We start from the raw sequence: 72,089 nt of genomic DNA on the forward strand, positions 1-72,089 counted from the left end.
TACTACTTTTGTGATAAATTAATATGTTTCCAAAAAAAAGTGGAGGTAAAGATTATATGGCTTTTAAAAGAAAACTTGATCCCTGTATGAGTTATTGCCCCAGGTGAACAACAAGTGCCAGGACTCAAGTGGCCAGGTGTGCTTTTCAGTTGCCACTGCTGACAGACAGGCTTTGAATATAAGGATTGATGTATGCTACTATGCAATTAACTTTTTAGCTTTTAGTAGTTTCTGCTCCTAAGCACTGCAGACAATATAGGTAAGATACAGTTAAGAAAAAGGGAGAAACCCATTTTACACATGGAGAAGACAAAAATGGGATGATAAAAGACTTCTCTAAAATAGCACAGGTGTCTCAGGCAGAAGTAGGGACTGGCCCATTATTTGAACACTCAAGCCCAGCATCTTTTTCCTGCTAACAGCAATGCTGGCTGTGCTAGGCTGGCACATACACAGCTGGAAAAATTAATAATTGTGTTAGAATGATTCTATATAATCAATCAGCTGCAAGTAAGCATCTGGCATAATCATCTTCTTGCTTTCCTTTCCTTCTGCTCCTTTTCTTGTTTCCATAGCTGGTGATTTTTTTCCTTTTGTAGAAAAGCTTCATCACTCTATCTTCAAGGATTAGCTGATACAGAAAACTGTAACAGGAGCTTGTTAGCCCTATGATGGAATATCTTTTTACACAAAAATCTTTTTCATAAGCCAGCTTCTATCCATGTGTTCCTCAGCTGTCACACGTATGCAGCCCTATTATGTTACTGCAACAACTGAACAAATGAGTAAAAGAAAAACACCACTGATGTTTATTCATAGTTTTCATGAAATCTGTTCCAGTAATATTTGCACCTCTTGTTTTTGTGTTACAGAATGAGTTTTGCCAGACATACTGGCATCAGTGACTGGGGGGTGGGAATAAATAAAAGACAGTGACTGGTAGGCAAAAAAAGATTTTTTTCAAAGCAGGACAATTAGATATATCCTACCAGGCAGGAGGGTAGGTAACCTGGAAACAAAAATACCTTGAAACTCAATACCTAGCCTTCTCTCAACAATTGTCTCACTCATCCCTGTGGCAATTTTCCTACCCACATAATTTCCCTTCGGTTTTTTTTCTTTTTTTTTTTTTTTTTTTTTTTTTTTTCTTTTTCTTTTTTTTTGGGGGGGTTGGGGGTTATTGTTATGTTTTATTTATATATATACACAAATATTCAAATTTAGTTTAAAAAGGAAATGGATGAAGGAGGAATTGTGGGGGAGGAGAAATCCCATGATTCTAGACTCACTGACTATCCTCAGCACAGTTAGAATGAGACAATGGAGGCAAAAGGAGTCAGAAAACACAAAAATCTCCTACTTACATGACCAATTATAACACAGTCTTTATTTAAAGCATTTCTGTCAATTATAACCTTGAAAGAAAAAAAAAAAAAATTAAATTCACCCATCAAACTGAAAATGGGCCCATGTAGGAAGCTACGATTTGCTCATGGATATTTCATGATCTAAGAAAGATGCCAAACTCATCAGATAAATTGTTTGCTTTGAATTATTCAGTTGGGTCTAAATTGCTACTCTTTCAGCAAATACAATAGAAACCTGTGACTACTTGTCATCAGATTTGTTCTTCGGGAGCTGCATCACATTCACTCTTCTTAGCAAAAAGGGCTTTGTGTAGCAGTTAGCAATGTAACAGTAGAAAATGATTTTATTTAACCTTTTCCTCCTGTTTTTAAATTTCCTTCCTCCATATTCATATTACAATTTTACCTTTCACCCCCAAACCCCGATTCAGCAGAAAATTTCAACTTCCTTGCCTGCAGTTCAGCAAGGCTGAAGAAAGTTCTTAAAATAACCCAAGGAAGAAGGCACTGTGAAGGACACACTGATTTCCCCTTCTGAACTGGCACTCTGACAGGTTTTCTAGCTGGTCTGAACTTTACATTCCAAAGGCAAATATTTTTGTCAGTTAATCCAAGCACAGCCGATGTCTGACAAAGGCCCCCTTATCGCAGCCCTTTAAGCTGTGGTAACTTGTCAGCCCACTAGAGTGCAGCCCTTTCCCTTTGCATAGAAATATTTGGCATTGCATAAAGACATGGTTGCATAAATGGCCTTCAAAGAAATACTGTAGCCAAGTAGAACAAAATACTGGATTTAAAAAAAAAAACAAACAAAACCAAACTACCTTACTGCTGGAAAGAGAAACTGTTAAAAACAATTATATGAAATGCCTTAATCCATTCACTCAAAAAATTAGGTTCAAAATTTGAACCTTTTTCTCTGCTTGACCATTCCAGAAACAAATGGTTTATTGTTTTCAGTTTAAGAAGTCTGGTTGCTCTCCTGCCTGTTGTATATGAATACACCCACAGAAGCAAGTTTTTTTCACCTCCCAGGTTGCTCCATTATGATGAATAATGAACTTATATTTCACTGCCATATCCTTGCCAATCTCCTTCAGCATTTTGAAAAGGGATTGCTTAAGGTGCAGAGTGTTTAGAATGATACTTACACTTTTATTTTGCCCTGCTTCAGTCCTTTGTCTTGAGATGGATGATTCAGACATAAAGGTGATACCATAAGGCAGTGTACAGCTGATGAACTACAAATCTGCACATCTAACAGTGATTAATAGAGATAGGTATTTTACCCAGTGATTTTACAAGAGCTGGTGGTGAAAAAAGGAGGGGAAAAAAAAGAGATCTGAGACACTATAGTGAAGAATAAATTATGTTGACAAATGTTGCAATCCATATATTATGTGTCAATGATCTGCATAAGATAAATGGTGGGTCAACGAGAGAGAATGCCATTTGCAATAGTGAAAAACAGGACAGTCCTTTCTTAGCAGGTACCAAGAGCACAGTGTTCCGTAGGCTGAAAGTACAGAAAGTTCCTGAAAGCATTGCTCTTTTGGACTGTTTCCCCAGATAAGTATCTTATTTTTCCCAGCCTCCTGTCTCCTGTCAGGGAGAAGGCTGAAAGAATAACATCATTTTAGGGAGCAGGAGTGCTCTTACAAATAAATGGAAAAGTTTAAATCTCTGTGGACACCAAAATGTAACTGGGGTCATATCTTGCATATGGAATCTTTTCAGGACATTTCATCTCAAGTTGCATTAAAGACTACCATTGATATATGTGTCTTCAGTTCTGGTCATCCAGTGTGAGACTGTGGCTGCTGGAGTCAATGGGAAAGTCCTCACTGGGTACAGTGAGGAAGAATGCTTTGGAGGGACTGATGTGGCATGGCCTTCCTCAGTTCAGATCTGGTCCTGCAAGATCTTGTCATCTCTGGTGTGAGCCCTCTGTGGTAGCTGGTTCTCTGACAAACATAAATACAGAGACTGAATCACTCTATAGAGCTTGTTTCAGATGCAACACATTCTGCTGCTAAATTAATGATCGAGTGCAAAGAAACATTTCTTACCTAAGTAAAAAGGATTACTGGTTAGAAAAAAAAATATGAAGTATATCATGTAATAAGCAAATCTGCAAGCATGTAAGTTTCTCTTTTGTTTGAGAAATTCAGCTCAAGATAGAACAAAATGTCATGGATCACTTTAAATTTAAGAAAAAAAGTCCTTAGGGTGGTTTCCCAATGTCTGAAGAAGGGGTTCAAATGAGTGACTTCCACATGATGGCAGAGAGAATCTTGGAATATTTAAATTATTACCTGCACAGAGAAAAATGCAACAGTTCCTGCCTCTAACATGTCTCCTCACATATATCCAGTAAAATATATATAGTAAAAAGAGGAGAGTTATCACTACCCCAGAGCATCAAAGTATTCCTTCAAAAAGTTACCAAATAATATTTCAGCAAAGCACATAATGCTAACTTAGAGAAGCTACCATGAAATTAGATAAACTTTCAAATCCATTTATTAGTTATACTTCTCATTTCAAGGCAAGTAGCAGATAATGAATATAGGTTAAAAGAAGCTGGTTGGTATATAAAATACTGTATCAAATGAAAAATTTATTCACAAAATAGCATTATATATTTTATAGCCTCTTTACAGTTCTTCTTATTTATAAACTGAGCTTTGTTTCCTGCATTGAACTTTAACAGCTATCTTGTCACATAGCTATATCTCTTGGGAAAAAAAATCCCCAGATTTCAGAGATCTGGAGAGACTAGAGATGGTACCCACCACAGTCCAGAAGCAAGATGGTTTATATGTCAAAGACAAACCTTGCAAGGGAGACATAAATGCTTGCTGTGGGAAGAAGGGAAGGACGAGCCCAGTGAATGAAGCTCATGTGGAGAGGGCAAGATCTGACAGATGTGTAGATCATTCCTGCTTCTGGAACAAAATAAACAGTGGTGTCAATGTCCCTCCATTCCCACACTGCATGTCACTCCTTTGTAATCTGCAAGACACAGCACAAGGTGTTATTTTCATCTATCAACATGTTTTAGTGAATTTTGTCCCTTCATCCACAATTATACTTTTATTGAACCTGACAGCAAATAAGTATTTTTATAGAGACAAGAAGACTGGCTTTAAGAAAAATAAATAATAAAAAAAAAAAATCACCCATTATTGCAGCTTTAATAATATACCTTGTGACTGCTGGCCATTTGATCTCTTTCCATGCTCATGGTAAGAACCGGTATGTGGAAATTGTGGAAACTGAAGGATGGATGTTTCATCCCTTAAGAACTTGAGGAAGTTAGACTGTTGAATTCACACACAGCTTACTTGATAATCTAGCAGTATTTTAAAAGATTTTTTTTAAAATGTCAGATGTTGCTTTTTAACTTAATTTTTCAGGACTCCATGGACAGGAGTATACTACAGAGAAAATTTTAAATGTTCTATTGATTCAAAAGTTTATACCTAAAGTTTTGTTAGAGTTTATTTATACTGCGTGGGATCAAATCTTAGCTTTTGATCTGAAAATAACAAATGCTAAAACTGTGTACAAAACACTGTATGAAAATCCTGTAGTTTGCCAGATCTAAAAGGCTTAAAGCAAATGCATCATTTTTACAGATCCTGGCACTGCCTCCTGAATCTGAAATGCTCAGTCAATTCTCAGTCAGGAAAATATGATTTAGACACCATTTATGTAGAAAAATACTAATAAAGTAAAGGCTAACAAGTGGAGAAAATGTACATTTATATGTGAAATAAATGAAAACTTGCTTACTGGAATACCAGGAGAAAAACAGGGATAGAAGTGAGAATCCTTTGGGTTAAGTGCTTGTGCTAGCAAAACTCTGGAAAAAGCTGTTAGTTTGTCTTTGGTCCCTGAAGAGGCATGAAAGTTAGAAAAGGAGATACTGCCATTTGCTGTTTGGTTACTGAGATTCAGACCAGACCCTGCACCTTCCCTCTCTTACCTCACCTCCCTACCCCAGAACAGAACAGCTTCCAGTTCAACTCATTCTAGTAACATATCATTAAAAAAGGTATAAAGTCACTAGGCCACTCTGTAGTGAAATGAGGCAACCAGGTTCCACTAATTGCCAGGGAGTGAGCATGAGCTTGTGTCAAGCCCACCTGTGCCTAATTAGGGTGGGCTTGACACAAGCTCATGTTCACTCCCTGGCAATTAGTGGCACCTGGTTGCCTCATTTCACTACACCACTCCCCAAAAGTATCTCCAAGCATCCCCCCAGCGATGGCTCCTCCAAAATTAACACTCTAACATTGCCTTAAGGATGAAAGCATGAGCTCACCACTGCCTCCAGCCACTCTGACAAGAAGGCAATGCTGACTCTACCTGTTTTAAGATGTCACAGGTGATTTACTAGAAGGACACCAGCACAAACCTGCCATCTGCTTCCCTTTACAGGTGCTGGGCTGACATCTATAAATTAACTCTTTCTGTGTCCTTCAACTGGAATAGCTCCATTACAGACAGCAGTGTAAAACATAGGACTCCCAAATAAAGTGTCTTCTGATTTTTTTAGATATATGGGTAATGGGCAGGAAAAAAAATGTTTTATTTGAACTTCACTAGTAAAATAAGGAATTATTCTGAAACATCAGTGCAGATTAAAGACTCCTGAATCTGCAGTATCATCAAACCCAACTGTTTGGATACCTATCTCTGCTATCAAGGCTAAAGCTGAGTTTAACCTTTTCCTGTCTCTAATTATTTTTCTCAGAGCTGTGAATGGTGATTTTAATTAAGGCTGTCTGCCCATCATTCGGGTTCCTCTAATTTTTGCTAAGTTTTAACCACTGCTTAATAATGGTAAAGTAGACAATAATCCGTCTGGTGCATCTTAATTTAGAAATACTTCTAATTTTAATCTACCTTCATTAATAAGGATAGTGAGCAGGTAAATCCCACCTCCTTTCATGCATGGTCAGAACTCTGCACAGGTGCTGTATGTTTAAATTACATAGTTCTCTGATTCAGAAAATCTTGACAGAATATGTTCAAAATTACTAGCACAAGACTATAAAAGTAGATAATATCAAAACCAGCAGTAGATTTCAGTATTTTTTTGCCTCCAATCTCATTTTTAATCCACTAGTATAGTTTATTAAAGATAGTTTTAGCTCAGATTCTATTCTCTTGATATTCTATAATACTGACTTGTAATACTAGTTGCCACTCTTATTTTTATGTCAGATTATCACAGAGTAAAATTCCCTTAACCACTAGCAAATGGAACAGTTACTCACGGATGGTACTGTGGAATATTACACAGGACTTTCAACTCATCTTCAAAACTGCAGTTTACTGAGTTAATACTTCAAATACCATGGATGGCACATCAGCCACTCAAGGTACAATGATAAAATTGATTTAAATTTTATTCTATTATAGCACGTTTAGGTACAATAGTGACAGGCTCCAGATAAAAATAAAAAGAAATAATAATTTTTAAAAACTTTACTATTACTCAGAGATCTCCACACTTTCTCACTTTCTTCTATTTGCTTTTGCCATCTTTCCCTCTCAGCTGTTCAGACACCAGTGCACTGAGATTTGTCATTAGCCAGTGTGGGTGGGTCTTTTAATTACAGATCCCTTCAAAAATACAGGAAGGCTTCTTCCAATTTTAGTATCTGTTAACAGCAGGCTAAAAAAAAAAATATGTAATGTCAATATTCTGAAGCAGAACTGCTTACATTAAAATCATTACTAAGAGAAACCGGGCTATGCACTGACAGTAAATGTTCTAAAGCAAAATTCATTCTTCTAGGGGAAAAGATATATATATTGTGGATCATTTTTTGAGAAGTGGATGCACATTGAAAAGCAAGGTGGCTTTTCTATTAGCATAACAAATGTAGCCAAAAAGATTCTGGATGGAAAACTGCAGCAGCACCTGGGAATTTGCTGGCACTGATGTGCTGACTCAAGTCAGTGGAAGAACAGTATGAATACATGGCCAATCATTTCTCAGGTAACCACAGGTAATTTCCATGTCTGTTCTGCTGATTATGAATTATTTATGCTTCACCTATTGTTTGTTCTAGCAATTGCTAAGTAAACAGTTATGAAATGTTTGAATGTACGGAATAGGAGCATGACTAATGCTCAAACAAAAAAAACAGGTCTGGGGACAGCAGACTGACTTTGTACCCAATGAAAGACAACTACAGAATACAGAACTCTACATGTAGATTCAGCATGCATAAATATGTACAAGCACATACATAGCTGTGTAATCTGACCCGCATGAATATAGCCAAAATTAATAATGCCTTAAAAAGAGGAATATATATAAATACAATGAAATCTTCATTTGATTTTAAAAGCCATAGAGATAACCTTTGAGCACATAAGCACTGATACGTGATGAATAATGCACTGAGAGTACACAGACCCTTAGAGAGATCCAGAAGATGTCATTGCAGCTTTATAACATCAGGTCAGGATAGAATCTCTTTTGTCCCTTACTTCTTCTACCACAAATCCAACGAAGTTCCTGAAAAACTTACCCACAGATGTCAAAAGACTTTCTAAAAATGGCTAGGGATTATTTTAGCTCACATATGTGTAGAAGATATGCTTAAACTCATGCAATGAGCTTAAAGGATTTTATCACGTGAAAGTAATCATGCCATTCTTCATGCAACATGCAACCAATTTGCACCTGATTCTGAAATCCCATTTTGTTTCTTTTTGTGTTGCACCCTCTTAACCATGAGGTAAATCTGTGCTCACCCCTCTCCTGACTGCCAAGCCTAAAGTGAACGTAGTTATTCTATAGGCAGGAGGAGGCTCAATTCACAAAGGTGGCCACTAGAGGTCAGGCAGGACGCAATTCATGGCAGCAAAGAGTCGGGAGATGATTCTCAAAAGTGGCTTCAGCAAGAGGAACGAGTGACCAGAGTGATGCTTCATAAAGCAGAATTATGTATTCGCTGGTTTTCGTATCAGAAAGAAAAAAAGTGATCTTGAAAATGGATATCTTGATGGCAGACTACATGCACTAATATGAAGGTAATGGTGAGGAAATAGTTCTATTAGACAAAAAACAGGTTTGGGGTTAAATGTAGACATTGCATATAAATAAAGTTGGTTATAATAAGTATCCTACTCATCTCACTCAAGTCTTCAAATCTACCCCAAGTTTACTTGTTGACAGGATTTTCAGCTGCCATTGGAAGCATTTTTTCCAGTTATAAGTTACTGAAATATTCAAAATAGTTCAGTAGCTCCTTTCCAGCCATCCGGTTGTCACTTTTAGTGAGCTCCTCAGTGACATCTATTCCTTCTGTGGGTGCACAAATGATCACTTTTTGTCACAAAGCCAGTAGCATCACTCAGCGATAGAGCCAATTTGCAGCTACCAGTGCCTTGCCTCCCAGACTTTTCCTGTCCACAAACATGCTACTTCTGATCAAAATGTCCCTCCCTTTCAATATGCATTTTCATATTCCCTTGCAGCCTACAGGGCTATGAGTTCAAGGGTTAGTAAGGAGAGTGTGTTTTAGCAAACTTCCTCAACCATTCATATTTCTTTTTCCCATAAACCTCTTCACTACCTTGTGTACTCATCATCCTGCCTGACGTGCACCTGAGTGCATACACATTCCTGACAGAACTTCTACCTTTCTTGGAAAAACATTTTCTTGGAAGCATTTAAAACAATTCCACAAATATTGACATTAAGGTGGGCTCAGTAATAAATAAATAAGTAAATAAATATTTATATTTTAAAATATAGATTTAGTTATATTTATAAATAAATGTAAATAGTGGCTTTGGTTAGTTAACTCACTTGACAATAGCAATGTAACATTTGTTATGTTTCACATCTACCTGTATCTCCTACATCCCTAATTCCATATAGATGGAATATATCTATACTTGAGATACCTGTCTCATAGCTCTGTCAAAAATTATACCTTCACCAAGAACAGAATTTTATTCAGGTTACTCCAAAACCTGTCTAGGTACTTGCCATCTACTGGCCTGTGGGATAGTTAAGTAGATAAGACTTCGGTGATATTAGGCAGAGATATGTACTAAATTTAGATCTACTTACAATAAGATGGGTAATAAAAAAGGGAAGATGTGTAATATGTGTTAATAGTTAAGAAACAATCTGTTACTCTTTTAATACTTGATGATTTTCAAAAAACCTTTCCTTCTACAACAGCCAATGTCATAAGTCCTGTATCTTCTATGCAGCTGCTTCAGTGGCAGAACTGACCTCTCACCTAGTGGGGCATATCAGGAACTGGGAAACCTTCTGTTCTGGATTTGTATGTGAACAGATAAAAATTAAATTCTAATTGCTTTGTGTCATGGTGCAAACTTTTTTCAGCAAACGCAATTCATACTGACTTGCTTACTTATAGTAAGAATGGTTTAGGCTTGATCACAATTAATAGGGGCTATAAAAATAAAATGAAAGGTGGTATAAAAATCTGTTCTGTGTCTTGTGTCCCTTTACATTTTATATATGTAACACTAGTGTTCTATTAAGTCTACATCATATGCATAGACAAATACCCACATATTTTTTAGAAGATCAGTCAGCAGTTTCCATGGAGAGGAACAAAGAAATATAAAAACAGAAAAAAACATGGTTTATCTCTTGATTTTATTAGCATTATCCCTGCAAAGCACTGAATGTCCCATCTCACAGCAGCAAGAAACTGGCAAGTAACACGTGGAGGAGAGAGAAATACATGCCACAGCTCTATGCATAGGACAGCAGAAGCTTTATTATTAGCATATAGACCACATAAGCTGCAATTGTATTTCAAATAGAACTGTGATAAAACACTCCCAGCACTCAATAAGATGCTACTAGTGATTCTGCAAGCTCATAAGGATGACAGCAGAAACAGAGGGTGGATATGGAATGACACACAGTATGTGATCAGTATGTGTTGATTTATCCATATCAGCTGTATTGACACTTTGCTTCTCTCTTCCATCCCCTTTGGCAGAAAGAGCAGATGTATTTTCACAAGAACAGTGACAGAGATCCTGAGCATATTGATTGAATGCTGCAAAGCAGGGATAACAAGTGGCTATGCAAATTCATGGTGGGTGAGCACAATGCTTTATGAATAGCTATAGCTGCAGAAATATTCTGGGCAAAGGATTCTCTCCTTTAAAATCTCCCAAATCTGTAAGAAATTAAACAAAGGTGTCTTCATAGGACAAGGAGTAATGGTTTTAAAGTGGAGGAGGGTAGATTTAGATTAGTCATTATGAAGAAATTCTTCACTCTGAGGGTGATGAGACACTAGAACAGGTTGCCCAGGGAGGTCGTGGATGTCCCATCCCTGGAAGTGTTCAGGGTGAGGTTGGGTGGGGCTTTGTGCAACCTGGTCTAGTGGGAGGTGTCCCTACCCATGGCAGGGGGGTTGGAACTGGATGATCAAGGTCCCTTCCAACCCAAACCATTCTGTGATTCTACAATTAGCACATGCACAGTTAAAAATACAAATAAACCATGATGGAATCAGGAGGGGCTGCAATACACCATCCTTTCCATTACTGAGGGTAATGCAGATACATAGGGTAGGGGGCTACTGGATGGCATAGAGCAGAGGCACCTGAGCTGATCCCACTGCTCCAGAAAAGTATCCCTTAGGATGAAAAAAAGCAATGCAGGTGTTTATGTCTGTAGTGCATATGGGTAATGTAAGAATTATGGTCTATTAACACTAAGGGTGGCTGTATACTTTGTCTCTGTACCCAGTGTTACAAACATCAGCAGTGTTTCTGAAGTGTGACATACACAGAACATCACTAATCTGACAGAATACACCGAGCATCACTTAGCTCCCCTGTTCAGACTATTGTAAAGTTCCTGCAGTATTCCCACACACTATATTGGAATAATGCATATTAAGGGATTGACAGGCCCTTGAATAACTGCACTATTAAGGTGAAATATATAATTTTAAGCTGTTTAAAGTTAAGATGAAATTTATTCCTCCCATCCCCTGGGAAGACCATGAACAATACAGAAAAAAAAAAATACCTTGGGAGGGTGGGAGGGGCTGGCATTGCAACACAACATCGCTCCAGACTGTACTGTACTGGAGTTGCTCACCAAATTGAGAGCAAAATGTTTCATAATCCATACAATCCATGCAACAAAAAGAGATATACACCCACTGATGGGAGCTATCTGCTTTTGCAAAAGAAGGAGAACCTAGCTCAAACTCTTACATAAATAGATTATGGTAAGAGCATTACCACAGTTCTGCCTGTTAATATGAAGAGATAATCTTTGTAGTAAATAGCAAATGGACAAGAGGGAGTAAAAAAAAAAATGTGAAGAAAGAAATAATTCAAGAATGAAAATGACTAAGCTAAAAAAAAAAAAGTTTTTTAAACTAGTAAGAAAGTTGCTGATTAAAACTGAACATCAAATTACATTGGTATCTGTAAAACACTGAAAAGGGATCCCAAGCACAGTGTTTTTAGTTGATATATCATGTCTGTATTCTTACAAAAAACCACACAACTGGAAACATGACTGAAATATAATTTGTATTAAAATACAGATAATTACAGTGAAAGAAGAAAATTTTTATTAATGTAGAAATACAAGCTTTTTCAGTGCAATACCAGGAACAAATATCTGCAGTGAGGCTAAAGCCCTTCTTAAACCCATTTCCAAGCATACTTATTTTATTTATATAAACAGTCTGCAAAAGCAGTATATGTTTCATTTCAGGGACAAAATCTACCTTTAAACAAAGTATCCTAATTTTTTTTTTTTAGGTTTTTTTTTTTCCTTAATTCCACTCCAAGAAGAGTAGTAACAAACATAAATGCTTCCTCACGTTTACCTGCCCTGCATCTTGGCATAGGGTTGTCAGGAACAATCTCATCGACCATATATTCCTACTACTTTTTTCACTGATACAGCATCCTTCATCTGAGACTCTTAATGCTCTTCACATTTACAGATAAGTATGAGATTATGGATGGGAAAATCAAGACATAGCAAACGATGGTTTGGACAACAGTGTCTCCCTGTGGCTCCACAACTGTTATTGTTACTGCTTGCTGTTTGTTAAACATCACAAACCCAAGAAACAAAAGGAAGTTATTGTCCTTGCCCTTTGATTCATAATCAGAGACCCAGTTTATTTAATTATGCATTACAATGCACAAAATATTCATCAAGATATGAGAGTGTTTAAATCAGCACCAGTGTACATAACTGGATGAGTTTTGCTATATTCTACTGTAAGCCTTGGTTTATCTTCTGATGCTCACAGGGCAATTAGTGAACCAGCAAACAATCTGCATAAAGCCAGGACTCTTCTGCTGTGAAATGTTACATCTCAGGGTGAAAGCAAAGGTCCAGATCTTATTATGGTACTAAATGGAACATTAACCTACACGTTTTATCAGTGTTTTCAATTGCTCAATCAATAAATCCTCTGTATATAAACTGTATGATAAAATCTGGGCATTCTGAACTTGAAAACTGTGGGTCTGACTTAAAAAGATTTATTCCATAGTTTGTAATTGCAAGCTGTGTACTTCCTAGAACAATTATAGTTCACATTAAACACACAGAATATATACAATCTAAAATCTGTGTACCATACTCAGGCAGTTACATTTGCTTCTACTGCTCACAGCTAGATCCATAAATACTGTTCCATAAAACAGTCAAAGGCAGAAATACAGCATATTTCACATTTTTTACAGTGTGTTTAAATTTTTTTACAGTGTATTTCATCTGTTTTTATGTGGGTGATATAAATGCTCATGTTTAAGCTTCATTTCGTAACTTGGGATGCTGAATTAAAATTGTTCATTTTATGATTTAGTTTGAAAGTGGAGGGGTTTAGACAGTGCTTAAAGCACTAAAAAAATGATGAGATTGTTCCAAAATGAAGCAGATTTGGAAGCCAGAAGTCAATGCCTCTCCTGGTAGCAGAATCTTGCAACCATGAAAAAAGGGAGTTCCAGGAAATTCTCAGATTAATAAGGGTAAGAAAACCCTAATACATGCTCAAGTGCACAGTCTGTGAGTGGAAAATTGCAGATCTAAGGAGCAAAGGATCCAGAGGCAGCTTCTCTGCTGTGTTGAAACTCAAAGGGTTCAGCAACATCTCCAAAGTTTCTTTTAAAACAGAGGTGTTTCCTCCTAAAAGCAGATTTATAATATTCTGCCAATAAAAAACCACCAAAACCCAAAACAAAACAAAAATCTGAAAGACTGCACACAACTGCCTGCTCTCTCAAGACACTGATCTGGATGGAAATGCAAATGTAAGCAATGGAAGGTTTAAGCATTAAATGCTTTATTCCTGCTTATCTTGAAACTTTTAAAACTTTTTTGTTCTACTTCTGGAATCACCCAACCTCTCCAGTTGCTCGTTCACCCACACCAACTTACACTCACTTTCCAAACTGTAACTTTCACAGAGATGCCTCCTCTGAATTAAGACAAAAAATGCATGAAAAGATGTAATTTTTTTTCCTCAGTGGCTGTGCTTGCTTTAAAAAAGGCAGAATTTTGCTATCTGAAATTCTTCTCAATAAAGCCAAGCAACTTCTGTTTTAACTTAATCTAAAATCCCAGACTTTCACCTATAGTATCAGAATTTAGAATTAACTCCATACAGATGAGCAAGTTTAATCATAATTTATTTTCCCTTAGTTCAATCATAATTTATTTTCATTTAGCTAGAAAAACACATTGGTACTGCTTTTAGTAAGTCAGTTGTTTATTGCTTTAACGAGTACTGTAAAACAATGTTGCTTATGTTTCCCCTTTGTCAATAAATGTGCCTAAGGCACCCAACTCTGATTTGCTTACTAGCAAAGATTTCACCTTTGTCAGCACTGCAAAGCCCATGCTGTTGTGAAAAGGCAAACTGCAACCTATTCAAACTCTTGCACTATCAGCAAAGCTTTGAGCTAAGTTCTCCCAATTGTGATGCTCAGCTATCCTGAACAGTCCCTTGCTTTGGAACAGAGACTGTGTTATCACTCATGCCAGCATGAACTCTCTGGTGTTTCATCTTTGATCAAAACAGTTTGCTTGAAGAGAGCTTCAGCCTTCACATAAATAACCTGTAATATGTGATTGATCTTTTCTAGTCATTACTTGTGAGGCTGCAGATGGAGTACTGCTCCTAGTTGCAGGCTCTCTGCAGTAAAAAAGATACTGCCATACTTGAGTGAGTCCCTCAGAAGATGACCAAGATGATAAGCTGACATAAACACATGACATATGACAAAAAGCTGAGAGAAATTGGTTTGTCTGGCCCTGAGATGACGAGGTTAAAGAGGGGGGACTTGTTCTGCTGTCTTCAACTAACTACAGTCATAGGAGAGAGAAGACAGAACCAAACTCTTCTTAAAGATATAGATATGTGATAAAAAGTAAGAAATACAAAGTTACAACAGATAAATTTTTATTAGATATAATGATTTTTTGTTTGTTCGTTTTGTGAAAGCAGATAGACATTGGAATTTCTTGCCAGGAAAAGTTGTGAGTTTGTCATACTTTGAGATATTCAGAACTCGACTGGGAAAGTCTGTGAGCAACCTCATTGAAGTTAGCCCTGATAAAAATAGGGATTGGGTTAGATGACTGTAGAGGCTCCTTCCAACATAAATTATTTTATGTTTCTTTAATTTTATTATTTTAATTTAGAGAAATAAATGAGATTATAAGGAGACAATGTCTTGAACTTCCATTTCCTATTAATTGCTCCTGAAATGAGAAGTAAGGTTATAAAGGCAAGGTATCTTCTCTTGAGTGAACACACAAAGATTTAAATTAATTTTAGTCATGGACACAGTAATAATGACTTATATTCCTTAAATAAAAGGTACAGTACTTAAATGTGAAATAAATAAAGAAAACTACATAAGCCTACTGACATCTTCAAATTATAATGAAAGACAAAGCCTACGGGCAAAAGGAGATTTGTAGTCTGTATTAATAAATAAGCCCAGGCTGGTTATTTATGCGTCAAGCCTCCAAACCACTATCCACCTTCTGATCTTGCTGGGAGTATCTGTCAACACTGATACACACCTTGCTTCAGTTTTAAAAGCCATTCCCTTGCTCACCAACTGCTAAACTGACTTCTCAATCATGTACACTACAAAGTGTCTTAGGAAAAAGCAGGTCCGTGCCTTTAGAAGATGCACTTACACAGCAGGCTGCCCTTGCTCGCTACTGAAGACTGGCAATCAAGTTACTGTATTACTTTTTAAGGTCCAGCCTAATTAAGATTCATGAAAAAGCCCCCAAAAGTGGAACCATATCTGTTATTTCAAGTACCACAACAAATAAAGTCTGCAGCTGTTGGGTTCCCCTGACTGCAAGCCGGCTTGACCTCAGGATTGAAAAAGTAACTCTTATTTCATTTCCCTTTCCTTCTTCCTTCAGACACTTCGTATCGCAGATGGTCAAACCAAAGCCTGGTTCTATCTATATATAATGGTTTTTCTAATATTTACAGATTTTCTAAAGGTTAGGAAGAAATTCAGTTGCAGTCATCCCAGCAAATACTGATCTCACTAGAGATTCACACTGAAGATTCACTCTAAAGAAAGTACCTAAGAAGAGAGGTGATGCTTATCTTTAATATCCTATATAAGAAGGTTTGAGATGCATGGACCAAAACCAAAACTATTTTGGCTAAGGTTAATTAAAACAGCTGCTGCATTTAAAAAGTGGAAGGCATTAGCATTTCTTCTCTGGTAATCTCTATGGCTGGAAAACTGCAACAAATAGTATAAATATGACCAACTAATAGATGGAAAACAAACTGTCCAATTTTCACCTGCCATTCCAAAATCTCTTGTGTCAATTCCATAACTTTTTCTAGTCTGCTGTCTGTTAATTTTATTATCTCAACAGAATGCATTCTATATGATGATTTGATTTTATTACTGCTTGGTTATTATTGCTGAACTAACATATGTCCTAGAAATGTTTGGGATTACACAAAGGGAATATACTAAACATGAGATCAGACATGAACTTTTAAATAAAAACTGGAGTGTAACAGTATGTACTCAAGCCTCTTTCTTGGGTTTTAGGCTGTTATTTTTATTATAATTTTAATTTGGATAGTTAATTTTATAAGATTGTTTTGTGTCCTAGACTGTATGTATACTGCAATTGTTATTTATACAGGTATATATATTGTATAGTAGTGACATATAAATGAAAAAAAAATTATTTCTTTGTTGAAACAGATAAATGCAAAACAACACATGCAAAAGCATACAGGCAAATATGTGAAGGCATGTGGAAAAAATAGTGGTTTATATTCTGTGAGATTCACTTACAGAACAGGAGACTATAAAATTAAGCAGTGAATAAACAGTATTTATGCAGGTAGTGTAAGCATTTACAAACCAGTGCAAGGACACTTGACAATTTATCTTTCATGGGTTTGTTTTCTTTTTCTTTAATGACATTGGGAAAAGGAACAAGAAAAAAAAATCACGTATTCCAAAATTTCAGTTTATGTGAAATCAGTAATTAACCCAAGTTGGAGGGGTATAGATTTTTGTTTCCTTACAAGTAGCTACATAGGTATTTCAGTTTAATACCATGTAATGCCTGAAACGAAGGTGTGAAGTCTTATATATTTGGCATTTTTGTGCAGAAATAGTAATTAAAAACCCCTGAAACTCAAAAGAATCGTGTTTTATGTCAACTCCCTCAACCCCCCCTTTACAAATCTTTGGTCTTATGATGGAGTGCCCTCTCCTCACTAAAACACTGCTGACCTGGGACAGTATATGTACATTTTCATAGTATTGCCAGACTGGGTGCAGTCACAGCAGAGCAGCTCTAGTTGCAAGGGTGTTCAGGATGATGTTTGGCAGAGGGTGTCAGGAAGAATGGCAGCTTACTAAGAGTCACGACTCACCCAACAGTCTGCATGTTCCATAGGCAAAACATGTGGTTTCAAAAACCAGATGTAACCACCAAGTGCCAACATATTAATTAATTACCATATACACCCTTTTATGTTTCCTCTGATGTTTTGAAAGCATTATGTTAATTATTCACAGCATGTTCACTGCCTCGGGTTTTGTAGAACAGCTATTTACATCCTTAGTTGCTCAGTGGCAAAAGATATTTAAACTCGCAGCTCCCCAGCCTGTGTGGAGGCAGAAGCCAGCGGCCCACAGCCTCTCCGCCCCCCCGTAGAGCAGGACGGAATCCCGCGTCCTCGGTATGCCGCATCATCCTGGGCAGAGACGCAACACCTCTTCCGTAGGGTCCCGGACATAGAGTGAGGTAAACGCAGGGTTGCCCAGCGCCTCAGGAGAGCCACAAGTCTCACCTTCCAGCTCGCAGCAGGGCCAGCGAGACACCCGGCGGTGCCCAGCGAAGGCCTCGTTACTATAGCAACCCTCGGAAGAAGGGGCGGGAAGAGGCCGCGGAAATACTTCGCGCATGCGCCGTGCCGCTCCAATCCCGCACCCCACCCCACCTCGCCGCCCGTGGCATCTCCAGGAAGACGGGGGCGGGTTCAATGGTGGGAGGCGCATGCGCCTCGCACACTTTCTCGGGTGGGAGTGGGAGTGGAGTGAGGGGGGGCCTGGCGGGTGTGCAGCGGAGAGAGGGAGGGAAGAGGGAGGGGAGGTGAATGGCAGCCGGAAGCGGAAGCGCAGCGGCGCAAGTAAACGGCTTTTCCCTTCGGAGCGGCGGCTTGTCCCGTGCTTCCCTCAGCCCGCCTGCCCGCCGAGCCACAGCCCAACCGCCGCCCGCCCCGCCCCGCCCAACCGCCGGCAGCCAGCGGCCGCCAGCCGGGGAGGGGCTCCTGCCTCCGCCCCGCCGCCCTCGCTCCACGGAGGTGCTGCCGGCCCCGTCGCCGCCTCGCCCGCCCGCCCTCTCCCTCCCGCTTTCCCTGCTAGGCGACCGCGATGTCTGACAAGGAGTTCATGTGGGCCCTGAAAAATGGAGATTTGGATGAAGTGAAGGACTATGTGGCCAAGGTAGGAGGCGGCGGCCGGGGCCTGGGGTGGGAGAAGCTGCGCTGTGGGAGAGAGGGATGTGCTCGGAGCCTGGCAGGGCCGTGCGGTCGGGGGTCGGGAGGATGGGGCTGGGGGGTGGTAGGAGCTGCGGGCTGACTGCTTGGGCTTTCCCCGCAGTGCTGAGGGTCCAGGCGGGCGGGCGTGCTCGCCCCCCTCTCCTGGCGGCCCTCTCTGTTCCTGTGCTTCCTTTTCTCACCCGCGCCCTGCTCCCCTCCTCCGGCCCCCGAGAACACCCTCGTGTATGCAGTTGAAGTTTTTCTAGGTCAGTGCGTGAAACTTTCTGGATTGACGACCAATATCCCAGTCCTGCCTCGCTGATCTCCTGTGTGTATGCATATGTGTGGCCTCGGTTTGATTATCCTTCCTTTCTGTGCCTCAGGGCTCATCCTTAATAGGGCAGATGCTAAGCTACCGGGTGTGTTGAGGCTTAATTCATTAACCTTCTGTGAAGGGTTTTGGTATCTAGTTGGGGCGAGTGCTACAGGAAGAGCAGACACCTGTGCAGTGGGTGAAGAATCTTCCTGTATGTTGTAGTATTGGGAGGCTGGATTCTGCCCTCATTTGCCTGTAGCTGTCAGTGACGTTTGTGGGAAAAGTGCATGTACCCAAGGGCAAGATTCTGCTTCAGTGAACCTTACTATTCAGGAATATTGTCTTGAAACACCAGAGCAGTGGTTTACATCTAATTGAGCTATAATTACTTAGATCTCTGAACAAGTTAATGATTGTCTTTGGGAGCTCGACATATGCTGACATATCTTGCTGTGATGACTTAAGTTCTTCCTGTACCAGTTGTCAACTTGGGTTGAGAGTTACACAAACTTGTAGTGCTCTTGGCAAAAAGAAATGTGTGCGAGTACTTCCAGCTGCTTTAGTACAAAGTCCAGCAGCTTAGCTTGAATAGTCTTCTCTGACAGTTTCAGCTAAGCTATTGGACTTTGCATTAATGTGGCTGTGCACTCACATGCTCTGTTCTGTCTGTAAAGTGCTAGAGCTAATGACTGAGAATACTGTCAGTCTTACAGCTCTTACAGGAATTTCATTGATATGTATGTTGAACTCCTGCACATTAGTTATTATCAGATCCTTCTGTATCCATTGCTGAGGCAAAAGCTTGGGTAATAACCATCTTGAGTCATTTTGTATCTACAAGATCACAGCAGAACTAGTTACAAAGTTTTTATGTTTATTTCAACCCTTCCTAAGTGGCATTGTAACTAATGTAGCAATTAGATTTATTTGGTTTCTCTTCATCAGCTTCAGAACTAAGTCAATTACTTCTATCGGCTACTGAAAGAAGTTTGAGCCATCCTGGAAGATGCTATATACTAAAGAGACTGAAGAGCATCATCTAACTGCACTATGGAAGTACACAGTTTTAAAAGGCAGATACTGTCTGTGGTTGGATGACTACAGTGAAAGAAATCTGCAATCCTTGAATAATCTTACATTTTAGAACTGCTTCTGATCAAGAAAGTGAATAAATTAGGTGAACTTATTTGTGACCTAATCTTGCTCATTCTTTTCACCCACTTGCAAATATGCTTTCCATAATCAGCTGTTAGGCATCCTACTGGCCCATTAGACAAGTAGTCTAGTGTTTTCTTTTCAGTCCATTATGTTTGCTTGACAGATTGCAGGCTAATAGACTTTTAGCTTGGTTTCCTGGGGAAACAAAGCTTCTCTGAATAAGTTTTGACTGTCCCTTTTCCTTGTTAATGGTTTCTTGTTTTGGGTTTTGGTTTGGTTTGGTTTTTTTGGCTAATTTTTTGTAAGTTTAACAGGGGTACAGGTAGATACTGTTTTGTGAAACCAAATGTCATAGAGGAAGGTACCTTCAGGAAGAAAAGAGTACAGAAATGAGGTTATGTGTCACTGCACAACAGGAAATGTGCACTGAGGAGGGGCAAGATAGCTATAAATCCCCTGACTGTAGGGGAAGCCTCATTTGGAACTTTACATTCTTGGTTCCTAAATTAATATATGTGAGGGCAAACCATGCTTTGGTAGTTACAGTTCTCAGAAGAGTAAGTTTTCTGTGCTGCATATTCTATTTTGACTATTTTCCTTATCAGTTTTATGGTTTATGCTCCCTACTGCTTTCCTGTTCTAAGTATGATTTAATGTTCAGGAATTTTACTTATATAAACTTTGCAGTAGTAGAAATTTCCTCTCCCTTTAGTGTGGGAGACAGTCATATATGTTACAGACTCTATCTTCATAAAATCCTTTCTTGTCTGTCCTCATGAAACTTTTATTTTCCAACTTCATTTGTTTTATTTCATGTTCTAGTCCTGTTTCCTCATTATCTGATTGGAAACAAACAGCTTTTAATTGTAATCTTGCAGGTTTGCTGCCAGTTAGAAAGTAAAGGTTCTGACCTCTGATTTTGTTTCATATCTGACAGGGCTTTGAAATGCAAGCTAGATGCTAGGAGCATTTTAAACATACAAGTATAAATGGCAGTCATCAGTGAGGCTGAACTCTGATATCATTCATGGTTTTTTTTCACCTGTCTGTAATTAGTTATGGAAGTTCTGTCTGTCGAGTCGTAAGTGTCTCTTTCCTTCATCTCAGCTTTGGTTAGCAGGTACCAAGAAGAAGGTAGGTTAATGGCTCTCAGACTGATTCAAACAGCAGGCAAAACTTAATGTAATGTGAAAACCTTTCTTTTCTCTGACATTGTTTATCCTGTTTAAGAAGAGAAAGTTTCTGCCACTTCAGCAGTTCTCGGACAAAGACCAAAGGATAGAGAGTCAGAGAGAAAAGTCTCTGCTTGCTTTTTATACATTTCTGTGTAAAGGTATTTTGCATTCTCCTAAAGATACTTTCTTCAGAAAGTCTTTCAAACAGTAATTTTGAGGAGTGGCAAAGAAATCGGTGACAAATGATACTGCTGTGTTGCTTAGCAAAAGAGATGTCACTGCTGCCAGTCTGTGCACTTGGAAAACAATGTTGATTTCTACTACTTGATAAAAATAAGATTATTTGTACAGCTTGAATAGTCCTGTAGGACTTATTTCTTTTTTGTAACAAACAGCATACTAGTATCTAAATTCCTCAACTTGTCATCCTGTCGACTTTTTCTCTATGGTAAATAACAATTTTCAGTGAAGTACTATAGTTAGTCTGTTATGCTAGCAGTTAAGTGTTGTGTCATCTCCTTTTATGATGAGGCTAAAAACTAGTTTTAGTATTTTAGTATTTACTTTCTTTGATGTCTTCCTTTTGAATCTAGCCAGCATATGATGGCTTCAGAAATATTTTTGTAGGGATTGAAGGAACTCTGCTGTCTTCCTACATACATCCACTCAAATTTTTAAAATTACACAAGAAAGAAACTTTCATGGGAACAGATGAACCAAATGTGCAGCTAAATGGGTGAGGAAGACCCACGCAGATTAGAGAAATTTGCTTCCCTCAAGGGAGGGAATGGGTGATAAAAAGCACTAGTTAGGAAAAGAGCAGGTTATATTTAGTCTACAGAACTTTTTCATGTGAACACTTTGCTTTTTTGATTTTTTGTTCAGTTCTTTCTTTATCCTCCTTCCCCCGTGGAATGAGAGAAACTGTACAATTTCTTAAAAAGACTTCCTTATCAATATGTACATGTATGCTTCTACTCAGCAGTCTATTTCTCAGGCTAAATATAATTCCTGTTCAGTCACTAGGCACAGAACATTTTACAAGATAAACTAGAATTGAAAAGAAAGACGTTCCAATAAATGTTTGTTCTAGACTAATTTCATCTTCTAAAGTTTAGCTGAGAATTCCTCACTTCATGAGCTATTATCCCTTTCATTGTTGCTTCCTAAACACACCACTGCTTACAGTTATGCTTGGTAAATCAGCTAACCTAACACTATACCAGGTAGCACAGTGAACCAAACTGGAAGCACCAGAATTTTACTGCTGAGAGTTCTGGAAGGTTGAAGTGATGGCAGGCTGTGAAATAAATGTTCTTAGAAAGTATCTGTATGCTAAGTTTGCCTAGTAGGCATTTCTGGTGTGGAGTCTTTTTTTTAAATAACAAAACAGAACAAAATCCCTAGAGGACCTTCAGTAACTCAGCTGGAAAACAGCAACTACCTTCACAAAACTGTTGTACTACAGATAGTAGTGTAGGTCTTTGGGGTACAGTGAAGTTTGAATATATGTCTTGAGAAATGAGGGAAACTTGACTACTGCAAAACTGGAGAGACTAGAACAAACAAACAAACAAAAAAAGAGTAGAAATCCATTTTTGAGAAAGAGGTAGCAGTCAGAGGTATAGCTAAGGCCTAAGTGCTGTGAAAAAAAGACTCAAATATGCCTGCAAAAAGAATAATTACAATGGAGAAATAAATAGCTTTTTTGAGGGGTAATCTCTATTCTTTTGAGTGTCTGTTGAAATTACTTGTGACAAACTAGTAAACAAGCTAAGTGAAAATGAACCCTTAAATGGTCATTATATATGGGTGGATTACTTGTTACAGATTAACCATACCATGAATACATTGAAATTCACCTTGACTCACTACCTTTAGCACTCAAGTGCTACTTCTTTATTATGGCTACTCTGATACCTGGATTTGCTATTGCTTTGGAAACAGTATTCTTGCTTGTAAGTGGGGTTAAAAGCCTGGCTGGGTTACAGTGTAAGTATACTTTAGTAATTTATCCAGGAGCATATCAGGGTTGGGATTGACCTGGGAGCTCCTGGACCAAGTTTTATCTCCTGTGGAGCATTTTGGAAATCTCTGTACTGTAACTCTGCAATGTTCTGCCAAATCTTGCACTACATGTTTTTTTTTCTTTATATGGAGGATTCTATCTAAGTTTTCTGTTATTTTCTTCTTGAGTTGGGTGTGCTGAAGCATGATTGCTAAAGATAAAGATTTGTTTTACTGCTTGGTTCTACTTAACCTTGGTGTTCAATTTATGTTTTATAAATTTGAACATGATGACCTAAAATTTCTTTTATGAAACAAGACAATTGCTTGCTACTGTAGCCTACTGTTGCAGGTTCCATATTCAGGTTAGTTACTCTGAACTAAAATGCTGTGCATTTACTAGAAAAGCTTAAAAGAACTCAGGATGTCAGCTACTTTGTAGTAGTGAGTGCAAGGTTGGTGAAAAGCACCTTTTCAGGATGGCTAATTTCACTAGTGTGATTCAAAAAGAGTCTGAGGATATATAGCAAGAAATTGCTGACAACTATTAGTGCTTTGTTCATTGGTTAAATAGTTTATAGGAACAGCATGGAGTAACAAACTGACCCGAAAATCTGTTGTGCTGTTGTGAAACACAGAACTTGCTGACTTCATGAACATCCCAGAATTCTCAAATCTGTCTTTTTTTGGTGAAGGTAGAGAGATAACTGTGAAACCATTTCCATCTGAGATGTAAATGGAGTTCATGCTAAATCAGATCACAGATCTGGAACTGCTACCTGTAGCAGTACCTTTCTGAGATATTGATGTGAAGCCTATGATTGTTTTGTTCATCCAGTTGGCTTGCATGCTCTGAAACTCTGGGTCACTTTAAGAGATTGCCTGAGTATGTGACTCATGTTTGAATTTTCTGTGCTTAACAAAAAAAATTAAGTACTTCTTGATTAGTTTCTCTTTAGGCTCTTCTTATTGTGCTGACTTGTCCTGTGTCTAATTGGTGTTTGCTGCAAAAAAAAAACCAGAGAGAGGGTGATCAAAAAATTCTGTTGCTAAAAGTTTTACTAATGCATTCCGTTCCATAAATTGAAACTGAATTTTATCTCTGCTGTGAATGTGTCCTGTTTTGTCCAAGTTTGTGATCTTTAGCATATGCATTACGAAGTATGACAGTACAAAGTTAGGAATAGGTTATGAATAACAAGCAGAGAATTTGGTGGTGTGAGAAAAATATTTATTTCTGGTGAGGCTCCTTTTCTTCCCACCCTCCCTCATTCTAACCTCAGTTTTCCCTCTTGTAGCAGTTTCATTTTTACTAGGTCCTTGTTTTTCAAACCTAGCTCTTGTCTTCCAATTCAGTTAATGTCTTTCAGTGGAAGAGCATATGGAAGATGAGCTAAGCTTTCTAAATGTCCAAGAGAACATTTCTTCAGTGGTTTGTATCATGTGTCCATTTGGAATTCTACGTGGAGAGTTTTGTTAGATTGAAGATTACACATTGACTGTTGACTTGAGTGCCCTGGAATTGGTGAGTCATGCAGCCCACATAAGTAAACAGGCTGAATTAATAGATCTTGCAGCGGTGTCAAACTTCATAAATAAGGAATCCCCCAGACAGGTCACAACAGAGTGACTGACTTCTGTATGTATATTCTGAAGGAGAATATGCTCAGATGTTAAGTTATGAGGGGCTGATGGTTAAATTTTCTGTCCAAGTTTACACAGAATATAATGGACTCAGAAATGCAGGATTCTCAAGTCCAAAAATTCACAACAATTTTTATGAGATTGAAAGTTGGAGGTATGACATCGAAAGTTAAATTTTAGGAAAGATATAGAAAGCCAGGAGATTTATAAAATCGTACTAAAGTCAAGTGTTAATTTCTTCTGTATGCATCCAAGCAGGTTGTTCTTAGCAGGGTTTTTTATGACTCTTTTATGGTTGTTGAAACTTGTAAATATGCATCCAGACAAAAATGTGAACTTCTTGGTATGTAGTTCACACATTTTTGAAGTGGAAGGTTTTTATTAAGTTATTCATACTTGAATGTCATATTACCAGCCAACACAATTCTTTAGAAGGAGGCATTTGTCTACTTGAACTCCTGTTACTAGGACAAAGGGATTAACTGGAATTAATAAATGACCGGTCTGTTATATAACTTTTTTTTTTTTTTTTTTTTTTCCCTCTTACAAGTTGCAGTTTCAGCATTTTTGAACAATTAGATGGTTTTCTCCTTTAGCTCGTTATAAGGAGGGGTAGGCACAAATTAGTGCAGCTCATATGAAAAAAAAAGTTTGAAATTTGGATAGTCTGGATATGCTGTTGTCTCTTTTTTTCTGCAAGCAGGTTCAAAATCTTATGTTGATTATATGCCACCTATGGCAAGTTCTTCAGTGAGATGCCAAAGATAGGAAAGTAAACAATAGTTTCTTTTAAATGTTTAAGGCACTAGTATCAGTGTTACTTTCTCATGTAGTGAAGATCTGTAGCTCTCCAACTTGGAAAGCAATCAGTATTAATAAGTCCTATTGAACAAGTTACAGTCCATCTTAACTCTGTTTGACTGCAATGTGCCAGTGTGGGTCTTTACTAGTCTTTGTGTGCAGTGTAATTCAGTAGTTCAATATGGATACATAACATACTAAGGGATATTGTGTATCTCCAATGAAATTATTTTTATACCTTTCTTACTGCAACAAGAGTAAGGGTATCATTCAGCTTTTTGTCTTTGCTTATTTACATTGTTTCCTTCCTCACTGGTTACAAACCTAAAGGAAAAGGGTGAAATAATTTTACTTTGCCTTCAGCTACACTTCAAAAATCAAATGTAATAATTGAATGCAGTGGCTATTAGGCTGAGCAGACCAAAACATCATTAGCAAGGTATTCTGGAGATTTGCCTGTCATACTTCCAGCTGAAGGTCAAAGAATTTTCTGAAGTGTAACTAATTAGAGAGTTCGTTTATAAAACAGAAAAGTTTCTTATGAGCTATGATCAAGTCTTGATAATTATTTTTGAATGATTGATACTTTCTTTCCTCAAACTCCAGTAATTTATGAACATGCTTTTCAACACACTTGTTGCCTATAAATTAGTGATTAGCTTCAAGAAGGAAAGATGAGCTAGGAGGCCATTTGAGACAAAAGATAGAGAGCTGTCCATAGAACATTTGCCATCAGCATATCTCTTTTCTAAACAGTTTTGTTTGTGATGCCATGAAGACAAATGCCATAGGCAATAAATGTTTAAAAAGAATTTTAGTTTGTTCAAAAACACTTCCAATATGTAATTCGGGTAATGCAGTTGGGAAGGGGAAGTTACAAGTCATCATATAAAAAAGATGGGTCAGAATAGTTCCTTTGAGATGGGATCTGTATTTCTGTGTATTCTCTGAATTAAAAAATCAAACAAACAAAAAACAAAAACAACAAAACCAAAACAAAACACATTTTGCAGGATCCTTTGTATTCAAGTGAGGCCTTTTCGAGAGTCTTTTATTTCTTGGATTGCTGACTTTTCAGTAACTTCAATAATATTACTAGCTTTTCCTTTGCTAAGGTGATGGATATTTAGCATGGTTTAAAAAACATGACTTTGGCCTGTAATAAAGCAGTACTTATCTGTCACTTTATCTTGGAGATAGTAACTGAACAATAAATATAATTTCAACGTTAGTTCCTTTTAATAGAATATAGCATGAAATGCAGTCGTTAGTTCAGTACTTGTGACAAGTTAGTAGACTGTATTTTACTAAATCCTTTTCAATAGTAATTCCTGGTGAAATATGGAGAAAATACCTTAACTTTTGTAGAGTGAATATTTAAATTATATCAGTACTGGTATGTCCTAATAGAAGTATTACAATGAATCTGAATACTCCAAGTGTATATAATTGGTTTTCATAGTCACTCTGTGGATGTGAATATATATGTTTTTGAAGTATGTACTGCTGGGAAAGCAACAGTTCTTAAGGATTTAAAAGTGTTGTTGTTTTTGAATTATTCCAATTACCAACTGCTTCAATGTGTCAACAAAAATCTGCGTTAAAGCACAAAAATTCTATACTGCTTTTAATATTTCATATATTTTTATGCATTGCTGTATAAATAAAACATAATCTCAGTGTAGATAGGAAAATAATTCCTGTTATCTTATATGAAAAATTATTTAGAAGCTAAGCTTGATTGCTTTGGGTTTGATCTTGCTGCAGACACATTCTTTGTTTAAACTCTAGAGAAGTAAATCATGCTTATGATACTAACCCTCAAATGTAACATTTCAATTCAGTGTTCTTTTAATAACATAGCTGTGCTTTTTGGAAGATACACTCATCTTCCTGTTTATCCTCTCATATCTTTGCAATGGAATGCAGGCTTAATTTTGAGAACTGCTGTTTATTGTTGTGGGCTTTTTTAGATCATGCACAGAAGTCAGTACATTAAGCTATCATCAACTGAAATTGAAACCCAATAGCTGTCACCTCCTGTTCACCTAGAAGTAAAACATTCACTTCCTGTGAGTTCTTTGGACAACATGTACTGAAGATTTTAATACAGATGTTGGTGGTGGAACATGTACAGGAATTGAAAATGTTTTCACTCAGATCTAGCAGCTAAGTGCAGATTGGATGCTAGTGGGTTTTATTATTTCAGCCTGAAGAAGAGGCGGCTCAGGGGAGACCTCATCGCTCTCTTCAACTCCCTGAAAGGAGGGTGTAGCCAGGTGGGGGTTGGTCTCTTTTGCCAGGCAACTTGAACAAGACAAGAGGGCACGGTCTCAAGTTGTGCCAGGGTAAGTTTAGGTTAGATATTAGAAAGAATTTCTTTATGGAGAGGGTCATCAAGCATTGGAATGGGCTGCCCACTGAAGTGGTGGAGTCTCCATCCTTGAAGATATTTAAAAAGAGACTGGATGTGGCACTCAGTGCCATGGTCTAGCAACCGCAATGGTGGTTCAAGAGCTGGACTTGATGATCTCTGAGGTCTCTTCTAACCCAGCCAATTCTATGATTCTATGATTCTATGATTCTATGATTCTATGATTCTATGATTCTATGATTCTATGATTCTATGATTTGTTCTGCTGGTTAACATTTGGAGCAATGATCCAATGATGGAAATGGCCTGAATCCTATTACTAAACCTTTGGATTGCTTTACACTTGAACTTAGTGTTTTACTCTAATACAAACTTAGGGGCACCAAGGAAGTGAGATGTAGTAGTGTATTTTTATCTGTCCAAACTTGCTTTCAGAATTCCATAACTGGTTGAGCTGACATGTTAAGCTTGAGTTTATGAGTAACTACATGAACAGGTGTATTTTAGGAATTTTTTCTGTTTTGGTAGTGTCAACTGTTGTCAGTCTGCTGATGGCATAGTACTGAATTACTGAGACATCACCTGATTTCTGGTTAAAGTATGATTAATGTCTGGTGTTTAGCAATCATCTGGCACCCATGTGGACCAAATACTTTCTGCTTAGTATACTGTAAGAATTTGTATCATCCAAATCAGATCAGTATGCAGCAGTGTTTAAACATGTAGTCTGACCACTCACTTCTGGAAGAAAAAAACTTCTAGGCCAATTCTGTAGTGGCAGTAAAGATGGACAATGTGCTGCATTCAATGAATATAATTCTTAATGCATCTCTTTATATAGACATCATGTTGAGGTATGCAGTCATTAGATCTGTCAAAGTGTCCCTAAAAATTAGTGGTTTAGTGGTTTTATTTTCAGTTGTGCATCCTGTGTCATGTCTGATAGACAAGTCCTGGTGCTGTAACTAAAGAATTTAACTATAATTCCAGATTCCAACAATTCTTCTAAGCAGAGGTAGCTTAGAAAACGTGTCTGATCATCAGCTATTTAAGCTAATGATCTAAACATTTAGCATGCTAACACTGATCAATTAAAATAGTACTCTGGCCACAGAGCCTACAAGTAATAGCTTGGCCTACAACAGATTATTCAGTGAAAATTGGTTGTTGCCATTACTCTGAGCTGTTGCCTAGCTAAGAGTCGAGTGCTTCTGGACAAAACTTTTCAATAGGTCCCTTCATTCCTGTTCCATCACTTGCTAATAAAAATAGTGAGTGGTTTCCACTCTTTGTAATTCAAGTCTTGGTTAGAGTAAGGATTTGGGGGGAGGTGGAAACATCTTTTTTCAGTAGTGCACATATTTGACACATCTCTGAATCTGGGATTGTAGCACAAGTTTCTAGAAGCTGTACCTAGTAAACACTAGCTAGGTTCATTACTGCTATACAGAAAAACCTCATCTATCAGTTTGTTTGTCTCTAAAATGCTGATGCAACTGAAGCACAGACAGCTCAGTAGTTCAGTTTATTTATCAGTTTGTTTCTGGAATCGTATTCTTTTGACTGAGACAAAGGACTTCAGATTAATTTGATTATGGTGGATAAGCTCAATACTTGTTTACCACTAACAAATCTGAAAAAGTATGCTTGGTAAGTACCTTTTGGTTGGCTTAAGCCAAAATAATTGCAGGGGTGCTTATAAGAGCTTTTCAAGGTACTTTAGGTACCATATCAAGATAGGCAAAAAACAGCATTTGGTTCATAATTCTTTTTTCTAACTTCCATAGACCAAGTATTGATGTTATTGTTAGCAGTGAGGTTTTTGTCTAAGTAGAGAATTGTGAAGTAAATACCCTTTTTAAACATACATGCTACCCAAAGGAGCCTTGACAGGATTGAGAGGTGGGCCCATGCCAATCGCTTTGTGTTAACAAGGCTAAGTGCAAGGTACTGCAGCTTTTTGCAACTTTTTAAATGCTGAAGTCCAATGGAGAAAAAACTAGATGTGAATCCAGAATAGCAATAAAAACTTGCTATTGATGTCTGCAGCTTCTTTTGAATAAATTTAACTTCCTGTATTCACAAAGTTCCCTTCTCAACATCTGTTAACCTGATTTTGCTTTTTAATCAGGGTTTCGTGTGAATGTTTTTGCTCTTTCTGTTTGTTTCAATAAGAAGGAAGATGTAGAGACAGCTTGTCACAAATATTCCTCAAAGCATACAGGGTAGAAAGAAGAAGCTGGGAGAAAATTCTTTGTTGCTCTTGGTTATGAAAGCTAGAGAACAGGGAATAAAAAATCTGGCGGTATCAAAAAGGTGTTATTCAGTCTCTCTTACCACAATCTCAAAGATAATCCATAGAAAGGCTTAGCTAATTGCTTTCAACTGTTAAATAAATAAATAAATAAACAAAACACAGAACTTCTAGATCTTCTGAAAAGTGGGAAGTAGCATCCCATACAATAAACTTATTGCTTCTCTTTTGTTGCCTCACAGAACTGTGGTCCAATCAGGCTGTAGCTGGAAAACTACTGGAATGGTCAGAATTTGCTGAACCACTGAATAACAGCAGTGGTAGTTTCTGTGTGGCAGGCTGAATGAGAGAGTTATGTTAATTTTAGTGGACTGAAAGTAAGTAATTTTCGAAAATAGAAAGGATTTAAGTGAAAACTTGGATCCAGCACAAAATTAGTGCATCTACCATGGGAAATCGCCTACTTGCAGTTACAATTGGTTGATTTCTCATCTTTGGCAGGATTTTACTGCTGATTTGTCACTGAAGAAATCTGCTTCAAAATCATAAACAATTCACAAATTACAACACTTTATCTTTTTCCTTCCCTTTCTGCTCTTTGGATTTAAACCAGCCTTTGAGTTATTTGCTAGTTCACTGTGTTCCATTTTTGTTCTTAAGTTAAATATTCTTAGTTTTGCTGTCCCTGAACCATAATATGTCAACGTTTTTCCCTCTTAGAGGAAAAAAATTATACAAAAGTTTAAATAATATGCTGCACTTACTTGTGTTATGAGCTAGTAATTTGAATTGTATCTAAATAATAAAAACAGATGAGAATGTGAAAATGGCATGTTAGTCTAAGTTTATGATGAAATACCCAGAAGCTTGCAAAAATGTTTTCTTTGTGTAAAGTACAAGACTATTGGTTCACTTATCTTCAGGTTTGTATTAAGACAGCTGATGTGTGGCTGTATCTGCTGTAGTGATTTAAAACTTGAGTCAGTTTCAGTAACGAATGCAGGTATTAAGCTCTCTGCTCAATCTAGCAGAAGCTGCTTCAGGCTAGTGCTCTATTTCAGTTACTGTCTGGGGAACTATAGGGCTGTCAGCCTGACCTCAGTGCTGGGGAAGGTGATGGAGCAGATAATCTTGATGCCATTGTGTGGCAAATGCAGGACAACAAGGCAACCAGCTCGGTCAGCATGGATTTATGAAAGGTAGGTCCTGCTTCACTAACCTTATCTCCTTCTATGACAAACAAGGTGACCTGCTTAGTGGATGAGGGAAAGGCTGTGGATATTGTCTACCCAGACTGTAAAGCTTTTGACATGGTTTTCCACAACATTCTCTTGGAGGAACTGGCTGCTCATGGCTTGGACAGGTATGTGCTTTGCTGTGTAAAAAGATGGACTAAATGGCTGAGCCCTGAGAGTTGTGGTTAATGGAATTAAATCCAGTTGCCAGATGAGTAGTGTTGCCTAGGGCTCAGTATTTGGGCCACTTTGTTTCAGTATCTTTCATCAGTGATCTGCACGAGGGGATCATGTGCACCCTCAGTAAATTTGCAGATGGCACCAAGTTAGGAAGTGTTGATCTGTTGAATGGTAGGAAAGTTCTGCAGAGGGATCTGGACAAACTGGCTCAATGAGGAGAAACCAATTATGTGAGAAACAATGAGGCCAAGTGTCAGGTCCTGTAGTTGGGTCACGAGAACCCCATGCAATGCTGCAGGCTTGCAGAAGACTGACTGAACAGCTGTACAGAGGAAAAGGACCTGGGTATGTTGGTCAACAGCCAGCTGAATGTAAGCCAGCAATATGCCCAGGTAGCCAAGATGGCCAACAGCACCCTGCCTTGTATTAGGAATAGTGTGTCCAGCAAGACTAGGGCAGTTATAGGGATTGTATAATAAAAAAAATTATTCACTGAAAGGCTTGTCAGACACTGGATAGGCTTCCTTGAGAAGCAGTAGAGTCACCACTCCTGGAAGTATTTAAAAGACCTGTAGATGTGATGCTTAGGGACAAGGTTTAGTGGTGGACTTGGCAGGGCTAGGGTAATGGTTGCACTCTATGATCTTACAGTTGTTTTCCAGGCAAAATAATTCTGTGATTCTATGACAATTTCTAGAGAAAATTATATAACCAGCTTGGAAGATTAATTTATTGTCCCTGTTACTTGCAGGTGTTTCAGGTAGTGTGTTAATTTTTACTCTTGAAAACTAGCTTTTTTTGGGAAAAACCTTTGTTTAATTGTTGATTTTTTTTTTTTTAGTTGCTGAACTTATTTTAAGGATGTTTGTATCGGTAATCTCCAAGAACCTGCGAAAGTGGTTGTGTGGATTTTGGTTGGCTGAATCAGTTTATATCTTAGCAGGGATGAAAGCTAACACTTCAAAGTCAGTGCTGTGATTGTGATTTAGACCCTGTGATTGTTCTATAAAGAGGAAAAAACATGGTTTAGCTACAAGACCACTTCAAAATATTGGAATGTGTGGAATCATTGAACTGAAGGCCTAAAGTGTAGATCAGGAGTGTGTTTTTATGTAGTGAGCCCTGTTGTTAAGAACTGATGTTCTGTAATGCTGTCAGATGACTTAGGCATGTTTTACAGAAATACAGATATTGCAACAAAAGACACCTACAAATCCAGCTTTGAGTTAAGGTTAGCATTATGTAATTCAGCTCTTTGGTGGTTACTAGATGAGATCTGGGGTTACAGAATAAATTACATATGCAGCCACTCCAGAGACAGACTGGAGAGGATAAAAGCACTCTCACTCAGTTCCATGAGGAATCTGGGCTCTCAATACATAAGCTTTAAGAATGCTTCAGCAGAGAAAGATTCAATAGTAAGAAAATTGAGGTAGTAGCACTTGTTTTCAGTAATAAACCTCAGCTTATTGTTTGGGTTTTTTTGCTTGTTTTTGTTTGGGTTTTTTTTGTGTGTATGCTGGCAAAAGTAAAACATGAGAGCTTTTTATGTCTGAACTCACAGCATTCAATTTTAGTTTTTCTTAAGTCTTTACAGAAAGTCAATTGAACACCAGGGTATTTGAGGCCCAAGTTCTGTGCTTAAGCAGATGATTGATGGAAAAAGAATTCAGGGGAGGTGAGCTATAAAATTCTGTTTCTCTGATGGAAGATCAGATTGCCTTTCTTGGTGTTATTTGAATAGAGATGAGATGATACAGCAGCTTGTCTACAGTGATGTCACTGGTCACATCTTTTGAGGAATCTTGTACCAATACCCAGAGTTGAAAGCAAAATGGTCCACTGGAAGGAATGTAGAAATACTGCAGAAATGTGCAGAGTTGGAGGTATGACAGCCAAAGTTCAGTGGAAGTTGAAATTAGAAAGGAATCTGAAGGGCAGTGCAAGGGGTTAGGGTATTGGTAGTGAAAGGAAGGCAAAGGAAGATCTGGACCTGATGCTTTATGGAGCAGAGGACCTAGTGATAAAATATGTGACAGGTTTTTTGTCTCTTTTCTTCACCTATTAAGAGGGTCTTTGGTAATGAAGCACTACCCATAATAGAAGCAGATGGAGTTATGAAATTCCTTAAGCAGACTGGATATACAAGAATCCATGTGGATCAGACTGGATGCATCTGAAGGTGTTGACAGACCTATCTGATGTCTTTGTGAAGCTGTTCTGTCATCTTTGAAAGGCTGTAGTAATTATGGGAATTTTCATGGTGAATCTGAGAAAGCAAACATCATACTCTTTTTTTTAAGAATGTTGAGAAGGAAGATATGTGGAACTGTAGGTAGTTCAGCTTAACATCAGTCTTTGGGAAAGCTGTGGAGTAAATCTTTCTCCTCCTTGACCCCGCTTAACAAGACATTTGCTGTAAGGCTAGAGTGAGAGATCATGTCAAAGTTCATGATATATGGAATGTTTAAGTGGTCATAAGGTTGATGGAAAATTGGCTGGACTGTTGGACTCAAAGGGTTGCAATCCAAAATTTCAAGTGTGGTCTAGTTACCAGAAGCATCCATCAGGGGTTGATATTGGTAATATTGCTAAATAACTTTACTGGTCGACTAAGCAACGTGGATGTTTCTCTACCTGGACAGAAAGAAATAAATTAATGCACCTGTACAAGCTGGGGAATGATTGGCTATGTAGGAGCTTTGTAGAAAAGGACTTCAGGGTTCTTTAGACATCAAGCTTCAGATGAGTCCACAGTGTGCCCTTGTATTTTTGAAGGCCAGCAGTGTACTGGGCTGTATTAGTAAAAAAAACCAGTCAGGATGTTGAGACAAGTTTTTCCCTTATTACTCTAAGGCTGAGCTCTGGACGTCCTAGACTAATAAAGGCATTGATATTCTGGAATATCTTTGAAGTCAAGATTTTGGGGTCCGTCAGGATTCCTGAGGACATACAAGGAGATGCTGTTAGAATTGTGGAGGTTTGGATGTTTTATGTTGTTGCATAAAGAAGAGAAGATAAAGGAGGATTTTATTGTTGCCTTTTTGTACCAAGGGTGGGATATAGAGAAGATTGCTTAGTTGCACAGTGAAATGTGTAAGAGTCAAGAATTCCAGTTGGAATCTAAGAAAAATGAAATTCTAAGAAACACCAGTTAGATACAAGAGAAAAATATTTCATGGGTTATCAAGCTGTGGGAAGCTCTGCCTGGAGAATTTGTGGTATCTGTTCTTAGAGTTGTGTGGAACTTGGCTGGGCAATGCTGTGAGCAGTCTGATTGAATCTACTTTGAGCAGATGTCAGACTAGATAACCTCCAGAGTTCTTTCAACCTTAAATAGTCTGATTTCATGAGTCAGTAGACTCACAAGTTTGTAGAATTAAACTGTCCTTATATTTTTAGATTATTAGTCAGGTCTCAGGAAGTGTGGTATTCGAGTTTCCCCTCATTACTGCCAGTGTTTATGACCCATGGATTAGTTTAGCATCACGTTATGTTTCTCTGTTTCAGCAAGTAGAGTAAGGGCAGAAGTTTTTCTTTGGCTTACAGTGTTCTTAAGTTGTGTTGACAATAATTAACAATGATTTTGGAAACTGCAGAATGACTGAAGAATAAAAGTATGTAGAAAATAGGGGTGGTTTTGCAGTTGTCTCTGCTGTATTGGTTTTAAGGTTTCTCAATCAAGGGTTTTAGATCTCGAGTGCTAGAGAGGTAACTTTTGAATTAGATAAGTCCAGAGTTGAAATGGCAGCAGTAAATAGTCAAAAAGTCTGGGAACATACAGGTGACACAAACACAGGTTAAGCAGTGAACTTTGGCTTTAATACTTAAAATACAGCCATTTTGAGAATGCAAGTAGAATGTCAAAGCTAGCTAAGTCTATTTTTAATCTTCAGAGTACTTATGTGTTTGATATTGGTTATACTGGAGAATGATAGGAGGGATGTGAGCTGACTCAAACTTTGAGAAAAGGGTAAGAAGATTAGAAGAAGATAAGTTATAAATTTGGGGTGTGTGAAAGAACTAAATTCCCATTGTGAAAGTTCAAGATTTTTATGATAAACCCCTTTGAAGTATATGGCTAATAATTTTTTTCAAAGTGTGGTTTGTTCAGACTTGCTCTCCCTTCAGGATACTGAGGAATACACAGCTCTTAAATGATTTCAAAGTTAAGGTTATTTATGTTCCACTTAAAACATAAAATTTTCTCTTTTAGGCAATGAATTAGATGTAAAAACAAAAAATGAGTTAGTTTTTAATTTAGTGGATACCATTATATTTTCTATTATGGCACAATATGTCTTTAGATTTTATCCAAAAATATAAATCAGTTTACTTCTGTCAGTTTCATTTAGGAAATGAAAATAAAAATTGGAACACCTGACCATGATATTTTCAATCACAGAGGGATCTCTGGATTCAGAATATCACAATTTAACCGAAATAGCTCTTTCTTACAGCTGTGTCATTTTTATTTGCTATATCAAAGTTTACCTAGCTATCTACTAGAGATTTCTTTTTTGTTAAAAAATGTGTCATGAAGAGGAACACGGAAAGCAGATGCTCAGCTGAATTTTACCAGTTTGTTTTCAAATGTTTCTTCTGGCATAAAATCCCAGGAGGACTTCCATTTTAAAGTGAAGAATGTTGTTAATGTTGCATAAAGGAACCTTACATATGTAATCCTTCTGATAAATGCTACACACTCTTATATGACAAAGAAACAAAAAGGTGCACTATCTGAATTTTCTCTTGCGTCCACACATTTACCTATTGCTCCTACATTTGAGGTTCATAAATGCTTAAAACCTGACACACCTGCTTTCCACAAGTTGAATTCTTAACTTCTGCTACAGATCAGTACAATGAGATTGGTTGGAAATAGTTTGATGAACTACCTCTCTTAATTTCTTGGTTGCATTTTTAAAAACAAATACTCTAATATCTCATAGTCTGTAAGAATGGTCATTCTTTGTGTGCAGAGATAGAAGGCAACAGACCGTAGAGTGAGTTCATCTCTTTCCAGAATAATGAAGGCAGGAATTACCCATCGGTGCAGTTCCTGTAGGATACTTCTCTCCATTCTAAGGATTTCTTATTTCATGGAACCTGGTTTCCTTCATTAAATCTGGAATAAAAGCAGTATGTGAAAAGGAGAGATGAAGTTATTTCTGCATGATAGGATAAATACAGATGGGATATGGAGTTGCTTCTAAATTTGAAAGAGCATTTTAATGCCACCAGTAATACAGATACTGCTTAACTAATACAGTTAACCTATGCAACAGGATTTAACGAGGTCACAATTTTCAGTTTCTATTCCTGTGCTAGAACTGCAGTGTAAATTCCAGCTACTTATTTCTGATGTTGAGGTGCAGGAACAGATTCAGCTGGAAGGAAGAAAAAGATCAAATTAATTCTGAGACTGATTAGTTCTCTCACTGAATTAATTGTTCAGCCACTAATTCTGACGCAGAGTAGGAAGGATCAAACTGTGGCAAGGAGTAGTCATGCTGTAACTGCTACACAGGAGAAAATTGATGCAAAATTGCTGGGTGACCTGTGACATTAATAGTGTGGCAATAATGTTCTAGAGCAACATCACCAGCACACCACAGTGCCCAAGTTAAGGAGCTGGCTCATATTTGGTTTCAGCTGGTGTGCCACTGAAAAGACAATGGTGATTGAAACACATGAAGTATGCTATAGGGATGCTAGAATGGCATTAAATGAGTTTGAAATGGATGGGAACTGGGGAAAGAGGAGGAGTTAGCAGGTAAGTCTGGACAATTTGTGTAATAAAGCCTACAGAAAAGATGGGGGCTCTTTTAGAACAGTGTCAGTCTGGAGAGGTTAAGTAATCTGCCTGGAAAAATGAGCTTTATAACTTGTAATTTTTTACTAAACTTGTTCATTCAGTGTTTGCAATGAGCTGATGTCATAATGTGCATTAGGGGTAAAGTCAGTGAAATACGATTCACTCTTAACTAGGTTGCAAAAGAATAAGGAATTAAATTTGGCAGAACTTATTCAAGGCAGCTATTTAGGTACAGATGCTTCCAGATAACTTATCCAGCAGGCATGACAGGAGGACAACTTGGCTGTCAGAGTACTCTTCTCTGAGCTCAGATACAAAGAGGGGGAACAGTAAAAGTTGAATTGGAGATGGGTATCCAGGAAGAATATAGTCTCAGGGTGTGCATGGATGGAAATTTAAAAGGCAAAGCTGACTGAAGTTAAACGGGGGAAAAAAACCCATGAGATACAACAAGAGCTCTTGCATAGGTATATTGGTAACAAAAGGTAGAGCAAGGAGAATGTGTGATAGGGAGTAGTGGAAGAATTAAGTTTAAGAGTAATTAATTTTGACAATACTCACTTAAGAAATTGTGTAAAACAGATTTTTTTATTTACTGAATCACTCTTTTCCAGGAAATGGGTGATAGTTGCATTCAGAGAACACTATAATGAACCCTATTATTAGTCAATCTTGCAAGTATTCAGAACTGAGCTTTGAGGAGAACATGAGTGTTTTCCTATCCTTCAGTGAAAAGTTGATAGCTTTCAACTGAAGATAAAACTTAAAGTCCTTCTAATTGAATATTCTGTTATTCACAGACCACTGCTCTTTCTATGGGGGGATCCCCCAGACAATATGAACAGGGGATCTAAGGGCCAGAGAGAATTTATCTGTGAAGAGTTCTGCAATGTATGTTGGAGACTGCATATAAAGCATGTTCCTGTGCCAATCCCTGCATGTGAAATGGATTGATTTATCTTCCCTTCCTACTTTTATATGTTTTGGACTGGGAGTGGGTAAGGTCAAATGAAGTTTTGTGATGTTCAGTGCCTGCTTTATAGTGGCTCCAAAAGTTCATTGTCAAGCAGGAATTATTCCACAACCGTTTTAGTAGACAACAGACAGATCTATGGTATAGTCTTTAAAAAGATTAAAAAATAAAAAATGAAAAATCTTTTAGTGTAAGCCAGTGAGCCCAATAACACTTATAAGCTTAGAAAGGAAACTTTGATAGACTGTCTTAAGACATAATGATTTTGAATTTCTTTTTTGAATGTGAACTCTGAAACTTTACTGTGTACTATCCTGGAAGTTGCCTTGCTTGTGCTTCTCCTTTACCGCTTTGCTTATCAGGTCTCAGCATATATCAGACATTACAAGTGTTCTTAAAGCCTTTTTGGGAGTAGCAATTGTATGGCTCTTACATGCTTGGCTTCCTAAACGTATGCATCCCAATCCTAAATATTGTATCTGCAAATATCATGTGTTGCTTAAATGCTAGTTTTAAAATTGATGGGAAGCAGCATGGTGCAAACAAGAGCATGGGGTAGAGCTTAACTTTCTAGATAAGCTAAGTATATACTGCTTCCTTATGTACTTTTCAGACCAATATGTCTATGTGGTGTTGGAGTACCATGTTCTGGATTTTTTTTATTTAGTATCCTCACCAACGTTTTGTATTGAACAAGGGTATCTGCAACAACTTTACTGGTAAACAAAGAGCTACACATTCAGTTAGTCACATTCTGTTGTATAGTATTGATAAGACCACATGGCTATAGCTGTGATGGACTTTGTTTAGAACTACAGTTTATTGTTGTCTGAAAATCATAGTTAAGAGGAAAATTGTCTCTTTTTCCTGATGTCCAACATGCTTCAGAAGCCATAGCTGTATTTCAGAGGTAATAACAGCACTTGCAGATATTTTTTTAAATTGTTCTACTTGCTGCTGCTTTGAAGCCAGAACCTTCATTAGTATGAGAACCAGGTCCTGACTTCTGAGACTACAGATTGTATAGTGTTTTAGTTAAACAGCTAAAGTCTCACACTCTTGTTTTGCTTTGACTTCCAGTAGAGTATATTATGAGAATAATTGTATATTCTCTTAGTAGGAAAGGAGAATTCTGAGCTCATCTTGTTATAAGATGAGCAGTATAAAACTCTGGTAATATAGAACATCAAATGCAGAATAAGATTTTCTCCTGACAGCCTTCTTCTTTTAGAAGGGAGGTGATGGCTGGAAAAACATTTGTCAAGCTCTCTAGTCTGTGAATTTTCTAGAGACTGGGTCAGAAGTGAGACAACTATGGGGGCCTTGTGTGGAAGTATGAATTGGTGCTACAGATGAAAATATTTTGGTTTTCTGTGGAGGTTCAGGATGTCAGACATTATGCTAAATATAAATGCTTCCTAAAATACTACCATTACTTGCTTGTAGAAACAAGTCTCTTAACACATAGCTTGTCAGTACTTGTTTTCCAGTAACTACTTGTCATTACCGAAGTGCAGCAAATCAGTTTATCCTTAGCTGCACGACCCAAGGTGAAGAAACAAAGCTGATTAGGCACTCACTAAATTAAATTTTGTTTACGCCTTAAGAGATGTCTCAAGCCACTATTATGAGTGGTGTTAGAATACAATTTCCTGTGTCCTGATTCTGTTGACTGTCTTCAGATGTTTTTGTGTCAAGTACAATTGGCAGGTGTTATTTATATAACAGAATGACAGTTTAATAATTGGGTTTTAAATTATGGATGTTCTGTATCTGCTTGTGGTTATGGTGCTGACTTGTTTCTATACATCAGGTTTCTTAGCGTGCAAATTTTCAATTTGTGTAGCAGCAGGTAAAGTAGATTAGAGCAGCCAGATAACTAGGGTCCCATTTGGGGAGAAGGAGAACCAAAATGAGGAATATATGAGCATTTTCTATAAGCTCGAGTGATTAACAAAAAACAACAACAACAAAAAGCAAAATCACATGAATTACCTGGTGTACTTTGGTACTCACTACATTTGAGATATAGTGTGGATGGAGGAATCACCATTGCCTTGAAGTCTTAAATGCATAGATAAGGGAAAGGGAATTGAGCAAATTAATTTTTTTTTTTTTTTTTTTTTTTTTTTTTGATGCAATGACTTAGATGGAACATTCTTCATTGTATTTTAAGGTGTTGGATTTTTTTTTTCATGTTGTTGTGTGTTATCTCTAAAATTTTGCTCATTGGATTATGTTTACATTGAAGGGTGAAGATGTCAACCGGACACTTGAAGGTGGAAGGAAGCCTCTTCACTATGCAGCAGACTGTGGACAGCTTGAGATTCTGGAATTTCTGCTATTGAAAGGAGCTGATATTAATGTATGTATACCAATTTGCAAACAGATGTTAGAGTCTTCCCCTATCCCCCCCTTCCAATCCCCCTGATATACACACACACAGGATTGGTTTAAGTGCTAAATGGTTACTAAAAGACTCAGCAATTTGATGTATTTAAAAATATTTGAGAGGTGATCTCTTAGAAGCTTCAAATTGTGTTTATTAAATATTTTTATTCTTCTGAGCACACCAGTGGAAGGAAGCTGTTTGTAGCTATAAAAAGTTTAAATTTAATTTGGCCATGATTAGAAAAGTCCAGTAATTGCATCTAAATGAAGTCTGCATGAAATACATATTACATTTGTTGGAAGGCACTTCAGAAGACAGTGAAATGCATCCTTGGCCAGGGCAGGATCTATTTGGTTTGGTATGCATCTCTTTTTTTTTTGTTTTGGTTTGGTTTTGGTTTGTTTTTTTGGGGGGTTTTCTGAGACATTCTTACTTGTACAAATGTAGTCATTTCACTGTAGCTTAACATGCATGGCTTTTGTCATGAAGACTTGGCTGGGTTGTTTTGGCATTTCAAAATATCTTAGTTTTCCATAAAGTAAAGTTAATACTTTACCATACACCCCCAAAGGATGTGCATTAGAATACTCATCTGAAAGTTACTGTATTGGACATCTTCACTTCAGTCCTTAACAAAATGGATTAGGTTTTCTTCCTTGGTGTCTGGAAAGATTCTCTTTTCATCAGCTTCTCTAACTGGAAAGGAGGGAAAAAACATGTTTCAGTGGCTCAGTTTCTTATTCTTTCCAGTGCTATAGTTTAGATAGGAGAAGACAGCCCAAACAGTGTTTCAGACAAAACTGGTTTCTGAACTCAGGCTGGCTGTAAAATAGGAGAATTAGGAGTAGTGTTTTTAAACTGCTCAAAATATGTCAGCTGAAATCTGAAAATTTCTATCATTGGCTTAAAAAATACTTTGGATACCTGAAATTCTCATGGAAGAAATTCCTTGCTGAACAGTAGCCTGACTGTTTTGTAAACAATGACTTTTCTTTTTGAAAAGAAGAGTAAAAAAAATGAGGGAATACATTTCTGAATACTCTGAAATTCCTACCTTCACTCTACTGTTGCAAAATAAATAAATAAAATAATAATAATAATAATAAAAAAGGAGAAAGCTCTTAACACTGTGTGAAATAGTGCTTCAAATAACTGTGTCTCAATTTACAGGCTCCAGACAAACATAATATCACACCACTCCTATCAGCAGTCTATGAGGGCCATGTTTCCTGTGTGAAATTGCTTCTGTCAAAGGTGAGATACAAATGTTTAGAACAAGTTATCCGTTAGCAAAGTATATTACAATGATTTTTTTTTTTACAAGATTATGATGCTCCAGATAAATCACCAGAATATCAAACAAATGCTGTCTTTGATGCTAAGCCAGAAAGGGTACTCTAAATATGGAGAAGATTGTTGAAGGACAGTTACAGGACTTTTGCAGTGTAGCAAAAGTAAAAGTGACCACTGAAAGTACCATGAGCTCCAACTGGAGAACAATTAACAGCAAATCAGGCAAGAAAAAAAAAAACCCATCACATTCCTTTAGCAGACAGGGTGGAGTGGGATTTAACTTTGGCAGCTGCTTAAGTGTTTTATGTGATGGAATCTCCACTGTGAAGTTGCTCAGAGGTGTGGTTTTCCTCTGGTTTTGCCAGATGACTGAAATCCCATCTGGTCTGGCAGCAGGGGTGCAAGTAAAAGTAGGAAGACAAGCTTTCTCTTACAGATTTTGTAAATTTTGTCGTGGGGAGAATAAGGTTAATCTGTTTCTGTTCTCTCTTTGATTCATGTTACAAAGGTGATTCATTTTACAAAGCAGAATTTAATTCAAGCAACATTTTGTCTCCATTCATATGTGCTCCTTCTTGTTACACTTCACTTAATGTAACAAGAGGAGGTTAACTGCATTTTCAGTATATGAACCCAATTAAATCATTTGGCCAAAGGTTTTCATGCTGTGTGATGTTTTCATGTGCCACTTCCAAGGTAAAATGGTTTTACTGTTGCTTGAATTTCACTTTGTATCACTTCTCTGATCCTGTCTAATGTTATGCCTTTCTGCAAAGAAATGCTGTGACTATTAATTTAGGACTCAAATGGTGCATATGATTTGATTAAATTTGTTATGAGGACTGATCTTCATTTAGGATCATTATATACAAGTCACAAAAAAAGGTATCCTTTATCATATGTTTTATTTCTTTCCATCTCTGTTTTGAAGTTCTAAATATTTCTCTGTTCTAAATAAGTTGCTCACATAAGAGGCCTCAAAACTTGAGTTCGCACATGAATTGTCTCACAACTGGTAAGAACTGTGCATTTATTATAGTTGCTGTCAGTAAGGGCACTAAAGTTCTTCCTGAACCATCTGTTTTTCAAACAGCTGCTGAGAATGAATTTATATCTTTATTAAATAGAATTTGAATGGAATTGGTTAAGCTCAACAGTCATAAAAATGAGGCAGTATTAAAAGACTTGCAGAATGCTATAAGAAAGTGAATTTGGACTAGGGTATGAGGTTAGAAAATATGTTACTGGAACCTGGATACTTTGGGAAATCTTGTATTATTTTCAGACTTCTTCATGCAGAGCTAAAAGTTGTACCATATCTGCTTGCTACCATTCACATGGACTAGCTGTTGGAACTTGGCTTATCATCTTGTTCTTTTTGAGACAGATGTTATATTAAGAATTTGTTCTTTCTCTTAATACGGTTATCTTATGACCCTTGTTTAAACATACATTTTCACTCCTTGTTTGTGACATAGTCTGATTCCATATGTTTTTTGATACAGATTTGGAGATCGGGTAGTTCAACCCTTATTGAAGGTTTGAAAAATTACTGACTGTTTAACTTTGACTGCTTAGTGTTCCTCATTACTTTTGGACTGGGATGTATTTTATTGTAGCTCCAAATGGAGGACAATTATTGAATGTCTCGTGTTAGTGTTTATGGGTAAGAATCAGGGGAAAGGCCATCAAGACATGGTCACAGACCACTTAACCAGGATGAAGAGGCAGATGAAATATTCTACAAGCAGTTGGGAGAAATCTCATGATGGATAATCCTTTTCACTCAACACTATCTTTACCAACATTAAGGTCTAGACAATCAAAACACTTCCTAACACAGAGCCACCCCACTGCCTCTCCTTCCTTGCTCATCTATTTTGAAGAGTTTGTTGCCATCCAGGGCAGCTCTCCAGCTGTATGAGTCATCCCACCACATTTCCATGATGGGAACTGAATCACAGCTTTCCTGCTTCCAGCACCTCCTGTTTGTTGCCCATGCTGTGTGAATTGGTGTAGGTGCACTTCATTTGGACTATTGATTCCACCACCTTTACGAGGGAAGAAGTCCTAAAAATCCTTTTTTCCCAGTTGAGACACATGTACCCCATCTGTTGCCAGCAGGCCTTGTGCCATGTAAACTGACCCATGATCAAAAATCCAAAATCTTGACAGTGACACCAATCTCAGAGCCAGGTATTGATCTCTGCTGGCTCTTCCCACTACTTCTAACACTTATTCTCTAAGCTCTTCACCATCTTCATTCCCCTCTTCAGAAATTCTCCAGAACCTGTGATAACTGTGATGTGCATTTGAAATGTGAAATATTTAGGGTGATAAAAAGAAAGAATTCGAGATTAGATTTTAAGTATGTAGTTATGACAGGTGTGCTCCAGAGCTTTTAGTAATGCATTGGAATGGAGTTTATCCACTGGATGTGATATGTCAAACTTTGTCCTCTTTTACTGGTAAGTTGGGGGGAAATTTTCAAGGTTGGCACAGGGTTCTAGGATGATTTGAAATAGTTCTAATTCTGTTCCTTATCACCCTTTTTCAACATACAGAAAGGTCCAACTGTACCTTGCCAGCTGGCTGTCAGGCACTTCTCTGCCACAGACTCTCCTCTGTGACACCTATGTGCCTATTAGCAGGTGGGGCTTGTTCAGCACCTTTGAACAGAACCTCAGGGATAAGGCTGCTCTGCTCATAGTACTCTGATTTTTGCAAGGAAACTATGTGACCATATAGAGAAGTTTAATCATGTGAGTCACACCATTTGTAACATGAAAAATTAACAGTGAAATAAAGGCAACTCCATTGCATTACAAACAGCTCATTTCAGGCCACAGTCCCAAACATCAATTTTAAAAACAAGGTGTTATGATGTTGCTTTAATTGCATTTCTTTACCATTACTTTTAGAAAATGGTTTTGAATGGTTTTGAATTACATTTGCTTAAAACCACTTTTTAAAAAATGGTTTTGGATATTTGATAATTGCATTTGTTTAACATCGCTTTTAGAAAATATGTCACTGTTGGTTGAGTTGCCTTTGTCTTATTATGGATTTTTCTTTTCTCACTTTTGATTTATTAGCCTTTAAACCATCATGAGATAACCAAAGACAGTTGCAGGGAAAGGTGGACACCTCTAATGGCCAAGCAAGGCAAAGGCATGAGATTAATCAGCTATCACAAGTTACTTGAAATCCCCTAGTTATACAGTTTCCTTCCAAAAATCAGAGCACGGTAAGCACAGTGGCCTTCTCCCCCAGGTACAGTTCAAAAGTACTGAACATGGTTCTGTTCATGGCATTGAACAAGGTTCTATTTATAGTACTGCATGAACACCATCTGTAGAAAGTCAGTGGAGTGGAGGTGTTTGATGGCAAGTTGTCCTGTGGTGAGTTGGTTGCAACAGAGTTTTCCTAGACCTTTCTGAGAACTAGTAGAAAGACAGTTCTAAGTAGTGCTCCCAGCCATTCTTGCTATAGCCCCAACCAGCTAACTAGTTCATGTTCACTGGGGTTGCAATTCATCAGAATCAAATGGGTTCACAGCTTCTGAAGAAGCAGGCTTCCTGTCTGTGTGTGAAGTTTTATGTGAAGATGCTGGAGGGAGAGAGATGTTTCAATTTGTCAAGAGCTCCCCGAAGCACCAATCTGTTTTGACAGTACCATGGCTGGTTGGTACCTTGGACAAGCCCTGTGTCTCAAAAGCAGAACTTTCTACTTTATTCTGCAGTATTTGTAGGTATGTTGATGAAAACTGAACTACGATTAACATGCAAATTAAGTAATTTCTTAAGAATTCTGGAAGGGACTCCCAGGGGTTATCTTTGACTTATTTTTAAGAATGCTGCTGCTGTAGTGGATGATAGACTTATTTGTTCTTGAAGTTTTGGAATGGTAATAATGGCTCTGACCTTTGTTTCGAAAAAAATGTTTCCTATAATTGTAAGTGGAATGAGGCTTTTTAAGAGGTGAGAAGTGGAATGAAATAGATGGTTGTAAAAAGGTCTGTATCTGCATGCTCAGTGAGAAGGGGTTTTTTTGGTAAAAGTCTGGAATATTAGGCCTGCCAAAAGAAAGTATAACATGCTGCACTCCCTTGTGCAGTTTCAGGGAACTGTAAATGCTGGATAAACTTCATAGATCTTTTTTCCTGCATCTTCTTCAACTACCCGCTAAGAATGCATCATATGCTGTCTTGAGTCAGCCATGGCTCCAAATTATGACATAGTTAACATTTTCTAGCCTACCTGGTGATCTGCTAGATCTAAATACTAAAACTGAAGTTTTATGAAAACTGCAGGCGAGATCCTTCTTTAATCTTCTTGAGCACAGATCCTATGAGGAGAGGCTGAGGGAGCTGGGGCTGTTCAGCCTGGAGAAGAGGAGGCTCAGAGGAGACCTCATCACTCTCTACAGCTCCCTGAAAGGAGGGTGTAGCCAGGGGGGGGTTGGTCTCTTTTCCTAGGCAACTCTCAGCAAGACAAGAGGACACAGTCTCAAGTTGTGCCAGGGGAATTTTAGGTTGGATATTAGAAAGAATTTCTTTATGGAGAGGGTGATCAGACATTGGAATGGGCTGCCCAGGGAAGTAGTGGATTCTCCATCCCTGGAGATATTTAAAAAGAGACTGGATGTGGCACTCAGTGCCATGGTCTGGGAACTGCAGCGGTAGTGGATCAAGGGTTGGACTTGATGATCTCTGAGGTCCCTTCCAACCCAGCCAATTCTATGATTCTATGAATCTTGTGTTTTTAACACTTATTCTAGCTTTTCAAACTGCTGTCTCTGGAGAGGTATTAAGAACTCCCTACACCAAGTAATTTATATCCAAGTTTCTTCTTAGAACCCCTTTCAATAGTGTTTGAAATGTGATCTTCTGTGAAAGGCAGGTAATCCCAAAACACTTGGTTTGACCTTGGGAAGTACATTCATCAAAAATGGTGAATTAAGTACTGAGAAGAAAAATCATTTGATGGAATTTCCTGGTGGTTTTACAGGAGATATTTGAAATGTATTTTTAATATTCATTAATGCTTGAAAATGCGTACTCCACCAGGTTTAAGAAGTAATTTTGCAGCTTCAGAAATCAAATGGCTCTAATGCTGCTTTCACTCTTTGGTAAATCTGTTGTTCAGTATTGAAGTTGTTGAAAACGTTTTAAGTTTGGGGATTTAGTTTTTATTCCAAGTTTTCACCTATTGTAATGTTTGTGTGGATTTAACCCCCAATATTTTTTTTTCCCATTCATGAAGCACAGCAAAAAATATATTGTTGAATCACGGTTTTATGGTTAAGCTACTTTGAATTGTAGCTTCACATGTTACCATGATTTGCATTATTCAAGTTCAGAAATTTCAGTCTAAAAAGTCCAGATACATGCAGGTAATTTGCATAAATAAATCAGGTTTCATTTTTTTTAAAAAAAGTTGACTAGTTATATATGACTTTGCCCTCATAGTTACAGTGAGTATATAGGATTACTTGTAAGCACATAACATTAGGGGTAGGCACATTGCACTGTTCCAGAGGTAGTTTCTCAAAAATGGCCTTTGTTTACACGCTTTCTTCTGAAATAAGCATTTCAATGAGAACATCCTGATGCCTTGTTCAATTTTTATTTTGTAATTGACACTGCTCAGTTGGATTTCTTACACTGTAACAAACCTGAAGTTTCAAAATTTAATAGTGGGAACTACAAATTAAGTTGTTTCAAGCTCTGCTGTTGTGCTAATCATAGCGTTCTGCCACAGTCAATTACTTTCATAATTTTGACAGAATGTATTTAGTAAATGGTATCCCTCCTCCTACAAAACTATCCTTTTTTATAACCCCTTCTTTTTAAACTATCAACCATTACTTAGTCTTGAAACAGTTTTGTGAATTCATAATGTATCTTTTAGATTTATGAAAATGTGTGGGGTATCACACTGTAGCCATCCCAAAGAGGCTACAAAGAGACCTATAGAAGTTTGCGGACTGATACCTAAAACTGCTCTATCAGCACCTGGATTTCAGTTGAAAATGTTGTTTTGCTCTGACTTGATGTAATGCCTCAAAGTCATTAACTAGAGTCTAAAGAGCTTGGCTGAAGTTTAAAGGCAAGGCTTGTCTTACAACTACATCAATAGTAGTTAATTTTTTAATTAATTTTAAAATATTTTCCAGGAATAGGAGGCATCTTGAAATAGCCTTTGCAATTTTAAATAGTAGTTTACAGCTTGCTGTGACCTCAAAGTGTGGCAGAGGTGTCCTATCTTGTTCATTTTTTTTCACTTCTTCCTTTTCAGTACAATTAATAACTTTAAATAACATAATATTAAAGATACTCCACTCTTATGGCAGAAATTAATTTTGGTAGCTTTTGGTAAAGTCAAAACTGAATTGTTTTGCAAAATATCAGGGTTTTATTTTGCTTATGTTATGTACCAGCCTTCTGAAAAACAAAATAACAGATAGAATAATAAGTACTCTGATCTGGACAAAAAGGACATCAGCCACTGTATTTCAGTTTGCTTTCAGTTTTTGCAGGGAGTAGCAGGTTTAAGGAATACCTATTTGAAAAATAGAAGGATATATATATGTATAAAATTAAAATAGTTTAATGTTTTTCTTAAATAATATTATATTTGATTTTGTAATGTAAAAAGTTGGGGGGGGGTTCAGTGTAAGAAAAAACAATTCTGTGTTACAATAGAGAAACTATTTTAAATGTTTCTAAAGGAAGATGAGAGTTGTCACAAAGCATATGGCAAGTCTCATACATTTTTTCATCTTTAAAAATAATTCTGCTTTTTGCAAAATATCTAACATGAAATCTCTGCTTTTTACTAAATACATGTTACAAGAAATAACCTAGTGAGTTTGGCACTTTAGCACCTTTTTTTTCTCTTCTAACAGTGAAGTTGACATCTGCCTCCATAGGCAGCTTGGGCAACCAAGCTGATTAGGGATCTGGAGACAAGCTGAGGGAACTGAGGCTGTTCAGCTTGGAGAAGAGGAGACTGAGGGAAAACCTCATTGTGAGACAGATTCTGGCCTTTTCTTTCTGGTGACCAGTGAAAGGACAAGAGAAAATGGGGGAAAGCTCTACCAGGGTAGCTTCAGGTCAGATATTAGGAAAAACTTCACAAAAAGAGTGGAGAGGCTTTGGAGCAGGCTACCCAGGGAGATGTTCAAAAGACAGGTAGATGAAGAGCTACAGTGGATGGTTTACTGGTTTGTAGTGTGGACAGTTGGACTTGATGATCTTAGAGGTCAGAGAATCAGGTCTTTTCCAACCTTGATGATTCTGTGGTTCCATAACTTCATCTGGTGACTAGTTCTGGAAGTTTGCTGCTTGCTGTATAAACCAGTCTTGTACCAGCTTCATTAAGTGTCCCCAGTTCCAGTTCCACAGGGTTTGGTGACAGCTCCTCTTTGCCTAAATCTGCTTTCTTCATAGTTTTCCTGAACCACATCTGTACCCCAGTAGCTATTTGCTGACTTTGGAGCATGTTTAACATCTCTACTGTGGCTAGTGGCTTAAGAGGGCAAATGTTCCTGTTTGTTATTACTATGCCAAAGAAAAAGTTTATATGTATTTGTGTGTGTATTATAAGAAAATAATGTAACACAGACATAAAATTTTAATAATTTTTACTTTGAGGAAATGAAGAATACTGTGGAATAGTTTTATTTCTATGCATTTTTCATTAAACTTTCTTTTAGGCAGTGTTGTATGTCTGAAAATTGAAGTCCTCTTAGTGTGACCTTTATTATTTCCTCTCATTCTAGTGAAAGCAGGCAAGAATCTTTCTGTCTAGCTAAGGGGCCATTTTCCTAATTTATTAACACATTTTATTAAATAGTGTCCTCCTTAGGTTGCCATGACCCTCTTATCCTACATTCAGTGAAGGTGGTTTAGAAAGCCAGGTCTTTTGAGTCTAACTTTTCTTAAGTACAAATATGAGTGAGGGTGAAAGCAGTCCCATGTCTAAACTAAAAGTTCTCTTTATACTTTAAAATTACTTCAGTTAACAATTATCTTTTACAATCTAAAATCTGATACATTGGTGGAGACCTTTACAAGTTCTTTATGTTTCAGGCTGAATGCTGGTAGGTCAGTTACTGCATAGTTCCATTTTTCTTCAAGTCTAAATTCCTTCAGGGTTTTTTGAGCGTAACATCAAAGAGCAGTTTTGAAGCCCTTTTGATTTCCACATGGATTCTGATCAGGGAGTGCTATCTAAGCAGTGGAAATGATCAATACCTGTGAAAACTCTTCTCCCAGAGCTAAGATAATAACTGTTGAATACCTGTTAATTGTCTTGGGGGCAGTTTAGGGGGAAATATAAATGTTTCACTAGCAGTGGGTTTCAGTGATTTCATCCTAAGTGTGTGTTTTGTAATGGCCAACTAATCATTTTTTAGAAACAAACTGATTGAACTCTTGGTCATTCCCAGCAGAACAGTGGTGCTGCAGCATCCTGCATACTGTTTGCACCAAGGATATTAATGAATGTTATGCTTCTTCCTGTCAGTGGAGTGAATTTGTGTGTGCTCAAAATGTATGCTTGCATTCTACTGCTTCAAATGTACTGGAGGAAGTGAACCTTCTGGAAGGAATTATCACTTTAAGTGTCATTCTCTGAATTATTTTCTGGAGTTCTCAGACAGGCTTCTGCCCCTCCACAGCTGTCTGCCACCAAATAAAACAGTCTGTTCAGCTCACGTCTTGAATGGAGAGCCTCTAGAAGCTTCCAGCTGCAATAGGATGGGTTTGGCTAGTGAAGCACTGAATGGACACTGCTGCCTTAGAAAACACTTTAAAGCCATCCTTTTAGAATGGCAGGTGGAATATTTGCAAGTAAGGAGAGTAGAAGTTTCAAAGATGGAACTACTGTATGTTATGAAAAGTAGTATTAGTCATAGTATTACCAGATCCAGTTTATTGGATTGCTACAATAGGAAGCATAGTGTGCTGAGAGATGTGTGGTATCATGTATGGAAGTTTAGTAGGATTTGGGGTATAATCTTTTATCAGTAAAGAAGCTCTTGAAATTCTGTTCTTAGAAAAGTATTGGATGCCCTTTACTATTAATCTGTGCCCTTCCATATAATGTAGTTGAGAAGAGATTCATTCTTATTCAATGGAGAGTTTATATTCAAAACTAAAGACAAACCTCTTCACTACCTGCTTTTACAACCCACCCAGGTTTTTTTTCCTGTCACTTGGTTAAGCCAAATACAACTGTTCAAAAGTGACACTTGAATATCTTCTCAATCAAAGGTGTTCTGAAATCTAACTTATTTTCAGGAAGCATCTTCTTGATCTCTGTAAGTCCAGTGTTCTCTAATAATTCTAATCTATTTATTTAACTACTTGATTTACAATTCTGGCTGTTTTTTCACTTTTATGTGTATGACTACACAGTACTCAAAACAAACATGACTAGTTTATTAATCTCTGCCTCTCTTTTTCAATCCTTCCATGATTCTGGCACTGAGGCTGTATTTGTGCTTATTATTCTTCAGTTTGTCTAGTTGGTGCATTTCTGTTACACTCTAGCCATCCTCTTGTTACCTCCCTGTTGTGTTTAGTTTTGTTTTAGCTGGACAGGCCTAATTCAAAACAAACCTGATCAGTTTTAGACTTGGAATGGTTTGGGCTTTCTTTCTATGTCTAAATAGGGTTGGTTTTTTTGGGTTTTTTTTTTCAAAAAAGGGGGGGAAAGTGCAATTCTAGATGGATGTAGTATTTGATGATAGAGAAAATAGAGAGTAAGTAAGCTCCTCCAGAGGTTACCTGTTTAATTTAGCATGTGAAAAAGCTTGTTGCACGCAGATTTCATGGAACTGTGTAATACTGAATTCTGCTGTTCATATGAGTAGTTGGTAGAAACAAGAAAAAAATCCTTCTGTTTCTTTCCAAAAGTAATTGGTAATTCGTTGATCTTGGAACTTGATGTGTGACAAATGCTGTGAGACTTTTCCAGGCCCAAAGTAAATTTTGACATATAGATAAGCTTCATGCCAAGTAGTTCTGTACATAAATCTTGCCTGCTTGGTTCCCAAATGAAAAAAATCAATTGCATGAAATATCTGTATGTAATCAATACCATTATTCAAGGTAAGTAAGTGTTGTGACACACTTGATGCTAATACAGCCTGGCTTTATGAATTGACAGCCCTTCTCAATGTCTTCACAGGGTGCTGATAAGACTGTGAAAGGCCCAGATGGACTAACTGCCTTTGAAGCCACTGACAACCAGGCAATCAAAACTCTTCTTCAGTGACGGATGGACTGATAACTTAAATGTCTCTCCTGTGGCCTCACACTGCTGCCTGTCTGTCACTCTTTGCATCTTCCAGCTTCTTCAGCTAAATACTTTGGGGGGAGGGAAATTCTTTATGAATCAGACTAGTTAGGGGCTTGTATTGAAGATAATCTGTTTGGAAAGGATTGAGAACGATTATGAACAGTGTCCCTCTAGGACTTCTTTTCACTGCACAATCTCTTCCCATTTCTAATGAAAATGGAAGAAGGAAGACAGACCATGATACTGAATTTTTGGCTTGTAAACCTCCTACATTAGTACTAAGATTTTTGTTGAAAGATTCCTTTAGATGGAAGTACTGTGCTATGTACCTGAAACTAATTATGAAGGAGACAATAGTCCCATGCTAACAGTGTCTGCCATAATCTGATGCGTAGCAATGTAGGTGACTGGGTTGCTTTTCTCTCTTCTCTCTCTCAGTGGGTAGCTTTCTTCTTCTTCTGCCTAAAGCTTACATTGCAGTTTTGAGAACTTTTGATACTAGTTATTGGAGCAGTTCTTTATATTGACTAATTGGATGTCACACTAATGTTTTTCTGCCTCTTGAGTAAACCAGGAAAGATCAGTTGAGGCACGGTGGTTTTACACTCCGGAATATCTGCCAAGGTACTTTTGGATGCTTGAATTTGAGGTTTTTATATCCCATGTTTTATAGTCTGTATTTAGACTGCAAAATAAGAGCAGAACTGATCTACAAGTATACATCTCATAAGTAAAGTGATGAAGAAAACAATCAACTCTGACCGTAAACTGTACAGTGCAATTACTCTTTGCTACTTGTGGCAAGGAAGATCAAAAGGGTTGGAAATCAGTGATAAATGAATTGATGAGCTGATGATAAAAGAACAAGCACGTTTAGTGAACAGTGTATTGTAATGACTATTTAAACAGAACTCTTCAATCTTTTCTCTGATCAGTGCTGGACTCATGTCACTGTAATAGTGTGAACACAGACTATAGATTTAACTCTTTATTCAGCTACAAAAGTTACCATCTTTGGCATAAAATAGCCTCCATATTATGCTATTAAATCCTTAGCTCTTAAAACTGCAGAAAACTGCAATATGTTTTTATGTGGAAAATCTGATTATTCACATTTTGGGGTTTTTTTTGTGTTGGTTAGTGTTGAGTTGTCTGGCCATAGCGTTTTCAGTTGGGTTTTGTATTTTTTTTTTCCCCCCCTGCATTCTTTCCTGCCCTTCTTTTCAACTCTCATTTAAGCAAGCATTATCATAGTAAAGAAACTTCTTTGTGCTAACTCTTCTGGTTATTCACTGAGGCAATTTTGCCTCCCTTTTTCTACAATTATGTAGACACCTTAGTTTTTCTTACTTGACTTGAGGAAAAAAACATGCAAACAAACTTCAGTGAGACAAGTGGTAATTTGGCTGTAATACATACCCAAGCTGCCTTTTGAGATAGTTTAAAGATGGCATTTAATGTTTGGCTCATAAGGAAGAAATACTTTCTTGCACTACGTAAGAGATGATTCATCACTTTGCCCAGGATTTAAAAAATTAAAGGTAATAATAAAAGCTTATGCTTTTCTAATTTTCTAGAAATGGGGCTTGTTTGTATGTTTCCTTCTGGTTAGTGGTATTGTGGAAAAAAATGATAGGCAGCTGGCTATATCTTTAAGTAGGTCCTAACTAGATGAAAATACCAACTTTAAATTATTTTACATTCTATAAACAAACTTTAAATACTTCATCTGGATGGAATTGCATATACCTTGAAATCCACCTTGTTCTTAAATTTTTCCTTTGAAATTTGTGCTGAATAAGTTATAACCTGAAGTATATTTTGGATTATGTACACTCCTCCCTTTACTAAAGGGGGAGCAAGTGGGAAAAGGAGTATGATAATTAAATGGAACTTTATCCTTGAACATAATGTTGAATTAGTTGTAGAAGAGGCTGGTAAGAATGGAGTGTCCTAGGTCAAGCAATTGCAGTGTTGCATGCAAAATTTCAAAACAAACTTGTCTTAATTATATTTTGTAAATGGATAAGCAATCATGTTTCTACACAGTGATGGAAGAAAATTAGTGCTCTGTGCATTTTGATATTTGACTTTCTCTTTTCACCATTGTTGACTGTTTTGACACAGTTGGTTTCATCATTATCATGGTTCATAGACAGCAGAATGCTAAATGATACTGTATTTTTAAGTTTGTGTTGCAAGAATGAATGGAATAAACTTGAATTGTGCGATATGAGAATGTGGAGTTTTATTTCCTCTTCTTCTCCTGTGTTTTAATCTCTGGGTACAGCTTTTTGTTTGCTTGGAAAGCCTCTAAGCTCCAGCTCACATGTGCTGTGATTAAAATATTCACGTACTTTTAAGACTTAAATGTGGAATGAAAGCTGCTTTGAGAACTAAATGCATAAAGGTGTGTTTTGTTTTGTTTTTAATTCCATCCTCTTAAGAGGTTTTGATTAATTCTGCAGTCTTGTACTCTGCATTTCCTGCTTAAATGGTAATGCATAATGTTGAAGATCTCTTATTCATGTTAAAATCCTAAGAGAGTCTATAGATACAGGAATGCTTCTCTCATTGCCTGTGAAGACTAAAATGATTTCCCTTCTTCATCAAGGATATTGAAATAGTTATTTAGAGAAATAACAGCTGTTATTGGAAAGCCCATTCTATTGTCCTGTGTCCTAAATATCTCTCTTTTCAGGGTACTGCAGGCTGCTACAGAGTACAGGATTCTTTTGCACTTTGCAGTGAGTTCCTGTTTTGCATGCTATTTGTAACATTTCACAATTAAGGGTAGACGCTTTCATTTTCATGCACTGAGGTTCATTTCATGATCATTAAAGTTGAGAGGAAGGACAGTGCCAAAACCACAATAGTCTGCATGTCTCAATTCACCTATCAAATGTAAAACTCATTTAAAAAAATTTGTTCCAGTTGTCTCAAGCTGCAGGTTCCAAAACTCAGTCTCTTGACCTAAAATAAACTCAAGTCTGGTGCCTATATATAATTATTTAGCTTTGAAACATTTCTTCATAAGTGCTTCTTATAATTATCCTCTAACTGAAATAAATTCCTCAGCACACTCAGAAGAAACTTCAGTTTGTAAGGCTTTTGTTCCAAAGCAAAAGAAAACATTTTCTAGATTGGATCAATGTTTAACTATTTTGCCATAAGAGACTTTGAAGGTGGAAAGTGTTGAAAAGTACGTAGAAAAAATAGAACCAAAAACCTGACAGGGATTTTCCAGGTGAATAGAATGTTTTGGGAGGTTTGTGGGGTTTTTTTGTTTGTTTGTTTGGGGCTTTTTTGGCCATCTTCTCAGTACAGCCACCGAACCAGAGCAATAGTTGCTTGTCCCTGATGAGCTCAGTTTCTGTTTGGAGTGGTGCTGTCTCTCAGTGAGCTGTCTCATTTCCTAGATTTTTTTGTAGTGTCTCCTAACTCATGCTGCTGTCCACCGTGGCACAGCACAGATGAAGCAGCTTAATTCGACCAAGAGAAGTGTCTGAATGCCTTTCAGTTTCTGCAATGCAGAAGACTTCCCAGTCCCTGTCTCAAAAGACATGCAGAGAGTAAGGGTATCTGCTCTTGTTAAAGACTTAAACAGTAATTTGTCATTATACTGGATGAGCTGTGGCCATCATAGCATGGAAGCCTTCTAGAAAGAGCAAATAAATTCTAATGTTAGGTTCCAAAAGTCTTTCCTAAAGATTCTTCTTATTGCTTGTATATGTTTTATTTGGGGGGAGGTGGAGGTGTCTTTGTCTTGCATGTGCTTTAGGAAGCTTCCTAAAACAAGAATACTTTTGAGTATTCTTTCATTACTCTTTTGCATAAAGCAAGGCTGTAACTTCACCTTTTACAACAGAAATGTTTCTTTTACATTATTTTGAAATAAGAAATATAGCCTATGTTTATATGTTCTTCTCTAAGAACAGTTATGCTGAAGGATACTTCCCCACTTATGACGAAGTGCTATGGAAAGCTAATGCTGCATCTGATACCAAAATCTGCATCTGAACAAATCCTGAACAGTAGATATAAACAGAATATGGGATAAAATATTTTTTGTTTGAGACATTGAGATCAATACAACAGCAATAGATTGGTTTTATATCTGCACAGACCACTATTTCACTTCTCAATAGAATTAATTTCTGTGTGTGTGTGTGTGTGTGTGTGCACTTTAGCCTGTAAACTGATTGAAGGATTACCTCCCAGGACCTGACACACCTTAAAGGTTTTTTTGTGTGTGTTTTGGAGCTGTGTCAATAACCTCAAAAGTACAGAAGAGCTTACTTGAAGAAAATGAAACAGATGGGAAGCACAGCAATTTCTAATGTCAGAGGTTTAAAATTTAAGAAAAACCCCAAACTTGCAAATTAATGAAATGTCTTAAGACAGCTATAAATTAAGTATTTACAAAGCCATATTAAACAATAATTTGAAAGAAAAAAGACCCAGCTCACAACAATAAAGCTGTGCAACCTGTATACTTAATAAGGTGGTGCTTCTGAGGCTGTGTTCTCATTACAGACAGCTGGGTATATATTGGCCATTCTCTTTTGTCTGTTTTAAAAAAACAAAAAGACACTTAGCAGATGGTTGCTTTGAGGAAAAGGAAATTCCCTAGTTCCCAATTTGCAAAGCTCAGAGGTTGGGTGTGAGGTTTGTGGGTTTTTTTCACTGTCAGAGGTGAGATTTGCTGAAAGTCAAATGTATTATAAATTAATGTCAGAATCTCCCTGAGTACTTTGTAGGGATCAGGTTCTGTCAACTGCATTTGTTCTCCCCATGCCAGAGCTGACTTGTGGTACATGGTCCTATTCTTTCATCTTTATCAAAAGCTGTACTTTACTGCCTTTGCAGCTTTCTCCTAAAAGGTGCCAACTAGTAAGCAGAGAACTTGTTTATGATTTTAATAAGAAATCCTTCATCTAAGGCAGGAGAAATTATAATCACAGGAGGAAGGACTGAGGAGAAATTAAGTGAATTAAACATGTTTTCCCCTTTTTCTCCACTTTAAGTGTTATAGTTATGCATCCCTTTTTTTAAATCAGATCCTTTAACTTTACTGCTTTTTTTTCATACAGGTTTACACTGAGTGGTTGTAGGGTTGCAAGAAGATTATTTTATAGCCCTTGGGTTTTTTCCTGAAAGCTACCAAGATGAAGCAGTTGCAAAACACAGTAATACCAGTGGTGCTACAGAAATCCTTGGTGCTACCCTGAAATAATTTGGATGTAACACAAGTGTTTAACCTGCACATTGAGTTCTTGATGTCCTTTTGACCACAACTGACATAAAGCTACGGGTTGATAGAAAAAATGTCAAGGACTCACTGCTGGTTTTTTTGAACTTTGGAGCAAGATGATTTTGTTAAACCTGCAAAGTACTTAATTCATATACTGGACTGCTTATTACATTATACTGCTGGCAGAAGTAGAAACTGTGTGCATTATTGTACATTGTGTGCTTTTTACAGTATAGTTGCTCTCACAGCTCCAATTTTATTGTTAGTTGTGATACAGTATAATTCAAAGTATACTTGGGCAAATGCACCCCTCCGGGATTAGATATCTTAATAGGATGAGTCAGCAACAGACATCTTATTTTAAATTAACTAAACAAGGCAGTATAGTAAAGATCAGGATTTAAAAGACCATCTGTCATGCAGAAAGGTAAAATGTCCTAGAAGCCAGAGAGGAGGTGGAATAGGTATTGCAGTGTTTTAGACTGCCTGCAGTAAACTAAGCAGGCAAGTGAAGGACATAAAATAAAACCCACTAGTGACCGAGTACTTTTTCATAGACCACTTTATCTTTCAAGCTGATTTCTTCACAATTTCCTTTGGAGACAAAACACTTTTCAATAAAAATTACAAGACACATTCATAAACATCTGAGCTTCAGACTGGGGGGATGGAGGACAATAGTTGTTGAGGTGATGAGACAAAGAAAGTTATTACATTCAGGTTTTGTGCTCAACAAACCAGTCTGCTTTTCCAAGCATTTGGTATTTAAATGAGTAAGATTTGTCTGTGCATTTGTGAGTTATAATCCTTAATCCCAATGAGTCAAACTTGTTGTTTTTAAGTATCATTAATATCTTGAATTATAATGTTCCGTGATACTTTTGCATTCATGCTGAAAACACCATTTATTGTCTTCCTGCTCTGAAATAATAGCTTCATAGATGCTCCATGATTTTTTAATTATTATTTTTAAAATGTTATTTAGAAAAGCTTAGGTGTCTGTTGCCTCTTTAGTCATTTGGACTGAGAAATGCCGATTTATTGGATGGGAGATCTGTGTTAATGGAGAGCTTTCCACTGCACACACAATCATTTTCACTGCAGAGAGCAGCTACAACACATTGTGAACTTTTAAGTGCAGTTTTCCCACTGGTGGCTATGAAAACCCATCAACAATTTAATGTTTGTTTAAGCAGAATGCTGTCAATTTTTAAACAAGGTTTCAATCAGATTGCTCTTCATTTCAGGTAATGATGACTTGCCAGAGTGTGGAAATAATTATTTGAAAGATGTACTGTCAGCATGATCTGTCTAGTATAAGCCTTCTCAAGAAAAAAGTGCATTCCCAAGGAAATATTCAAAGCATTGCCTGGTAGTAGGTATAAGTACTAGGATGCACCTACTCATCAGTGATGTTGTCTCATCCATTTACTGAGAGTTTAGAATACTTCTTCTAATATTCTGTGCTCTCCTGTTAAAAAGCTGACTGCTGAAACCAGCAGCTTAAAGCTGCCTTTGTCATTCTTGACAGCAGTTGTATTAAGGAAAGCACCAACACAAGTTGTGGATGCTCTATTGACGCAAATGTATCCTCTCTCCCTCTCTCCCTCTCTCCCTCTCTCCCTCTCTCCCTCTCTCCCTCTCTCCCTCTCTCCCTCTCTCCCTCTCTCCCTCTCTCCCTCTCTCCCTCTCTCCCTCTCTCCCTCTCTCCCTCTCTCCCTCTCTCCCTCTCTCCCTCTCTCCCTCTCTCCCTCTCTCCCTCTCTCCCTCTCTCCCTCTCTCCCTCTCTCCCTCTGATGCATATTGAAAGGGTATCAAGTTTCTTCTTAAGTTTTATTTCATGTGAAAGCAACAGTGATAAAAGCTAGTAACTAGCAGGGAAGTCCATCTGTTAAGGTGTTTGTCTTAAAAGCAGGAAGCTTGCCTTACAGAAGTTTGAAATTATATTTATTTATTTTATAGATCAGTAGTAAGAAATCTTGTCACTTTTTAGCATGTAAACAGCAGTTGGGGCTTGTCAGGCTTAATTTTTCATAAAGAAAAATTCAGTCAGTGTTTTCCTTGTGTTCTTACACCTGTAACAGGAGATTAATTGATTATTCTGTTTCTGTTTATATACCAGTATATTTCTCTGTTTTAAAGGCAGGATGCATGCTTTTTATGCTCTTTGATTAAAATAGAATAAGCCCTTGTGGTCCAGGGGAAACTACTGTATATGTGTAAATGGGCAGAGTAACAGCATATAAATTGATTTCTTTTTTAATACTTAGCTTTCTTTTCAGAGAGAAATTTATCCTGCTTGTGGACAATTGACCACCAGTTAATAAGAGGTTGGAATTTCCCTGATCCCTGGGCTCTGATACTTTCATCAGTATATCCTTGGCAGGGTTAGTATAACAACAAGAACTGATTCCCTTTTTCTGCCAGGTGAATTATACAGACATGGATCACATCAGATGCCTTTGTCACAGCTGATACCTAATGTACAGGAACTTCTTGACAACTGAAGAATTTAGGGCAATTTGTTGCCAACACTTCCTCTGTCACAAGGAGATGAATGAATGTAGTTGGCTACATAGAAATAGCCATGAGAATCTTCTACTTTTTGTTTGTTAAAAGAAAAAAAAATTTAAAAATGGAAAAAATTCTAAACCCAAAACTCAAAGGCAAAACAAAAAAAAAAAAGTGTTCCTGCCTGAAATAGTTGGGAGATTAATGTCTTTTCCACCAACCTGAGCATTGCAATTTAGTAAACTTCTTGTCTCTTGATATGATTGATACAAAAGGTCTCATTTCCCTACCTATACCAGTACTGGTAGCATCCTAAATCAACTTTTCCCAAAGTTACATGAATGCAACAGAGAGATATGAGAGATTAGGCATCAAAGATTTGTGTCTTGGCAGTCTGCTCTCTATTTTCTGGAGTGTCTTCAGGCCAAGTGTTTCCATGTGGCACTGTTTCAATGGGTAGCTGGGCCAAGTGTCTACAGGAGGCCAGGTCTTCTCAAAAATTTTGATCATTTCTAAAAATATTAGGGAAAAATACCAGGGGAAGTGTTAAATAGTTTCACTGTTTCCATCTGTGGTGTTTAGCTTTTGTGAAGCTCTGCCTGTTGTACAAAAACAAGTTGGTTTTGTAGTAAAAGAGCTTGGACTGATACAGAATAGCTAAGAAGTAGACAGGGAGAAAGAAAAAACAGAACGAAACAATTTTGGAGGTTTTTGGTTCTTCAACATATAAATAAGCTAAGTCCCCAAAAAATCTGTGAATTCTTCAGTTTCATGGTTATTTGGCTAGTTACATTATAGGTTTCCTTCTGGAAAGAGGTGATCCAAAGCATGAAATAATTGAGTTTAAGCACTGCTAACCTGTGTAGTGCAGCTGTCCTAGACTATTGCTTCCAAGTTGAATTCTGAATTTGTCCTGCTTGCATGCCAGGAAAGGGTATTTGGCTGGCAAATAAAATGTGGTTAGCAAATGCAGGTGAAGAAGCTGAGGTTTGCAGGATCCCACGCAATGCATGTGGCTGTATCGTCAATGAAGTTGCAGTTTGTAGGTGGTGTTTAGCCTGAGTGTCACTTTTTTCATTACTTATAACTCCTGTCACTGAGAGTAAATGTCCTTCCAGAACTGAGGATTGTACTAGGGCTGCAGTGATTCAGCTGTATTCATTGCACATACTAGTGAAGGCAGATTAGCCATACTCACACCGGGAAGAACTTGGAATACAGAAATGAAACGCAATCACCCTGGCACTGGAAAAGGGTCAGAACCATTTCTTTCTCCTTGAATACCAATTGATTGAGTCCACCATCAGCAAATTCACAGATGACACTAAGATAGGGGGGAAGTGTGGATCAGCTGGAAGGCAGGAGGGCTCTGCAGAGGGACCTGGACATACTGGACAGTTGGGCTGATTCCAATGGGATGAGGTTCAACATGGCCGAGTGCCGGGTCCTGCACTTTGGCCACAACAACCCCATGCAGCGCTACAGGCTGGGCACAGAGTGGCTGGAGAGCAGCCAGGCAGAAAGGGACCTGGGAGTCTGGATTGACAGGAAGCTGAACATGAGCCAGCAGTGTGCCCAGGTGGCCAAGAAGGCCAATGGCATCCTGGCCTGTATCCGGAACAGCGTCACCAGCAGGTCCAGGGAAGTGATTCTGCCCCTGTACTCAGCCCTGGTGAGGCCACAGCTCAAGTCCTGTGTCCAGTTCTGGGCCCCTCAGTTCAGGAAGGAGATTGAGGTCCTGGAGCAGGTCCAAAGGAGGGCAACCAGGCTGGTGAAGGGACTCGAGCACAGACCCTATGAGGAGAGGCTGAGGGAGCTGGGGCTGTTCAGCCTGGAGAAGAGGCGGCTCAGGGGAGACCTCATCGCTCTCTATAACTCCCTGAAAGGAGGGTGTAGCCAGGTGGGGGTTGGTCTCTTTTCCCAGGCAGCTCCCAGTAAGACAAGAGGGCATGGACTTAAGCTCTGCCAGAGGAGGTTTAGGTTGGATATTAGGAAAAAATTCTTTACAGAGAGAGTGATCAGACATTGGAATGGGCTGCCCAGGGAAGTAGTGGATCCTCCATCCCTGGAGATATTTAAAAAGAGACTGGATGTGGCACTCAGTGCCATGGTCTAGCAACCGCAACAGTGGTTCAAGGGTTGGACTTGATGATCACTGAGGTCCCTTCCAACCCAGCCAATTCTATGATTCTATGATAAATTTTGGAAGAAATGACATTGAAAAGTGACAGCTGCAGAGAAGATGTCTGAAAGCAATACATAAGGGGGGCAAAAAAGGAGAGTGTTAGTGTTATTGAGGAGCACAGAATTATCAGGCAGCATAAAAAAAGAGCACTAATAATGCAAAGCATGGATTGCAGCAACACTTGGGAAAAAAATACAGAAATAGGAAAATACAGCCATGATTCTTACAGCAAAGTTACCTTTATTGCCAAGGCAGCAGAAAGAGTTTTTCCTCTATAAGAAAGAAAAGCAATGAGTGTCTGTTGCAATGCATTCGCTAATAAACTTCAGGTTCACTCAGTCCAGTGGATTCTGTTCCACAGGGCATTAGCTCAGTATAGTGAGAGAAGCTGAAAAATGTTTGGGGTTTTTTTGTGCTTTAATCTGGGAGAGAACAAAAGAAGTTAAGTCCAAACTTGAGGATATTAATTAGAACATATTTTTAAATTAATTATGCTTTTTCATATAGTTTTTTTGTTTTATTTTAGTTGTGATGTTAAGGACATGAAAGCTGAATAAGTGAATGTTGCAGCTTTGAAGTTATTTGGCTCAATATTTGTCTTCTAAATGGTGCTGTTATTTAATCTTGAACTGCAAAACCACTGTATTCTGCAACATTGAAATAGCATTGTGAAATATAGTGTTGCAAAAAGCACAGGAAAAAGGCTGTAATGCTTATTCCTGAAATATACCAAAACTGTAGACATTCTATAAAATGCAATAATGTGTCTAAAATTGGCAGTATATAAGTAAGCACCCGTAGTAAGCACCACTTTCCACAGGCTTTCTACCCTTTCAGGCTCTCTTTTCATTAGGAATGACCAAGGTCCCTTAATTTATTTACAGCTGGTTGGAACCTGTGAACATTTCTTCTGTTTTAATGTAGACTCCTTGTGCAGAGAAGTTTGAGAGCTAGTCACCCATTCCAGGAAGCTTTAGTACAAATATAACAAAGATAAATTATACTTCAACAAAATAAACAAGCACTAAACTCTTTCCATTTTGTAATAAACAATCCCAATAGAGGTTGGGAAGTACAAACATATTTGGCTGCATATTAACTAATCTGGTGTGACAAAGCTTTGGTTTCCCCTGCTAGAGTCCTGTCCTTGAAGCATCAGCCCCTCTTCTAGCTAGATGTGACAGGAGTGCCTCTGCAGACTGGCTGCAAATGACTTAATTTTTCACAGCTGTCACCTCTAGGTTTGCTTTGAGCACTGTTAAACACCTTCTTAGTATATAATCATACAGACCCATTTGTAGAAGAGCTTCTATGAACTGCAGCAGAGGAAGAAAATCTCTATCCAAAGGCTGATGTATTTTGTGGTCTGGTGTAAAGCATTCTTATGCGACTGGTATATATATATATATATACAAATATAAATTATATAAATTATTATATAAATTATATTATAATTATATAAATTATAAATTATATAAAATGTTATATAAATTATTATATAAATTATATAAATTATTATTATATAAAAATATATATATAAGAGGCTGAGGGAGCTGGGGCTGTTCAGGCTGGAGAAGAGGCGGCTCAGAGGAGACCTCATCACTCTCTACAACTCCCTGAAAGGAGGGGGTAGCCAGGGGGGGGTTGGGCTCTTTTCCCAGGCAACTCTCAGCAAGACAAGAGGACACGGTCTTAAGTTGTGCCAGGGGAGGTTTAGGTTGGATATTAGAAAGAATTTCTTTATGGAGAGGGTGATCAGACATTGGAATGGGCTGCCCAGGGAAGTAGTGGATTCTCCATCCCTGGAGGTTTTTAAAAAGAGACTGGATGTGGCACTCAGTGCCATGGTCTGGTAACTGCAGCGGGAGTGGATCAAGGGTTGGACTTGATGATCTCTGAGGTCCCTTCCAACCCAGCCAGTTCTATGATTCTATGATTCTATGATTCTATGATATATATATATATATACACATCAGTAAAAGTTATATACATATATATACAGTGGTATAAACTATCACAGCTTTTACAAGTGTGCTGCTGTCATTGTGGCAGGAGTGAAAGAATTAGAGTGCAGAAAACACAATATATAGCAAGTAGATTATTGTTTATTGCTTTCCTCTGCTGAGAAGGATATTCCAAGTGATCAAATTACTGTCCCCAGATTCAGGAGAGCTGATTTCCTTACGTTAACAGATTTTGTTTGATCTTTGGACAAATCATTTATTGATGGTTAAAGTAGCAAGTGCTGCTGAAAAGTTAGATTTTTTTTTTTTCCCTCCTGTCTTAGGCAGAGCCCCAGCCTCTTTCCCTGCATTAGCGCTGATGCTCACCTTGTCCTGAAGAGAGATGAAACAGCAGAAAATGGAGCCTAACACCAATAACAAAAATAAGATCAGCCTGAGACAATATTTCAGTTATTCAAAGGGAGAAGCAAAATTTGCTTTCTTAATTTACAGTGGTAACGAAAATTGTATGTAGCTTTCTATGAACTCACTGCATCCTGCCCATCCTCAGGCTTGCCTAGGCCTTTCCAAACATTTTTGTAGTCCTCACTGTCCACAAGAACCTAGAATACTCAAGGGGATATATTCACCTTGCTGTTCACCTCTTTCAGTTCATTATTACATTGGTTGAATGTCCTCAGTCCAGTCCTAAGGCTGGTCCCTAGGTCACTCTTGTGTTTACCTCTGCCAACAGTTAGAAATAGCTACTTATGTCTTACTCTTTCTCACTCAGACTTTAAACTGTGCTATTTAAAGTGACATTTCCCCCATTCTGGTTACCATGTTTCTTCAATAGATTCTTGTGAAGTCCATTTTTAAGTCTTTGGAAAGATTAAATGTTTTCTATCTGAAGTTTCTCTATTTAAGTTCAATTGGATATTGGGGTAGAGGGGGCAATACAGAAGAAAGAATATGGGCAATTTTTCTAAAAAGTATAGTCCCTTAACAATTGGCAATTGTCTTGCAACTTTACAGTCCTTCATGGATCTGAACTGTAACTTTAAAGAAAAAAGAGAAGTTAAGTATTCCAAACACGTAAATAGACAGGCAATTAAAATCCATCCAGAAGTTCTATTTTTCCCCAAAGTCCTTGTGAACCATTTTATTCTCTAAAGTGCTCTTTACAAGGGTAAACACATGCTTAAGGGAATAATTGATTCCTTTTTCTGAATGAATTAATGGATTCCCTGCCCCTGCCTCTTGTAACCAACAATAAATTACCAGCTACTGTTAAGGCAACTTTGCTACACAATTTCATCTAAACTAAGTTTGGATGAGTCATTAATAATGCTGTCCCAAGAACAGAGTGAATTTCCTGCAATATTTTTCAAAAATTTCTTTTTCAATTATATATCAACTTTCTGTGAATATACTGAGCAGTCCTTTAGAATTGGAATGAGCATTTTGAATGGTGTGTAATCATTGTTTGAGTTCACTACTGCAAGGGCAGCATAAGAAAACAGCTGAAAAATATAATTAGTAATCCCTAGTTCTTAAGCACTGTTTTCCGTGTGGGAGGTTTTACAGAGGAAGTAGACACTTTGAGATAAAAGCATCATGGTCAAGGATAAAAATGGAAAAGAATTAATGTCTTCACATTCTGAGTCTGAAGGTTCACTGGAGCTTGCTGTTACCACATCTGTTTAGTGCATTATGATAAGGTCCAGAAGCCCTAGCCAAAGATTGGTATCATTTTTTCTTCTGTGATTGAATGCAAGGAGGTATAAAGGCTATGGCCAGCTTGTTTTTTACATCTACTGCTACTTTGAATCATTCTGAGAGATCAGAAGTCTTGAATTTCAGTAAGATGAACTCTGAACCTTCTTCAGATGAAGGAGAGCAGCAAGGAGGATCAAAGATCCAGAAAACAGATGATATTACAGACCTTCCAGTATGTAAAACCTTCTCAAAAAGGAAGGGAAGCAGTCTTAATCTTTGAAGGTGATGGACAAGATAAAATGGGTATAATCTACAGTGAGGAGTCTGACATCAAGAAATAGTGAAGTTGTTAAACTGATTGGGAAAGTCCATAGAGTCTCCATCATGAAATACTCTTAAGAACAGATAAGAGTGGGGTTTTTTTCTTGTTGGTGGTGGGGTTTTTTTGTTTGTTTTGGGGTTTTTTTGTTTGTTTTGGTTTGTTTGTTGTTTTTGTTGTGGGGTTGTTTTTTGTTGTTTTTTTTTTGGGGGGGGGGGCGTGTTTCACAAAATACTCAGGTAAAGTTCTGGGACAAGGTGAAGTCTAGATCACTTTTCCCAAACTACTCCTAGGCCTGCAACTTTGTGAAGTTTCACCTGCTTGACTGATGTATATATTTAGTGTAGATAAATATATCTAAAAAAAGCATTAAAATATATATCTAAAAATGCATAAAAAGGAATCCGTATTTATGCAGTTTAAATACATATAAACTTTTTTTGTCTGATTTAGAATTAATAGGTTATTTTTCAGGGCAATTTAAAGGATGAATTTTAGTTTTCTATCTTATGAAACAGACTCATTCAGCATACTTCAGAGGTATGCTTCATACTTAATCAGATATTATGAGAAAAATAGCAAAGTCTTGAAATTATAAAAAACTTTTGGGTTTTCTTTTTATTAAAAACACATCAACTGCAGCTCTTTATATTGATCCTAACACTGACTGTGCAGAATCCTACTGAGTCAGTGACTGCTCAGTCTATGAAAGAAAGACTGGGAATAGTCTAAAAAATAGGAAAAAATGGCTCTGGAAATCATATCAGATATTGAACAGTTTGACAGTCATAAGGTTGTTCAATCTGATTGCATTACATAGGTCCAGTTTAAGTGCTAGTTTAATTAATTCAGTTAAAAATATATTTTCTCTTGTCTTTCTTGTATCCACACTAGCTGTATTAGTTACTCCAGTGTGAAAATAGCTTAAAGCAGTACAGTTCTTTTTAATTACCACTTGGAAATTATGCCTACCATTTTCACTAGTTTCATATTTAACTGCATACACAGGACTAAGGTTGTGTTTGTGTAATCAAACAGGTCTAGGTAGGGCTACTCTACTTTTTGTAGACTATAGTTTGCTTTATGATGTACCATTGCTGATTAATGGATCTTTACTCCCAGGGAACAGGATTTATAAAAATAAACTGCTTGCCAACTGGCTTTAGAGATATCCCCCATTCTTTTAGGTTAATTGAAATTATGAAAATTCTGCAACTTCTTAATCAGAGATGTCTCTGCGGAGTACCACTTCTGGCAGTATTTCACAGCAGTGTATGAGTTCAGAAGATACAAATAAGATGTACCAAGAAAACTGTTTTTTTCAAGCCCCATTAATTTGAAATAGCATGGCCTGGGGTATTGTAGTGTCCCTTGAGAAACACATTTGGGTTTTAATAGACTTGTTCCTCTCTGCTATGAGGCTATTGCTCCCTGACTTCCAGAACCCACTGTTTCAGAATAATTTCTCTTCTCTTGTGTGCTTAAGGTACAAATCCAATAATATTGTCTTTTTACTTGCAACAAATGATGGGTAAATAAAAGAAATGCACCATGGTCTGCATATAAATATGATATTTTTCAAATGTAAAACCAGATGAAAATTTTAGCTGCAGGACATGTATGCATTAACAGGATGTATATAGTACATAGTGTTCTGTACTAGAAAAATGCTGCAGGAGTGAATACAGCTACATCAGGAAAGCCATCCTTTATCAGTCTAGCCACCAACCTGAGAAAAATAACCTAACAAAGCCAGTAAAAAATCTGATATGGCAAGATTTACTTCATCATCTTCAGTGGCAAAGCATGTCCATTAGATATCCTGGCTGCAAAGCTGCATCTGCATCAGCTTGTAGTTTGAAGTTTCTTATGGAGGCTGAGGTCCCTTAGACCCATAGCATAATTCAGATTATATGTTTTATTTTGAGGGAATGAATAACATTTCATCCATTTGCAATTTGAATTCATGCATAAGAAAAAAAAATAAGATTCCTAAGATTCTTCCAGATTATCCTAGTTTTTCATGTGTTGTAGAATGGCATTACTTTCATGTCAGATGTTGGCTATAATCAGATGATTATCACAATCCTACTGTTAACAGCTAAGAAAACAACCCTTTGTAAATGGGCTACAAATGGTGCAAATCACACATAGAATAGTTTGTATTGGAAGGGACCTTTAAAGGTCATCTATTCCAGCCTCCACTGCATGATCAGGGACATCTTCAGCCACATCAGGATACTGAGAACACCATCTGACCTGATCTTGGGTGTTTCCAGCGATGGGTCATCTACAACTGCTCTGAGCAGTGTTTCATCACCTTCATTACCAACACTTTCTTCCTTATATGTAGGTTAAATCTACCCTTGTCCAGTTTAAAACCATTATTATTCATCAAAACAGACAGTGATAAAAATTCTGTTCCTGTCTTTCTTATACACCCTCTCGAAGTACTGAAAGATCAAAACAAGGTGACTCCACAGCCTTCTCTTTGCCAGGCTGAACAACCCCAGTTCTCAGCCTATCTTCATAGCAGAGATGCTCCAATCCTGTGGCTGTTTTTGTGGCCCTCCTCTGGACTCTTTTCAACAGCTCCATGTCTTCTTTTTGTTGTAACCCCAGAGCTAGATAGTACTCCAGGTACTATGGTGGGAGGGTGTCACCAGAGCAGAGTAGAGGGAGAGAATCAACTCTTTTGATTTGTTGGTCCCACATCTTTTGTTGCATGCTCAGCCAGTCAAACACATTTCCAGTTTTAATCCAGGTTTCATTTTACAGGTAAGATGAACACAACAATCACTTTAAGTGGCACTTTGCAAATGTAAGTGGCCAGGACCCCAGCTGTTGTCTGCTTTTATAGCTCAGCCACTCAACAGGGCTTTGACAAACACTGGTGGCTTGACTGCAGTCACCTGCTTGATTTTGCAGCAACCACAGATTTGTCTGAAGGACATCCATTTACTTTTCAAAGATCATGTTCTGAGACCCATGTAAAAAAGTAAGAGGATGCAAAAAAGCAGTGTCAGAAGAGGTTTGGAAAAGCATGTTTTCCGTGGTGTGGGGGAAGTTACATGTGGCCATTCCATTTCAGTTCATTATCCACTGAGGAGAAAAGCAAACACGCAGAACACACATTGCAGAGACTGGGGCTACAAATCAATTGCAGAGTTATCAGTGCTGGGAGCTAAACCCAGTCACTCCAGAGGAACTCCAGGCGTCGTAGGGAGTGAACAAGAGGCACTAAATATCTGCAAGTAGTTGCAGAGCTATGGTTTCACTGTGATCACAGGGATGTGCTGGAATGGATGGGTAGTGGCTTTTTGAGAAGGACGGACACAGACCAACATGGTGGGTTGGGGACTTGCTTTTTTTGTGAGAGAGCAGTGAGAATGCATGCAGCTCTGCCACAGGATAGGTGATGAGACAGTCAAGAGTTTATGGGTCAGGATTAGAGATGAACAGGGACAATGTAGTGGTAGGTGTCTGCTGCAACCCAGCTCTTTGTGAAGAGGTGGGTGAAGCCCCCAGGCAACTGGAAGAAACCTCATGATTGAGGCTCTGGTCCCTATGAGAGATTTCAACTTCCCCAGTGTCTGTTGGAGGTACAAGCAATCCAGAGGTTTTATGGGTACTTTTTTTCTCAAATAGAATGATATAAAAACCTGAAAGGCAACTCTAGTTAGAAAAAAAGTATTTTCGAGGGGGTCCGATATGAATGAGTACATCAACCACAAAAGTGTCTTCCTTGATCTATTCCTACATTATTAGGGAGAAAAAGATAATCTGTGAACAATTACAAAGGTCATTTCTGCTATACTTGCAACAAAATGTCATTTCGTCCTTAACTTGACTGTATTGCAAGCAAATCTACAGCTTTTTCTCTATACTTCCCAGGTATTTTACAGAAGAGAAGTACAAATAATTACACCTCTAGGTATACCTGGACACATGACAAAGCTTTGACTCTGGAAGAATTTTATAACTGTACTTAATTTTAAGCAACTGATAATATATAAAAAGACTTGTTTCAGCACCTAAAAGCATAATTGCTGTAACATTTTTCTTCCTAGAATAATGATATTCTGTGCTATATTTGCCTGTGACAACTGTAATCTCCTGGTATGATAAAATGCATCTTTTTAATCTACATGTTCCATGCCACACATGATACACAGCAAATTATCTGCATCACTAGCTCTCAGTGTCATTTCTATTACAGATTTCTTCGTGCTGAGGCTGACAAAGGAGATGAGGATCAATGGAGAGATGAGGGAAAAGGGTAGAGAGGAAAAGAGAAAAATGGGAAACCCATTTACCCATAACCTGGGAAAAATGCTTGTAATATACAAATACAGTCTGCAGTGAATTGAAAGCATTTAGGCCTTTCATAGCAGACTTGCAAGGTCTGCATAAGAGAACGTGATTTTTTTGTCAGTATTCTTGAGAAGTATCTTGAGAAGTTATTTCATTTATTGAACTTTTTCATATATTCTCATAATGAATAGTTAATGCTGTGATATTAAATGTCTCATAGCTCTGAAATGAAAGTTCTCTGTTTCTGTCTTTATGAAATATGCCCTTTTCATTTTTAGAGAGCTCTCTCAAAAAAATACACAGAGAAAATCTCAAAGGTACCATAGGTACCTCGTTTATCCCAAGCTAGGTTTTTGGCTTCCTTGCAGCTTGGACACATTCAGTTTGCTTTTGCAGAAGTTCTCTGTGGTGTCACTGAGAGATGTCAAGTAAGACTGGAACTGAAGAAGACACCTCCTGTCCCTCAAGGGCAAAAAGCTCAATTGGTTAGCAGGCTTTAAGGGAAGGTAAGTTGTCTTATATAACTAAGATTAAAAGAAAAAAGTGGGGAGGGGGATAAATCAAGAGGAAACTTTCAAATACTTCAGAGCTTTAGGGTTTCTTGCTTTTAAAAGCATATAATATTGAAAAAGCCATTAATGGTAGTGTTGGCCGTGTCATTTCCCCAGGTGTTCTGTTAAATATTATTACTCCTGTAGGTGAAAGAAGATTTTGGTTTATTTCAATAACTCTCTTAGCTTTGTGAAAAACTACATGGGCTCTATTAATAATTTCCATTTAAAGCAACTCATTTTTTAACCTGGAAAAGAATCTCTGTATTTGTAGCACCAGGTATTTTTCTATGCAAGGTGGATCTTGCATTGTCTTTTTGTAAAGTTTCACCTCTGCCATAGTTTTAAGTAGAATATCTGATGAGTAGACTTTGGTAGGTTTGGAGATTTCATTTGAGTAAGGTTCACAAAAGCTGAATTTGAGTTTTAGTCTTCTGATTTTACTGAGAATAGTGTTGCTTGGTAAGCTTTGGTTTCCAGGTATTTTTGGTTTGGCTAGAAATAGTGTAGCTTATTTTGTATGTATTTCAGCACTTGTAAGTTCAGCCAGTGCTAGAAATAAGCAGTGCACCAGCAAACAGCTATGGCAAAAAAAAGTTATTTAAAAATTAGCTAACTTCATTTTGCTGTCTTCTTGCTTTGCTTTTTGGAACAGTGGATGGAGTCTCTTTTTGAGTGCAACCATTGTCATCAGCTACACCATTAAATGTTTGTGAATAACTTTAAAGACCATTTCAAAATATTTTAGGTAACCTGGCTGTCCCTTCCCATGCATCAGTCACACCCAGAAGCTGTAGGATACATCATGAAAGACTGAAATGAAAGGAGGCAAAACTTTCTAATACCTTGAAATAGTCTTGTTTAGGCCTCTAAACTTTAACTTTAACTTTAACTTAGGACTCTAACTTTACTTGTTTCCTTGCATCA

At 37.7% G+C, this 72,089-nt stretch overlaps 1 protein-coding gene across 1 annotated transcript; it reads left to right on the forward strand.

The window, feature by feature from the left end:
* The first annotated feature begins 18,089 nt into the window (after window positions 1–18,089).
* On the forward strand, window positions 18,090–54,605 carry MTPN (myotrophin). Its single transcript, XM_030460537.1, has 4 exons — window positions 18,090–18,401; window positions 40,623–40,736; window positions 41,934–42,017; window positions 52,256–54,605. The coding sequence occupies exons 1-4, from the start codon at window positions 18,330–18,332 to the stop codon at window positions 52,340–52,342; spliced, it is 357 nt and encodes a 118-aa protein (XP_030316397.1). The 5' UTR covers window positions 18,090–18,329; the 3' UTR covers window positions 52,343–54,605.
* Window positions 54,606–72,089: the final 17,484 nt, after the last annotated feature.

Source organism: Calypte anna, chromosome 1 (genome assembly GCF_003957555.1).
Source record: "Calypte anna isolate BGI_N300 chromosome 1, bCalAnn1_v1.p, whole genome shotgun sequence".
NCBI classification, from domain to species: Eukaryota; Metazoa; Chordata; class Aves; order Apodiformes; family Trochilidae; genus Calypte; species Calypte anna.

Coding starts and splice junctions, on each gene's coding strand:
- MTPN (XM_030460537.1), top strand. CDS start 18,330: ATGTCTGACAAGGAGTTCATGTGGGCCCTGAAAAATGGAGATTTGGAT. Junction 18,402..40,622: donor TGAAGGACTATGTGGCCAAG/GTAGGAGGCGGC, acceptor TTTACATTGAAG/GGTGAAGATGTCAACCGGAC. Junction 40,737..41,933: donor TGAAAGGAGCTGATATTAAT/GTATGTATACCA, acceptor CTCAATTTACAG/GCTCCAGACAAACATAATAT.